At 43.7% G+C, this 61,749-nt stretch overlaps 1 protein-coding gene across 1 annotated transcript; it reads right to left on the bottom strand.

Annotated features, from left to right (window-relative positions):
* Positions 1 to 7,512: 7,512 nt before the first annotated feature.
* LOC143512634 (rhamnose-binding lectin-like) lies at positions 7,513 to 32,423 on the bottom strand. Its single transcript, XM_077003203.1, has 15 exons — positions 32,341 to 32,423; positions 31,970 to 32,005; positions 27,476 to 27,520; positions 27,031 to 27,166; positions 25,525 to 25,634; positions 23,677 to 23,721; positions 23,251 to 23,386; positions 18,648 to 18,757; positions 15,166 to 15,210; positions 14,742 to 14,877; positions 13,969 to 14,078; positions 10,721 to 10,765; positions 10,284 to 10,419; positions 9,499 to 9,608; positions 7,513 to 7,814 (listed from the first exon to the last, which is right to left on the bottom strand). Coding segments are annotated over exons 1-15 (1,233 nt in total). The 5' UTR covers positions 32,372 to 32,423; the 3' UTR covers positions 7,513 to 7,812.
* Positions 32,424 to 61,749: the final 29,326 nt, after the last annotated feature.

Here is a 61,749-nt window from a genome sequence, read left to right as displayed (position 1 = left end):
GCATAATTATGCTTTGTCTATTGTACTTTATCGTCTCTTTCCTCAGGTATTGTGCATAATTGGGTTATAGGAATTGTTTACTGTCTTTTTCCTCAGGGGATGTGTATATTCAGGTATAATTGTTAGGTATCATTTGACTTTCGTCTAGTGGTTTTTTCCAGCTTAGAGTACCTTGTGTTCAGGACTATCTATTCTACCTTGGAGATTCCAAGCAACTACATAGCACTTTTGTAAGTCGCTCTGGATAAGAGCGTCTGCTAAATGCCATAAATGTAAATGTAAATGTAATCCCCCCTCCACCAAACTTTACATTTGGCACAATGCAGTCAGACAAGTACCATTCTCCTGGCAAACGCCAGATGCGTACATCAGATTGCCAGTTGGAGAAGCGTGATTCGTCACTCCAGAGAACATGCCTCCACAGCTCTAGAGTCCAGAGGCTGCGTGCTTTCCACCACTGCATCCGATGCTTTGCATTGCACTTGGTGATGTATGGTTTGGATGCGGCTGGCACTGTTCTTGAGCTAATCTGAAGGCCACATGAAGTTTGGATGTCTGTAGTGATTGACTCTGCAGAAAGTTGGTGACCTCTTCTCACTATGCCCTTCAGCTTCTATTGACCCCATTCCATCAGTTTACGTAGCCAACCATTTCGTGGCTGAGTTGCTGTCGTTCCCAAACACTTCCAGCTGACAGCTAACTGTGGAATATTTAGGAGCATGGAAATGTCATGATCTTTCTTTATTCAGTTCAACACATTACTGCATACACTTCTTCACTAATTCTCCCTTGCCACTGCTCAACATTTACACAACAGCTCCCCCTGCTGCATCTATGCAGACTTACTAAATGCTGAATATCCTCATTTATCCATGGAGTCAAATTTACATTTTAGCCTCGTTTTCACTGGTGTAACCTCATCTAAAACAGTTAAACATGATTTGTTAATAGAGCAAACCAAATCATTTAAATCAGTAGACTACACATAGACAACTGATCAATAAAACCAATAAACATCTAAAAAAGCTGTCAAGCTGTCAGCAGTCAAGTCATTTAAAAAGAGAGACCATACATAGTGTTTAGAGCATGCAGCAGTCATAATCAGGGGGGCATTAAAAATAATCCCAGCATGAACACCAAATCCAATGTGTGACCAATGCCCGATTGTGGGTCAGGCCTCCAAGATGCTGAACATATGCTGTTGCATATCTATCAGAAGCATCGTCTATATGTATATTAAAATCACCAAGAACCAATGCTTTATCATAATCCAAAACTATTGAAGGCTGAAACTTCTGATATAAAACAGCCTTGAGACTTAGGAGGGTGATAAACCACAGCACATAACAATGGGTTTTCTCCATGTACAGAACTTCAAAACTTGAAAAAGCTCCCACAGAAACAGTGAGGCATTTATAAAGGTCCTTAAAAATAACAGCCAAGCCACCACCCCGAACTAAGCTCCTTGGAGAATTTAAATAAGAATAATTGGGGGGGCAAAGCTCATTTAAGTGACAGTTTTCACCAGGCTTTAACCTTTCAACAGGCTATAAGTCTCTACTAAAAACTGAAAGTCCACGCCATTGGATGATACAAAGTTACGCATGACAAATGCCTTGTTTGACAAGGATCTAACATTAAAAAGTGCTAAATTTACAACTGATGAATGATCCACGGCATTGGGCAAAAAACCTGGGATTGCACATAAATTATTATAGTTCACCCCACCAGACTTCAGTACAGGTTTCCCCGTACGCCCAGACATAGACACAGATGGAAACAGCGCTGGAACAGCCACTCGTACCTCTCTTCCAGTGAAGTACCAGACACCAGACACTTTCCCAAAGGCTTGTATCAGAGAAACAGTGCCCGATTGAATCGATACTCTGACCTGAGAGTTGATAATATTGAGCACGCAAGTGTACCAGCATGTCACCTCTCCTCCCACGCTTTCTCCCCTGTTGTTTGCGTTGCTGACAGTACGGTAAACAACAAACTACAGTCGCCACCGGCAGCAATAATGGAGGTGGTGGAAAGCGATCATTTGTAGCATGATCATTCACATAACCTTCTAGCACTTGAGTACGGAAACTGTGTCTCGCAATCATAAGCAATGGACACAGCATGCACTTGACCAATAAAATACACAAACAATAATATTAACATAAAAACAGCTAGGAGCACTCCCGGGACTGTGCCACTCCCATCTTGAAAGGTGATGTACAAGAAATGTGAGGGACAAGTTTCTCACTATCAACATGTCTCAGACCTTAGTGATATTTCAAAGGTGAAAATAAGTTGTCCTGCATGTAGTCATGATGTGTGATTTAAAGTTGAGCTCATTATCAAATCATATTTGGCCTTTAGATTTAAGAATTGGATTGGCCTTATTCAGATTTAAATAAGTCTGAACCTCATTCCTTTGTGAATCGCTTCCAAAATCTGTCATGGTGAGGCGGCCGGGCGGCCACCAGAGGGTGCCCACACCCACACTTTTTTTTTTACATGAAGAAAAAAAGAGTTTGATACGCAACCCCTGCCTCTGGTCGCCTCTGTCCCAGCATCACAAAAACAAGAACCTCTGTATTCTCTTTATTGAAAAGTGAAAAATTGTTAAGACATCCATGTCTGTATATCACCTATGTACTCAAACTAATAGTACATATCAATCAATCAATGTACAGTAGCTAATTGATTTTAGGGCTTTTGGTTCTAAAGAAATGTAAAGTTGAGTGTCATCTGTATATTGATGATAACTAATACCCTGTTTGTTAATGATATGTGGTAATGGAAGAGTTGGAGCCATATTTGTGAGTTGTACATATTTTATGTTGATGGTAACTTATAAAACATATAAATACATATAAATATAAACATATGAATAAATAAAAAAATGTTTGCGTTTTTATACGTACCTGTTTGTCTATGCCTATTATGAACCTGTTTGTTGTTTCTTGACCTGCACCTGAAAGAATTTCCTGTTCACTTGCCACCCAAATCCCAGACACACCCCCTTTGACACGCAGGTGCGCAAAGCCAGCATTTTAATTACGGCTAGCTCATTGTCTGGGGAGGGGGGATGGTTGTAAGGAGGAAAAAGTTTTCAGACCGCAGAATATTGCAGACTGCATTTTATTGCTTACGTTCTGTTGAAAGAAAACCGGACTGAGGAATTAAATTCACCTATTTCATTTCTCTATCGGTGAGTGCTTACTTGACTACATGTCAACAACTTACCACCATCCTCACTGGCATTTGACAGAAATCCCCATAACAGGAAGCATATATAGATATACGAATTAGAGATGGCAGCGCGTTAAGACGCAGCGGCCGCTCCGGGTCCGAAAATGGTGCTTTTATGTTACTGGTTGTCGCTACTTCCAGTTTTTTTTCCGCTGTCAAGTGCATGGGAACACCAATGCACATGTTCTACCACCGCCAAACCCTGCTACAGTGGAGAAATTGGTCAGGAAACAAGCTCCAAGATGATGGTCTGCAGACGCTACGAGAGCTCAGCCTGCTACGAGACCCAGGCCTGCAGACCGCGGCGTTGTCTGATGATGGAGCCCGGCGGAAGTCTCATCGCAAGCGATGCGAGTGAAAGCGGAAGCGCGGAAAGAGAGCTGGGATCCGCGTGAGGCTAAAGGTTAGCCCTAGCTGCCCGGCTATACCATCGCTATTCCTCGCGAACGTTTGCTCTTTCGACAACAAACTGGACTACATTCGACTCCAGCGAACTACCCAGCGTGAGTTCAGAGACTGCTGTGTTTTAGTCTTTGTGGAATCGTGGCTGAGCGACAACATCCCAGTCAGCTCCATTCAGCTAGCAGGGCTAGCCGCTTTCAGAGCGGATAGGAGTGCGGCCCTGTCCGGGAAGACCCGCAGTGGAGGCGTGTGTGTTTACATCAACACAGAATGGTGCAACAACGCTGTGACTGACGCTAGACACTGCTTTCCGCTGATAGAGTTCCTGATAGTCAAATGTAGACCTTTTTATTTGGCACGAGAACTCTCCGCCATGCTGATAGCCACCGTGTACATAGCATTAGCACTAGCGCTAGGTGGTAAGGAGGCATTATGCGAACTGTACGGAGCTATCAGCGATCTGCAAAACAAACATCCAAATGGACTATTCATTATCGCCGGAGATGTCAACCATGCAAATCCCAAGTCAGTCCTCCCTAAATTCCATCAACATGTGGACTTTGCAACGAGAGGAGTGAATGCACTGGATCTTGTTTATACAAACATCCCCAGCGTGTACCGGGCGGAGCCCCACCCCCACCTCGCGTTCTCGGACCACATGTCTGTGTGGCTCACTCCAGCTCACTGTGTGGTTCACTCACAGTTCAGAAGCAGGTGAGAACCTGGCCGGCAGGAGCCGTCTCTGCCCTTCAGGACTGTTTAGAGCGCACTGCATGGGACATGTTCAGGGAGGCTGCAACTGACAGCGACACAGTTAACCTGGAGTACACAGCATCAGTCACTGGCTACATCAGCAAGTGCATTGAAGATGTTACTGTCTCCAGGACCATCACCACACGCCCAAACCAGAAGCCATGGATGACTGCTGAGGTACGTGCTCTGCTAAGGACCCGCGACTCAGCCTTCAGAGCGGGTGACAAGGCGGCCCTGAGGAAAGCAAGGGCCAAACTGTCACGAGCCATCAGAGAGGCAAAGCACGCACATGCCCAGAGAATCCACAGCCACTTCAAAGACACTGGTGACACACGGCACATGTGGCAGGGCATCCAGGCAATCAACAACTACAGGACAACACCACCGTCCTGTGACGGTGATGCCTCCCTCCCTGATGCCCTGAATGACTTCTATGCACGGTTCGAGGCACAAAATGACACGTCAGCAAGGAAGACCACGCCCAAGCCAGACGAGCAGGCGTTTGTCTGTGTCTGTCTGCAGTGGATGTGAGGAAAACTCTGCGCAGAGTCAACCCACGCAAAGCTGCAGGACCAGACCACATCCCCGGCAGAGTGCTCAGAGAATGTGCAGAACAACTGACAGATGTTCTCACGGACATCTTCAACATCTCCCTGAGCAGCTCCACTGTCTCAACGCGTCTCAAGACCACCACCATAGTCCCCGTGCCAAAGAAGTCCACAGTGTCCTGCCTCAATGACTACCGTCCCGTTGCACTCACCCCCATCATCATGAAGTGCTTCGAGAGGCTAGTCATGAGGAACATCAAGACTCAGCTGCCCCCTTCACTAGACCCCCTGCAATTCGCGTATTGTCCCAACCTCTCCAAGGACAATGCCATCACCACCACCCTTCATCTCTCCCTCACCCACCTGGAGAAGAAGGACACCTATGCCAGAATGCTGTTCATAGACTTCAGTTCAGCATTCAACAGCATCGTCCCACGTAAACTCATCGGGAAACTAAGCCTGCTGGGCTTAGACACACCCCTCTGTAACTGCATCCTGGACTTCCTGACTGGGAGGCCCCAGTCAGTCCGGATTGGGAACAGCACCTCCAGCACCATCACACTGAACACCGGGGTCCCCTAGGGCAGTGTTCCGAGTCCTCTGCAGTTCACCCTGCTGACTCATGACTGTGTAGCAAAACACAGTTCAAACCACATCATTAAGATCGCTGATGATACAACAGTGCTGGGTCTCATCAGCAAAGGCGACGAGTCAGCGTACAGAGAGGAGGTGCAGCGGCTGACAGACTGGTGTAAAGACAACAACCTTCACCTGAACGTGGACAAGACCAAGGAAATTGTTGTTGACTTCATGAGAGCACGTCACACTCACTCTCCACTCAACATTGATCCTCTGTGAGTCCACAGGTCCTCTGTGGAGATCGTTAAGAGCACCAAGTTCCCTGGTGTCCACTTAGTGGAGAACCTCACCTGGACCTTGAACACCAGTTCTACAGCCAAGATAGCCCAGCAATGTCTCCGACCGCAAGACCCTCCAGCGTATAATGAGGACAGCTGAGAGGATCATTGGTGTCTCTCTCCCCTCCGTCACGGACATTTACACCACCCGCTGCATCCGCAAAGCAACCAGCATTGTGGATGACCCCACCCACCCCTCCCACAAACTGTTCTCCCTCCTCCCATCGGGAAGAAGGTACCGCAGCATCCGGTCCAACACGGCCAGACTCTGCAACAGCTTCCCCCCACAAGCCATCAGACTCCTCAATGCCAAACACTAAACTGATGGACTTCTCCTCCATACATACACACACACCCAACCACTTATCCCTGACAATGTGAAGGCACTTGCACTACACACACTACTTCACTGCGACAGGGACTCCCTTTGTATATATACTGCGTATTGCACACGGCACAATTTGCACTAACCAAACCTACCTCTTACACTTCTCTGTCTAGTGAAGTGACTGTGTGCACTCTGTATACTGTACTGGCTGTATTGTGTTGTACTGTCTGACCGTTGCACTTATGTTCTGTCTGCACTGTGTTTTATGTTGCACCATGGTCCTGGAGGAACGTTGTTTCGTGTATGTAGTTGAAATGACAATAAAACCTCTTGACTTGACTTGACTATAGGTTGAACAGTAAAGGCCCAAGTATTGATCCTTGGGGGACCCTACAAGTTATTTTTTGTTGTGGGAAGGAAGAAGCACCTAATGCAACATAATAATCATGCCCATTTAGAAGACTTAACAAAGGTGCAGGACGAATTCACATAAGTTTGTTGACAGTGTAGTGGGTGAATGCCAATTTCTCAGGATGCTCCCAAGTCTGTTACCTTCTGGTTCTGCCTTTTTAGCAAGGCTGTAATAATTTATTGCCAGAGTTGCTGCCACACTCAAGAAATTTTTACATTTTCTCTGTCCCACATTTAATCCCATACAGAGCTAATTATCCCTTTTCTTTTTCTAAATGGCTGCCCTCCTACCCAAGAAATACTGAGACGAGGAGAGATGAGCCTTTGCTGCTATCCACCCTGGGCCTGCCACCTCCTGCCAGCTATGGATGAAGGATCAACCCACTGCCCTGGCCCCTCTCACCATCCCAAAATCTCCCCTGCTACGGCTTTATCTCCACAGCCCTGGACTACTATTACTGACCATCAAGAAGTCTAGGACTCTTAAGAATAATAATTACCTAGAGAACATGTATATTAAATACACACAAAGATGAGAACTATTTATCATTCCCATCACTTCTTTGTTTATGCATCGCTTTAATTACTTGTTGTCACAGTAACCAGTGTTGGCCAGAAGAGGATGGGTTCCCCACTGAGTTTTGCTCTTAGGGAGTTTTTCCTTGCCACTGTCACCCTTGGTTTGTTCACTGAGGTCTTGGACACAGACACTTGAAAAGCTGCTTTGTGACAACTGTTGTAAAGAGCGCTATATAAACGTTTTTTGATGTGACTGGACAAAGCAAGAGGCGGACACAAAGGAGTAATGCTATGCTCTTTAATAATATGCATATTCACTTTCAAAAGGCCCAGGAAATCCCAGAGAACAGAAGAATAAGCAGAAAAACACCCCCATGTTGCCCCCCCCCCCCCCCCCAAAAAAAAAACAAAGAAAAAACTTGCTCTTGGTAAATTATCCTAGCAAATAAGTTTTAAAGATGGTTCTAGTCATGTAGTGCCAGGTGGACTTCTAATATATTCATTAGCACTTGGTCACATGTAGGTATAATACAGCCCTGAAGTCTAAAAGTACAATCAATGGATTGATTTCATTTAGTGTGCATCATGCCTCTGTAGGATAGGATAATGCAGAGTTACATATTTTAACTTGATCTGGATCTTTTGCAGATAAAAGAGGACACCAAGGAAGAAGATGGAATTCATTGGGTTATTCTGTAAGAAAATGAAGAGAAGTCAATAGCAATAAAGAGTAAGACTATATTAAGTTCTTAAACAATATCCTTGCTGCACTAACATAGTGCCTAACATATCATTAATACTGTTTAAATTACCACATGTAGTGTGAGTCTAAGTAAGCATAAACACTATAGGAATAAACTATGAAGGAAGACTTATGTAAATGTAAATGTAAAAGTAAAATGTAAATGTAAATGTGCCATATTTTGTCAATTGTGATTTTTTACACCGCAATCGAAATTTGTCCTCCGCTTTTAAAATCTAAAGGTGCTATTCATCATTATTATTATTATTATTGCAACAAATTATACTGTATAATAAAGAGAGAGAAAAGATGTTAAGGGCTGGTAATAGTTGCATATAATTACGAGCATAAACAGCTGTACGTAATGGCATAAAATAGCAGCTCTATAAATAGGCAGAAAAGAGTGAAGCACTGTCTGTCATAATGGCGTTTTTGGCATTACTTGAAGACCTAGCCAACCGACAAATACGGCGACAACGTGTTTTCAGAGATCAAGAAGATTTTTTTGCGAATGATGATGACTGGTTAATGAACGGATTTATGTTTCCAAGAGCCACTCTCATGGAACTGTGTGCTGAGTTGGGGACAGATTTACAGAGACCCACGTTACGGAACCGGGCTGTACATGTCCACTTACAGGTGCTAACAACCCTTGGATTCCTGGCGACAAGTAGTTTTCAGAGAGAATTAGCGGACAGGTCAGGAATCTCTCAACCATCTTTAAGCTCCATAATGCCAGCTGTATTAGTTGGCATAATCAGATTGACAAGTCGGTACATCAGATTTCCTTACACTGCAAATGAACAGGCTCAAATCAAAGCGCAATTTGCAGCAGTGGCCGGTTTCCCCAATGTAATCGGAGCAATTGACTGCCCTCATGTTGCTATAAGTACAGGTTATTTGTGATGCGACCATGGTTTTAACCAATGTGGTTGCTCGATAGCCTGGAACAACACGTCCTTCCTTGCCTCTACCTCCGAAACAAGGGCCTCTACTTCACATTCACAGAAATTCCGCTTCTTTGGCTTGCGTTCTTCCATTATCACACTCAGAATGAATGGGGAATCCCACATTTAAATATTCATTGTGTGATTTGCATGAACCTTTTATGGGTAAATGTGGGCGGTGCGGAGGCGGAACGCGAGGCTGGGTCACCTGCGCACACTTACAAGCAGGTTGTGATTTATAAAGAGGAAACAGCGTTCAAGTGTGCATACGCACGCTTTTTTAAATCTGAATTTTTTTGGGCGTACGCCATTTCCTGGTTTTTGTGCGTGCGCACACTTTCACTCCAGAAGCTACGCAGAGTTTTATAAATGAGGCCCCTGATCACTAAGTATTTAAATATTCAAAAAAATTTTTTGAATAATTATTTATTATTCCTTTCCCCTCTAGACAGGGCCTGATCGTTGTCATATTCTCCCATGTGCATATGAAACTGCAAAGCACTTCTGCAAGGTATGGGTAGCTTTGCATTTTCATGATATATCAGATTTCAGTCTGGCTAATCAGAGAGGCATTTAACTGCAAATTGTAAATGCATGTGGTTTAAATTTTAGTGTAAATGAGATCACAGTGCTGATAGGTTGAGAACAACGAATTGTATGAATGGGTGATGACAACAGAGAAACTCACATTGAATCATACAGAAATACTTAATGCTCAGGTACTTGTAGGTCCCGAAACAGGGGTCTGAGAAGACAGAGTTTGTGGCAGGTACCACACAGGTACTCTTGCCTCCACACCTGTAGAAGGAGAAAAGTGTGTAAATATAATGAGAAAAACCTGAATGAGGATCTGCATGTTGGATGATTGATATTCTCCTTGATCTTTGTTCTTCTGTCAGGTTTATTTGTGAGGATAACGAGTGAAGGCGAGATGACGGGACGAGAGCAGGTTTATGGTGGACGTTAATTAGGCTCAATACGGTTATCACACTTAAACAACGTAACGGAATGTGACTCATAACAACATGTGACAGAGACACTAGACAAGACGCACAGTAACAAGAACATAAACAAGACACAAGTGCAACAATTCACATTACGGGACAAGGAACAGGTGTTTGGAATGGTGATGACATACAAAAACACACATCACATAAACACAGGCGCATGTGGACAATGACGAACATAAACACAAACACAGACATGTCTGAGGGAGAAGTCAGGGGTTAGAGTTAGGGTTAAAGTGACAGGACTGCACTGATCATTGATTAATAACTGGACTAAAATGTTTAGAAATGTGTGCCACTTTTATGCAGATTTTCTATGAAATAAGATCTGTATTTTCCAGAATTTGTAGACTGTTTTGACATTCTAGTGTATGACTTCATTGGCCCTTTATACTTCATTGGCCCTTAATAAATTAATATAAAATTAGTATAACCATTGTTTTGACATTTGACTAACTGTACTCACCTCTTTGTAACTTCAGACAATGTCTTGGTTCCATAACAGTTGGTTTTAGTGGTTTGGCCTTTGGGTCGTCCAGCAGAACAGGTGGTGGGATCAGTTCGGCCATAGTTAGCACTGAGAATATTTAAAACTCCCACTCCTACAATTGACAGAGTTTAGCATAACAAAACAGGTTACTATGTCTACAAACCAACTATCAAAGATCAAGACTACATTGAAAGAATCCTGGATATGTTTGGAAACTATCATCACTCAAGTTTCTTAAAGAGGTAATAATAATAATAATAATATTAAATAATAATTATATGAAAATAACATTTTAACACAAAGTGATCTACAGAAAGTTGAATGCATAGAAGAATAATAAAGCTATGATCTCAAGAATATATCTGTCAAAAATTATTTAAGAATACAACATGTTAAAAGGAAGCTGTACAAACCACACGTCAGCACGGCATTCTGACCCTCACAGGTCACACTGGTGTCTGCAGGACACAGAAATCACAGCTGAATTTTGAACGAAATTTATTGATAAATTGGCTCCTGTTCTTTTGGAGGTTTTTGAGGAGTATTTAGCTTCAGGTACTTTGCCACACACAATGTCTCAAGCTGCTAATTCACTTCTTCTTTAAAAGGACAGGGACCCTGATTGGTGTGCATCATATAGACCTCTCTTTCTCTCTCTTGAACGTCGATGTAAAGATTTTGGCGTTGAGACTGGAGACTGTTCTGCCTCGGGTTGTCTCACTTGATCAAAATGGTTTTATTAGGAGGCGTCAGCTTTTTTCCAATGTTCGAATGCTGTTGAATGCTATATTTATGGATCATTCTAGTACTTTTCCTGAATTTGTTATTTCTGGATGCAGAAAAAGCGTTCGACAGAGTCAAACGGAATTTTTCATTTTTAGTGCTGCATAAATTTAGATTCAGACATAATTTTATATCATGGATTAGACTTTTATACACTGCTCCCCAAGCTAGTGTGCATACAAATGCTGTACGTTCGTTGTACTTTTCGTTGATGCGTGGGACAAGGCAGGGCTGCCCTGTCACCATTATTGTTTGCTTTGGCTATCGAGCCCTTATCTATTGCTCTAAAATCCCTTCCACTTTTCCAGTGTATTGTACGCGCTGGTGTTGAGCTGAAGCTTTCTTTGTATGCCGATGACCTGCTGTTGTACGTCTCTAACCTGGCCTCTTCTCTCCCACCTATTCTATCTTTACTAAACACATTTGGCTTAATTTCAGGATATAAGGTAAGTTTGCAGACAAGTGAGAGTTATCCAGTCAATGCATTGTCTCTGGCATTTAACCACTCCACTATACCATTTAAATTGGCCCCAACTGGCGTTAAATATTTGGGTATATATGTCTCCAGAGGTGGAGATCCCTTCCCTTGCCCTTGTTAGGCAGAATAAACACTATGAAGATGAATGTATTGCCTAGATTTCTTTTGTTTATTTCAGTCTATTCCCCTATACTTATCTAAAAGGTTTTTTAAAGATTTAGATCAGCTTATTATCTATTTTATTTGGAATGGGAAGCCTCCAAGACTTTTGTTTTAAATTAGTTTTGCAAAGATTCAGATCTGATGGGGGCCTTTCCCTCCCTAATTACTCATTCTATTATTGGTCAGCACATGTTCACAAAGTACTTAATTGGATTAATTCTTCGGAGTTATTGTAGTGTAGACTGGAGACTCAAACTTGTGTCTCGTCTTCTCCACTTGCTCTACTCCAGGGCTATTCAACTGGCGGCCTGCGGGCCAGAACTGGCCCTTTAATTAATTTGTACCGGCCCGCGGCCCATCTCCCCATAAATAATAATAAATATTTGATAAACCGCCGTAAAAATAAATAACATTTTATTTGCAACATTTTACGACACTGTGTGGCGCTTTACGGCGCGTCGTGTCTCTGCAGCATGTTTCTCTGTCACGAGTGTTACGTTCACCACCCCCCCCCCCCCCATCAACAAATTACATTCGCCACTCCCCCCCCCCCTGTGTCAACAAATTACGTTAAATTTTACATCCACTATGACAGTATTGCTATAGGTCTGAAAATTGTCTGGCACACAAGTCAGAGCTCTCTGCCAAATCTGGCCCGCAGAAAAATATAGTAGAATAGCCCTGCTCTACTCACTTCTCCCTTACCACTTAAGAATAAAAGTATTTCTAAAAAACCCTGTGGTAATCTCCACTCTTCGTATCTGGTGTCAGTTTAGATGCCACTTTAAATTCTTAACACCCTCCTTCTTCTTCTTCTTCTTCTTCTTCTTCTTCTTCTTCTTCTTCTTCTTTCGGCAATTCCCATTTAGGGGTCGCCACAGTGGATCAAACTCCTCCATCTGGCCCTGTCCTGAGTGTCCTCCTCTGACACACCAGCCACTCTCATATCCTCTACTACATTAAATAATCATTTATTTCCTCCATCTCTTGCTGACACTGCCTTTCTTACTTGGCACAAGAGGGGTATAACATCTCATCTTTCTGTGACCTATTTAGAGGCGGGACCTTTTGCACCTTTGCCCAACTGGCCTCTGAGCTCAACTTGCCCTCTTTGCATCTGTTTAGATATTTTCAGATCAGAATGCTTTGTCTCTCTTCCCTAGCTCCCCTATAAGGCAGCCTGGGGATGATTTATTGTCTCTAGGCCCTTCCAAGAAGTCACTTATATCTGTGATGTATTTGCATCTCCTAAATTTAGATGCATCCGGCATCTGTAAAATTAAATGTGCTTGGGAGGAGGAGTTGGGCATCTCTCTCTTGGATCAATGGTGGGTTAGTGCAATTAAGGTGGTGCAGTCTTGGTCACCCTGTGCAAGGCTCCAATTTATTTAATTTAAGGTGTTGCATAGAATGTACCTTTCTAAATCTCAACTATCCAAATCCCAGCTCAATCAATGATCAGTGCATTAGGTGTTTAAGTTCTCCTTGCAATTTGAGCGACATGTTTTTCTATGGCACAGGTTTTAACTTTTACCTCCTTACTGGCAAGAAGCCGCATTCTTTTTTTATGGAAATCATCAATGCCTCCTTCTTTTGCTCTGCGGCTTCAGGATGTGATGCAGTTTCTCAAAGTTGAGAAAATGTCATGCACATTGAAAGGCAATACTGCCTCATTCAACACTAAGTGGAACTCTTTTCTTTCTTATGTTGATTCGCTTTTAACATTGCCGGCAACTGAAGTTATTTATTTATCTATATATTTATTTACTTTTTTGGCTTTTTTGTGATTTAATTCACTATGTCATTCAGCTTTGCTCCATTGTGGGTTTGTATGGTTTAAGGTGGTTGAAAGAAATGGGATGGAAAAGGGGAATTTAGGCAATACAGTAGTTCATGGACACTGGCTGTCTTCACCTCTCCTGTTCACTAAGTCACTAAGAATTTAAATATACACAAAATTATTTGAGTTATTCCTTTCCCCTCTAGACAGGGCCTGATCGTTGTCATATTCTCCCATGTGCATATGAAACTGCAATGCACTTCTGCAAGTTATGGATAGCTTTGCATTTCCATGATATATGCCAATCAGATTTCCGTCTGGCTAATCAGAGAGGCATTTAACTGCAAATTGTAAATGCATGTGGTTTAACATTTAGTGTGAATGAGATCTAAGTCACGGTGCTGATAAGTTGAGAACAGTGAATTGTATGAATGGGTGATGACAACAGAGAAACTCACGTTGAATCATACAGAAATACTTAATGTTCAGGTACTTGTAGGTGCCGAAACAGGGGTCAGAGAAGACAGAGTTTGTGACAGGTACCACACAGCTGCTCTTGCCTCCACACCTGTAGAAGGAGAAAAGTGTGTAAATATAATGAGAAAAACCTGAATGAGGATCTGCATGTTGGATGGTTGATATTCTCCTTGATCTTTGTTCTTCTGTCAGGTGTATTTGTGAGGATAACGAGTGAAGGTGGGATGACGGGACAAGAGCAGGTTTATGGTGGACGTTAATTAGGCACAATACGGTTATCACACTTAAACAACGTAACGGAATGTGACTCATAACAAGAAGTGACAGAGACACTAGACAAGACGCACAGTAACAAGAACATAAACAAGACACAAGTGTAACAATTCACATTACGGGACAAGGAACAGGTGTTCGGAATGATGATGATGATAAACAAACACACACATCACATAAACACAAGCGAACGTGGACAAAGATGAATATAAACACAGACACATCTGAGGGAGAAGTCAGGGGTTAAGGTTAGGGTTACCGTGACAGGACCACACTGATAATCATTGATTAAAAACTGGACTAAAATGTTTAGAAATATGTGCCACTTTTATGCAGATTTTCTATGAAATAAGATCTATATTTTCCAGAATATTTTCCAGACTGTTTTGACATACTAGTGTATGACTATTTTTCACTTTGGGCCATTATAAATTAATATAAAATTAGCATAAACATTTGACATTTGACTAATTGTACTCACCTCTTTGTAACTTCAGACAATGTCTTGGTTCCATAACAGTTGGTTTTAGTGGTCTGGTTGCTGGGTCGTCCAGCAGAACAGGTGGTGGGATCAGTTCGGCCATAGTTAGCGTTGAAGATATTTAAAACACCCGTTCCTACAATTGAAGGAGTTAAGCATAACAAAACAGGTTACTATGTCTACAAACCAACTAGCAAAGATCAAGACTACATTGAAAGAATCCTGTGTATGTTTGGAAACTATCATCACTCAAATTTCCTAAAGAGGAAATAATAATAATATGAAAATAACATTGTAACATAGAGTGATCTACAGGAGGTTGAATGCATAGAGGAATAATAAAGCTTATTACATTCTATGATCTCAAGAATATATCTGTCAAAAAATTATTTAAGAATACATGGTAAAAGGAAACTGTACAAACCACACGTCAGCACGGCATTATTACCCTCACAGGTCACACTGGTGTCTGCAGGGCACAGAAATCACAGCAGAAGTCAGCACAGCAGAAGACGAAACACACCAAAAGTACCAGGGGCAAAAAACACACCTGAATTTAAACCTGAACCTGAATTTCCCTCAAAACCTGAATTTTAACTTGAATTTTTGGATCCCTGACTATATATCACAGGCTTTATATTTTAAGAAATAATGATTTCAGGTTCAGGTTCTGGTGACAATGAAAAAGCTCCATAGATATTTGACAGATGGTTAGATTAACTGGATGATCCAGATTGAGAGTCGTCAGCCACACAGATGACCAAAACCAGAGAGGAGGCAACCAGAACCCAAGGGGCAGGTGAAGGGGTCAACAATGATGAGTCCAAGAGCTACAGAGCCAAATATCAGTCCAACAAAACAGACAAGCCAGATAACACAGCTCTGAATGAACCAACAAGAACTAGGTGGCAAAATGGATTGATAACCACAGAAACAAACAGGAATAATGCTCAGTATGTGTCACAAATGGAGTGGATCCTTCTGTCAGTCCTGTCCATGTATTTTATTGTTCCTCACCTTGTCTTGTCTGTCCCTCCTCCCTTGTTTTCCTCTCAGGTGTTTCTGGTTTATGTCTTAATTTGTTTGCTACTTAAACTCCCTGTGTTTCAGGCCCTGGTTGTAAGTCAATTCTGTTAGACCCCCTGTGTTAGACCCCCTGGTTGATTGTAATACTGCCCTGTAAGTGTTCCTGTGATTCTATGCCTGTTTTCTGTCCCTTCTTCCTAGTCCTTGTCTTTTGCTATCTGAGTTGTCCTGTCTGGTTGTTGGTTTTTTGTTTGTTATAGTTTTGTTTGTTATGGGGAATTAGTCATGCCCCATCATTCACATACCATACGTGTAGGTACGGCTTGGCTTCAGGAGGTTGCTGGAGTTGCCCATGCCAGCACCCTAGCTAATAAACCCTGCTCTCCTCAGCATTGTGTCCTTCTCTTAGCTCCAGAACGTTACAGTATGCATGTAGTGCTCATGGCAGTACATCACCAAGGAGGAGTCGGAACAAACAGAATTAAATAGAGGAGATGAGGGACAGTCAATAATCAAGCCAGAATGATTTAATACTTTAGATTTCTCTTTCTTCTTTCTTACGTTTACTACGTAATACCATATGTATTGTTTTGATGTCTATATATCACATATGACATGTTGTAAAAAGTGATATATGAATAATTGACTTGACTACATATGACAACACATATAGCTCAAGTACAGTGCGCATACATAATGCGGTAAAAATTTGCATGTATTGGTTTAAACAATCAGGTATTGGTAATCCACTTCAGCAGGTTTTCTGAGATGCATTTTAGGCAGATGTTATACAGTAGTTCATGAACACTGGCTGTCTTCGCCTCACCTGTTAAATTTAAGAATTTAAATATACACAAAAATTATTCTCCTATGTGCATATAAAACAGCAAAGCACTTCTTCAAGGTATGGGAGGCTTTGCATTTGCATGATATATGCCAATCAGATTTCAGTCTGGCTAATCAGAGAGGCATTTAACAGCAAATTGTAAATGCATGTAGTTTAATAACTGCCCCTCCAGGAGCAGTGGAGACCCAGGGCCGCACTTCCCAGTAACCCCCGCATGTCTGCCCCAGTGGCTGTGAGAGGGAGACCCCAGACAGCAACCCACCCCCCCCCCTCCCAACCACGGAGCGGCAGGCCAAGGGGAACCAGAGGAAACAGAGCCGGCCCCCAGGACACCACCAGCAGTGTTGTGTGCAGGTGTTGCTGTATATAATTGTAGGGTAGTGTGAGATACTATGGTGTAGTGTTGTCAAAAAAATCGATATATTGATATGTATCGATACTGAACATTCTGAAACGGTACAATACTCGTTTCCCTTAAGTATCGATTCTTTTTACATAAAATGCGCTTTCGTTTGACCCACCCAAGCTGCCGTAATGCACAGGACAGTATGTAATGCTAATATGGCAGCTAAAGCAAACGCAGTGCTGTTGGATTCGAAGCAGATACAGATGGAAAACCGAAGGACATGAACAAGCCCGTTTGCAAGCGGTGCTTTTGGAACATTTCAACGAAGGGCGCTAAAGCCTGGTTGAGTGACCATAGCGCTCGACCTCCGCGAGCGGTGGAGGCTTTATACTTTCCGCTTTGCAGTGTTGTCCGAAACTATATGTGGTAGTATAAAAGAACTTTGTTGTGAAACGAAGTAGTTACAATTTCAAGCATTTAAAGTAGCCTATTCAAACCTGAAACACAAAGCAACATTAAAATTCATCATAAATGTTCATTAAAAGGCTTAGAATTTGCTTCAGATGCCGTTTACTGATTGTGATTCCCCGCTGTGCATGGGAAGCTACAATGTCCTCATGACGCATAAGCAAATAAGACCTAATAAACGTATCTCTGTTCATTGTGGCATAAATCTAAACAATCAAAGTATATACAGTTTCAGGGAACTGTTACTGCCTCTCTCCTTGTATCTGCAATGTATGCGCTTAGGCCAGTAGGGTTTGCAAATGAATGAATGAAAACGTGCGCACGATTAAAACAAAACGTGCGCACAAATTAATAAATCGTGAGCACGAATTACAGAAAACGTGCGCTCGAATGGTAAAACGTTCCCTCGTTTAATTTTTATTTTTTACCCATGTCCCCTCCCGGGCTCCGTACTATTGTAAGGTAGGTCTGAGAGTTTAATTTTTCTACAGAATGCTTGTTCTAGGTCCAACCATGGACTGTCTAGTAAGTCAGATTTGATCCATTTTGAAATGTACTGTAATCTATTGGCTAAGAAATAATAATAAAAATGTGGTAGTTCTAAATCACCATTGAGTTTTTGCTTTTGTAAAGTTTTCAGACTTATTCTTGGTGGCTTCTTTTTTCATAGAAATCTTGAGATGTTTGGAGCTAAGGACTTAAAAAATCAAGCAACACATGGTTTATTTGGGATTAGTGAGAATAAATAGTTGATTTTTGTTAAAACCATAACTTTAATGGTAGTGACTCTCCCCATGAGTGATATAGGTAAAGCGTTCCAACGTGTGAGATCATATATTGTTTTTAATAGAGGGATATGATTTAACTGTACTAAGTCTAAAAGTCTAGAAGATACATGTATGCCTAAATATCTAATATTACCTGATTGTAGTGGAGTGGTGGTCGTGTTCTGGAAACTACAATTTATAGGCAAAACTGTTGATTTACCCCAGTTGATGGAATATTCTGATGTAGCAGAGAAGCTGTCTATTAGTTTAATTGTATGTGGAAGAGAAGCTTGTGAGTTCTCCAGGAAAAGTAATACATAATCTGCATAAAGACTTATCTTATGGTTTGTAATTTCTGTGTTAATGCAGTTTAAAATTTAGTGTACATGAGATGTAATTTACATACAGAACACTGAACTATATGAATGGGTGATGACAACAGTAAAACTCACATTGGACTATGCAAGAATACTTAATGCTCAGGTACTTGTAGGTCCCGAAACAGGGGTCTGAGAAGACAGAGTTTGTGACAGGTACCACACAGCTGCTCTTGCCTCCACACCTGTAGAAGGAGAAAAGTGTGTAAATATAATGAGAAAAACCTGAATGTGGATCTGCATGTTGGATGGTTGATATTCTCCTTGATCTTTGTTCTTCTCTCAGGTGTATTTGTGAGGATAGTGAATGAAGGCAGGATGGCGAGATGACGGGAAGAGAGCAGGTTTATGGTGGACGTTAATTAGGCACAATACGGTTATCACACTTAAACAACGTAACGGCACGTGACTCATAACAAGAACTGACAGAGACACTAGACAAGATGCACAGTAACAAGAACATAAACAAGACACAAGTGCAACAATTCACATTACGGGACAAGGAACAGGTGTTCAGAATGATGATGACAAACAAAAACACACATCACAAACACAGGCGCATGTGGACAAAGACAAACATAAACACAAACACATCTGAGGGAGAAGTCAGGGGTTACGGTTCGGGTTACCGTGACAGGACTGCACTGATAATCATTGATTAGAAAATGGACTAAAATGTTTAGAAATGTGTGCCACTTTTACGTGAAATAAGATCAGAATTTTCCAGAATTTGGAGACTGTATTGACATTCTAGTGTATGACTTTTTTTTACTTCATTGGCCCTTTATAAATTAATATAAAATTAGTTAAAAAAAATTAATGCAAAAAGCTGTGCAAGAACCAACAAGGCCTGAAAATTAATGCGACCAGAATGAAATGCTTGGAGCATGAGAAGGAGGTACAACGCACAGCTTATGTACCTGGTGAGACGCAGGAGGTGCCCGGACAGGAGGCAACCCACAGAGCCAAGACCCTCCAAGTACCTGTGACCCCTAAACCAAGCAAAGTAATTCCACAGCAGCGGATTAAGTGGCCCCCGGCCAGCAAGAGGAGCAAGTGGCTGCAATTTGAGGAGGAGGTATTCAACATTCTCCAGGCCATAGCTAAAGGAGATGTAGACAACTGACTGACAATGATGACCACCATCATCTTTAGCTATGCTTCAGAGAGATTTGGGCAGGGAGACAAAAGGAAACCTAACCCTTACACAATGAACCGTCAGGCCAATAGGATACACCATCTACGGCAGGAGCTTCCCAGCCTCAAGAGGCAGCGCAAGGTTGCTACGGATGAGGAAAAGCAACCATTAGCAAAACTGAGAAACATTCTACGCAAGAAGTTAATGACTCTTCGCAGAGCAGAGTGGCACCGGAGACGGGGAAAAGAGCGGGCCAGGAAGCGAGTAGCGTTCATCGCCAATCCCTTTGGCTTTACAAAACAACTGCTGGGGGATAAGCGCAGTGGCCAGCTGGAGTGCTCACTAGAGCAAGTAAACCGATTCCTCCAAGACACCGTGATTGACCCTCTGCGAGATCTCGAAATGGAGCTCAACAAAGCTCTTATTAGCCCAGGCCCCCCAACAATAGAGTTCAATCTGAAGGAGCCAAGCATGAAAGAGGTTGAGGAGGTTGTCAGGGCAGCCCACTCGGCTTCTGCACCAGGGCAAAGTGGAATTCCTTATCTCATCTACAAGCACTGCCCAGGGCTTCTTCGGCACCTGTGGAGGGTTCTGAAGGTGATTTGGAGAAGAGGGACAGTGGCCGACCAGTGGAGGTGTGCTGAGGGAGTTTGGATCCCGAAAGAGGAGAACTCAAGAGCTATCAGTCAGTTTTGCTCCATCTCACTACTGAATGTAGAAGGAAAGGTTTTCTTTAGCATTGTCTCATGAAGACTGACTGGGTTTCTCCTCAAGAACAGCTACATTGATCCATCAGTACAGAAGGGAGGAATCCTTGGTGCACCCGGCTGCCTGGAACACATAGGAGTTGTCACGCAACTGATCAGAGAGGCTCATGAGAACAGAGGCGACCTAGCTGTTTTGTGGCTGGACCTGACCAACACCTATGGGTCCATACCACATAAGCTGGTTGAACTTGCTCTTCACATTCACCATGTTCCCAGTAAAATCAAGGACCTCATTATGGACTATGACAATGACTTCAGGGTCTCATCTGGGTCTGGAACGTCGGACTGGCATCGCATAGGGAAAGGGATAATTACAGGCTGCACTATCTCTCTAGCCATGAACATGATGGTCAAGTCAGCCGAGGGGGAGTGCAGAGGGCCGCTGTCTAAAGCTAGAGATATACTTGCTGTTAACTACGCGTTCGCGTATGCATCATGGCTGCTTCGCGTATCCTGCGTCGGTTTGGTGCGTAGGTCTTGCACGTCCTCCAAAAGTTAACGCGACGCGTACGCGAGGTGCAATACACACAAAACTGCTAGGGGCAGTGTAGCCGCTAACCAGCATCAAAATGGACACAACGATATCCAACGACACAAACTCGCCATTCTCACAACGTCTTTGATTTAACGGCCTTACATACCACCTACGAAGGGATCGCTGTCGTCGTTTTTCTGCCGTGACCGTAAAATTACCCAAAGGCTAATCTCCTCGAGTGTTGCCATGTTTGCATCGGTAAAATACCGAAGCCCTTTCTACGTTCTGCCCTCTAGTGGAAGCCTCCAGTTTCACGCATTGCACAAAGGCTAGTATGTTCACAGTAACATTCACAACGCAGCCGGTTGTCTACGCGAACGCATGGACAAACAGCAAGTATGTTTCTAGCTTAAGTCAGGTGTGCGACAACCCTCTATCAGAGCCTATATGGATGACCTTACTGTAACTACAACGTCGGTCCCAAGGAGCAGGTGGATCCTGCAAGGCCTGGAGAAACTCATCATCTGGGCAAGGATGAGTTTCAAGCCCGCCAAATCGAGGTTGATGGTGCTGAAGAAGGGTAAGGTGATCGACAAGTACCGGTTCTCCATTTCAGGAACTGTCATCCCAACCATCACAGAACAACCTGTCAAGAGTTTGGGGAAGCTCTTCGACTTCAGCCTGAAGGACTCAGCAGTAACTGTAACTACAGTAAAATCAAGGACCTCATTATGGACTATGACAATGACTTCAGGGTCTCATCTGGGTCTGGAACGTCGGACTGGCATCGCATAGGGAAAGGGATAATTACAGGCTGCACTATCTCTCTAGCCATGAACATGATGGTCAAGTCAGCCGAGGGGGAGTGCAGAGGGCCGCTGTAACTACAACTACAACTGTAACTACAACGTCGGTCCCAAGGAGCAGGTGGATCCTGCAAGGCCTGGAGAAACTCATCATCTGGGCAAGGATGAGTTTCAAGCCCGCCAAATCGAGGTTGATGGTGCTGAAGAAGGGTAAGGTGATCGACAAGTACCGGTTTTCCATTTCAGGAACTGTCATCCCAACCATCACAGAACAACCTGTCAAGAGTTTGGGGAAGCTCTTCGACTTCAGCCTGAAGGACTCAGCAGCCATTCAGAAGGCAAGCTTAGAACTTGGCACCTGGCTCACCAAGGTAGACAAATCTGGTCTGACTGGTAGGTTTAAAGCCTGGATCTTCCAGCATTCCATCCTGCCTCGCATCCTGTGGCCCTTGCTGATTTATGCAGTCCCAATGACAGCAGTTGAGTCCCTAGAGAGGAGGATTAGTGGTTTTCTTCATAGATGGCTGGGCCTCCCTCGCAGCCTTACCAGTGCTGCCCTCTACGGAACAAGTAACATTCTGCAGCTCCCTCTTAGTGGACTCAAAGAGGAGTTCATTGTGGCACGCACCAGGGAAGCCCTATAGCACAGGGATTCGAAAGATCCAGCAGCTGGCATTGAGGTGAGGACAGGAAGTAAGTGGAGGGCCAAAGAAGCAGTGGAGCTGGCAGAGTCACGCCTTAGACAGAAGGAATTGGTGGGCACTGTGGCAACAGGTAGAGCAGGCATGGGTTACTATCCAAAGCCCATCATCAGCCAGACCCATGGAAAGGAAAGACACCATCTGATCCAGGAGGAAGTTAGAGCGGGTGTGGAAGAGGAGCGAGTGAGCAGGACAATGGGTTTAAGACAACAAGGAGCGTGGACGAGGTGGGAGAGTGCACTACAGCACAGGATCACATGGACCAACATCTTGCAACCAGATTTCCAGCGGATTCACTTCCTGGTACAAGCCATCTACGATGCCCTACCAAGCCCAGCAAATCTCCATGTGTGGGGAAAAAGCGAGACACCCTCCTGCCCTCTGTGCTCAGGTAGAGGCTCTTTGGAACATCTCCTCAGCAGCTGCCCAAAGGCTCTGGCAGATGGTCGCTACCGCTGGCACCATGACCAGGTCCTCAAGGCAGTCGCTGAGAGCGTAGCCTCAGCTATTAGCTCCAGGAAAAAACAACATGATCCTAAGACGGCAATCTCCTTTGTCAAAGCTGGAGAACAACCCAAAACACAACAACAGAAGACAACTGGCCTACTCCACACAGCTACAGGTCGACCTGGAGAAGCAGCTGAAGTTCCCTCAGCACGTCGCAACAACAACCCTCTGCCCAGATATGATCATGGATCTGATCTCAGGATACATCACTGAGCATGCGTCCCAGGGCATCTATGAGGTGTTTCTTATAAACATTTTTTTGACGTTTGAATAATTGTACTCACCTCTTTGTAACTTCAGACAATGTCTTGGTTCCATAACAGTTGGTTTTAGTGGTTTGGCCTTTCGGTCGTCCAGCAGAACAGGTGGTGGAATCAGTTCGGCCATAGTTAGCGCTGAGTATATTTAAAACACCCGCTCCTACAATTGAAGGAGTTTAGCATAACAAAAACAAAAAAGATCAAGACTACATTGAAAGAATCCTGGGTTTGTTTGGAAACTATCATCAATCAAGTTTCTTAAAGAGGTAATAATATTAGTAATAATAATAATAATAATAATAATATGAAAATAACATTTTAACACAAAGTGATCTACAGAAAGTTCAATGCATAGAGGAATAATAAAGCTTATCACATTCTATGATCTCAATAATAGATCTGTCAAAAATGATTTAAGAATACAACATGTTAAAAGGAAGCTGTACAAACCACATGTCAGCACGGCATTATTACCCTCACAGGTCACACTGGTGTCTGCAGGACACAGAAATCACAGCAGAAGTCAGCACAGCAGAAATGGAAACACAGCAATAGTACCAGAGGCAAAACAACACACCTCAATTTAAACCTGAACCTGAATTTTGACCTGAACCTGAATTTCGACCCAAACCAAATTTTTTACATGAACCTGAATTTCAACCAGAACCTGAATTTTAACTTGAATTTTTAGATACCTGACTGAATTTCACAGGCTTTATATTTTAAGAAATCATAGTTTCAGGCACAGGTTCTGGTGACAATGAAAAAGCTCCATAGATATTTGACAGATGGTCAGATTAACTGGATGATTCAGATTGAGAGTCGTCAGCCACACAGATGACCAAAACCAGAGAGGAGTCAACCAGAACCCAAGGGGCAGGTGAAGCGGTCAACAAAATTGAGTTCAAGAGCTATAGAGTTGAATATCCGTCCAACAAAACAGACAAGCCAGATGTCTCAGCTCTGAATGAACCAACAAGAATCAGGCAGCAAACTGGGTCCATAACCTCAGAGACAAACAGAAATAATGCTCAGTATGCATGTAGTGCTTATGGCAGTACATCACAAAGCAGGAGTGGAAATGAACAAAACTAAATAGAGGAGTAAGGGACAGGTGAATTGAGTCAACAATCAAGCCAGAATTGTTTAATAATTTAGATTTCTCTTTATTCAAAGTAGTCACATTTTGCTTTGATGACATCTTTGCACACTCTTGGCCTAGAGATGCCGAGAACTTGTTGTTTGTTTTACCTTCACTCTGTGGTCCAACTCATCCCAAAATGTCTCAATTGGGTTTAGGTCAGATGATTGTAGATGCTAAATCATCCAATACAGCACTCCATCACTCTCATTTAACACTGTATTGTTTACTACGTAACACCATATGTATTACTTCATTGTTTTGATGTCTATATATCACATATGACAACAGGTTGTAAAAAGTGATATATGAATAATTGACTTGACTATATATGACAACATATATAGCTCAAGTACAGTGCGCATACACAATGCGTTTCAAATTTGCATGGATTGGTTTAAACCAGGTATCACCAAATGGCGGACCGCGGTCCGGATTCGGACCCGAACGCCGTCCTGTCCAGACCCAATCACATTCCTGATTAACTGGATACGGACCCAAATGCCAAAAAAAATTTAACGGGAGACTATATTTTAAACCAGAGAATTTATTTTCAGACGAGCGTTGCGTTCACCACCCATTTAAGTGTTACGCCCCCCCCCCCCCCGCTCAACAACTTTCATTCGCCACCCCCAAACCCCCCCCCCCTGCTCAACAACTTTCGTTCGCCACCGCGGACCCGGACCTAAGATCTGAGCTATCTGCCAAAAATGGACCGCGGAAAGATTTAATTGATTACCCCTGGTTTAAACAATCAGGTATTGGTAATCCACTTTAGCAGGTTGTCTGAGATGCATTTTAGGCAAATGTTATATAGTAGTTCATGGACACTGGCTGTCTTTGCCTCACCTGATCAATAAGTCACTAAGAATTTAAAAATAAACAAAAATTATTGAGTTATTCCTTTCCCCTCTATACAGGACCTGATCGTTGTCATATTCTCCCATGTGCATATGAAACTGCAAAGCACCTCTGCAAGGTATGGATATATTTGTATTTTCATGATATATGCCAATCACATTTCAGTCTGGCTAATCAGAGAGGCGTTAACTGCAAATTGCAAATGCATGTGGTTTAAAATTTAGTGTAAATGAGATCTAAGTCACGGTGCTGAACAGTGAATTGTATGGATGGGTGATGACAACAGAGAAACTCACGTTGAACCACGCAGGAATACCTAATGCTCAGGTACTTGTAGGTCCCGAAACAGGGGTCTGAGAAGACAGAGTTTGTGACAGGTACCACACAGCTGCTCTTGCCTTCACACCTGTAGAAGGAGAAAAGTGTGTAAATATAATGAGAAAAACCTGAATGAGGATCTGCATGTTGGATGGTTGATATTCTCCTTGATCTTTGTTCTTCTGTCAGGTGTATTTGTGAGGATAGTGAATGAAGGCGGGATGGCGGGATGACGGGATGAGAGCAGGTTTATGGCGGATGTTAGTTAGGCACAATACGGTTATCACACTTAAACAACGTAACGGAATGTGACTCATAACAACAGCTGACAGAGACAGTAGACAAGTCGCACAGTAATGTCACGTAAGTCTACGTCTCCCTCTTCTAGCTGTCACTCTGGTCCCCTGTTCCTCGTGTCTGTTTCTCCTTGCCTGTTTATCCCACCTTGCCATTTGTCATCATGGTTTCCCTCCGTCTGCCACACCCGATTCGTCCATGTTTCCACCTGTGTCTTGTTAGCATTGTACATTTATAGTCCCTGTGTTTCCCTTGTCGGTGGTCGGTTGTTTTGCGATCTCTGTTGTTTTGTGGTCTCTGGTATTTCGTGAGTCTGCTTGGTTTCGTTCTCTTGTTCTTTCTGGCGTTTGTTCTTGTCTGTTCTGTTACCCTGCCTTGTTTTGTTCTCCCCTAGTATCGTCATGCCTATTTACCTCTCTTATTCAGATTGCCCTCCCGTTATGACCCGTGCCTGTTTAAACAACTGCGACTATGGAATTCCCCTTTAAAAATCTCGCTCTCCTCAGCATTTGTGACCGTCTCCTCGCTCCGCAGTGTATTTTACGTTACATAACAACCGATCACCGACAAGGGAAACACAGGGACTATAAATGTACAATGCTAACAAGACACAAGTGGAAACACTGACAACACAGGCGTGTCAGACACAGGGAAACCATGATGACAAATGACAAGGCAGGATAAACAGGGAAGGAGAAACAGACACTAGGAATAGGGGACCAGAGTGACAGCTAGAAGAGGGGTGCGTAGCCCTACGTGACAAGTAACAAGAACATAAACAAGACACAAGTGCAACAATTCACATTACGGGATAAGGAACAGGTGTTCAGTATGATGATGACAAACAAACACACATCACAAACACAGCCACACGTGGACAAATACGAATATAAATACGAATATAAACATGAACACAGACATGTCTGAGGGAGAAGTCAGGGGTTAGGGTTAGGGTTAAAGTGACAGGACTGCACTGATAATCATCGATTAAAAACTGGACTAAAATGTTTAGAAATGTATGCCACTTTTATGCAGATTTTCTATGAAATAACATCTGTATTTTCCAGAATTTGTAGACTGTTTTAACATTCTAGTGTATGACTATTTTTTTTTACTTCATCTGCCCTTTATAAATTAATATAAAATTAGTATGAACATTGTTTGGACATTTGACTAATTGTACTCACCTCTTTGAAACTTCAGACAATGTCTTGGTTCCATAACAGTTGGTTTTAGTGGTCTGGTTGCTGGGTCGTCCAGCAGAACAGGTGTTGGAATCAGTTCGGCCATAGTTAGCGCTGAGGATATTTAAAACACCCGCTCCTACAATTGAAGGAGTTTAGCATAACAAAAACAGGTTACTATGTCTACAAACCAACTAGCAAAGATCAAGACTACATTGAAAGAATCCTGGGAATGATTGTAAACTATCATCACTCAAGTTTCTTAAAGAGGTAATAATAATAATAATAATAATAATAATAATAATATGAAAATAACATTTTAACACTAAGTGGTCTACAGAAAGGTAAATGTATAGAAGAATAATAAAGCTCATCGCATTCTATGATCTCAATAATATATCTGTCAAAAATTATTTACGAATACATGTTAAAAGGAAGCTGTACAAACCACATGTCAGCACGGCATTATTACCCTCACAGGTCACACTGGTGTCTGCAGGACACAGAAATCACAGCAGAAGTCAGCACAGCAGAAGGGAAAACACAGCAAAAGTACCAGGGGCAAAACAACACACCTGTATTTAAACCTGAACCTGAATTTTGACATGAACCTGAATTTTGACCCAAACCTGAATTTTGACATGAACCTGAATTTCGACCAGAATTGAATTTTAACTTGAATTTTTGCATATCTGACTGAATTTCATAGGCTTTATATTTTAAGAAATAATGGTTTCAGGTTCAGGTTCTGGTGACAGTAAAAAAGCTCTATAGATATTTGACAGATGGTGAGATTAACTGGATGATGCAGATTGAGAGTCGTCAGCCACACAGATGACCAAAACCAGAGAGGCAACCAGAACCCAAGTGGCAGGTGAAGGGGTCAACAATGATGAGTCCAAGAGCTATAGAGCTGAATATCAGTCCAACAAAACAGACAAGCCAGATGACTCAGCACTGAATGATCCTACAAAGAACTAGGTAGCAAAATCCATAACTGTGTCTATAAACTCAGAGATAAACAGGAATAATGCTCAGTATTCAAGTAGTGCTCAAGCAAGTAGCCTACATCACAATGCAGGAGTGGGAACGAACAAAATTAAATAGAGGTGATGAGGGACAGGTGAACTGAGTCAATAATCAAGCCAGAATGTTTGATACTTTAGATTTCTCTTTTTCCAAAGTTGTCACATTTTGCTTTGATGACATCTCTGCACACTCTTGGCCTAGAGATGCTGAGCACTTGTTGGTTGTTTTACCTTCTGTAACGTTCTGCGCGGAGCAGAACACGGAGGCGGACACAAACGCTGAGGAGAGCGAGATTTATTAAAGGAAATTCCAAAGGCAGAGTTGTAGTCACGGGCATGGGTCATAACGGGCTGGCAATCCGGACATGAAATGTACACAGGCATGAACACGGACAAAGAAAACAAGGCAGACTGACTACGGAAGGACAGGCAAAATACACGGATGATGGGTAACACAAAGCGCAAACACTGCAGTACTCACGATAAACAAGATCAGACAAAAAGCGATACAGACAAGGGCAATACAAGGACTATATACACTGAACTAAACTAGGACCAGGTGATAACAATGACGACAGGGGCGTGGCAACTAACAAGGAATTCATCAAAACCAACGAGCAGGGCGGGACAAACAGGCAGGGAACACAGACATGAGGGAACCCAGAGTGACAGCTACGAGAGGGGGCGTAGCCCTACGTGACAGAACCCCCCATCAAAGCGTGCCACTTTGGGGCACGCAAGGGCAGACAGGACTGGGACAGCGGACACAGGACAGACCGGAGGAACAGACAAGGGGAAAGCAGGGCACGGAGACTGGGGTACGGCAGGGACAGGGGAACCAGAGACGGGCCAGGAGCCGGGCCGGGGCATGGCAACACAGGCAGGGACAGGCACGGGAGCAGGACCGGGAACAGACACTGGAGTCGGGCCAGGGGAAACAGGCGGGGTCCGCTGGCGGGCAGCGGAAACAGGCGGGGTCCGCTGGCGGGCAGCGGAAACAGGCGGGGTCCGCTGGCGGGCAGCGGTAACAGGCGGGGTCCGCTGGCGGGCAGCGGAAACAGGCGGGGTCCGCTGGCGGGCAGCGGGAACAGGCGGGGTCCGCTGGCGGGCAGCGGGGACAGGCGGGGTCCGCTGGCGGGCAGCGGGGACAGGCGGGGTCCGCTGGCGGGCAGCGGGGACAGGAACCCGCGTGGACGACCCCTCCTGGGTCACAGGGACAGGAACCGGCGTGGACGACCCGTCCTGGGTCGTGGGAACAGGAACCGGCGTGGTCTGCCGAGGGGCAGCGGGGACAGGAACCGGCATGGTCTGCCGACGGGCAGCGGGGACAGGTTGCTGAGGCAAGGAGACATCCTCGGGGGGCGGAGCCGCCAAGCCGACGTCCTCGGGGGGCGGAGCCGCCAAGCCGACGTCCTCGGGGGCGGAGCCGCCAAGCCGACGTCCTCGGGGGGCGGAGACGCCATACTGACGTCATCGGGGGGCGGGACCGCCATACCGACGTGGCCAGTACTCCCCCCCAAAAAATACTTGGGGGTGTCGTGTGGAGTAGCTGGCGGGATCAGCGGCGGTAGGTCCTCTTCCTCAGGGTCCTGGGTGAGCCTGGAAGAATACACAGACACAGAAGCCCCTCGGTGGCTCCGCCTCCTTTGAGGTGTCGGGAGCTCGCAGTGGCCATCGAGAGCCAACCGAGGGTTAAACCAACGCTCGTCTGTGCACTCTGTCCGTCTGCTCGCGACTTGCACTACAGGTTTCCCCTCCCTTCAGTGATCACCAAGCCGGGCAGACACGTAGCGCTCAACAGGAGTCTCGACGCGAAAGCCAGTCGAAACCGAAAGTGACTGAGCCTTCGTTGGTGCGCGTCGAGACATCCGTGTTCCCACAGCGCCAGGGGAATTTCTGTCTCTGGTTCGTTCGCGCTGTGACATCGGAGAGTCGGACTGGACTGAACCAGCCAACATCTCTTCACAGCGTTTAAACTCACCAGAGTCTCGCTCCCTCGCTGTGTCCTTGTGAGATCGGTCTTTATGTAACGTTCTGCGCGGAGCAGAACACGGAGGCGGACACAAACGCTGAGGAGAGCGAGATTTATTAAAGGAAATTCCAAAGGCAGAGTTGTAGTCACGGGCATGGGTCATAACGGGCTGGCAATCCGGACATGAAATGTACACAGGCATGAACACGGACAAAGAAAACAACAAGGCAGACTGACTACGGAAGGACAGGCAAAATACACGGATGATGGGTAACACAAAGCGCAAACACGGCAGTACTCACGATAAACAAGATCAGACAAAAAGAGCGATACAGACAAGGGCAATACAAGGACTATATATACACTGAACTAAACTAGGACCAGGTGATAACAATGACGACAGGGGCTTGGCAACTAACAAGGAATTCATCAAAACCAACGAGCAGGGCAGGACAAACAGGCAGGGAACACAGACATGAGGGAACCCAGAGTGACAGCTACGAGAGGGGGCGTAGCCCTACGTGACACCTTCACTCTGTGGTCCAACTCATCCCTGTGACGCTGGGGTCACGGTGAAGGATGAGACACGGAATCCCTCTTGACTGACGTCACTTTTATTATATATATATACGTAGAAGCGCGTATAGCGCACAAAGAACATCCAAACATACCACGGAGACGTGTATACATTAGACAACGACGAGCACAAGACACTGCGCGAACGCACATTAAATAGACAGACCACATCAACCCCACGTGATGACGAGACGAGCCACAGGTGAGACGGATAATTGCAAGACACACCCGCACCCACGGAGATACACTGACGCAGACGAGTAGATGCAGACAACGTTAACACACGCCCCAAAGGAAGGGTTCGGGGACCGTAGCGTGACAATCCCAATCTGTCTCAATTGGGTTTGGGTCAGATGATTGTAGAACGTAACACTCATGACGGAGTGGTTTTTTCAATAGCGCTGAAATAAATGCTCCGGTTTAAAATTTATTCTCCCGTCAAAATTAAGAAATATTTTTAACAATTTATTCTGGGTCCGGATGGGATGGCATTTGGGTCCATATGCAGTTAATCGGGAATGAGATTGGGTCCGGACAGGACTGCGTTCGGGTCCGGATCCGGACCGCTGTCCGCCTGTTGGTGACCTCTGGTCTATGGCAACCCATATAGCTCAAGTACAGTGCACATACATTATGCATTTAAAATTTGTTTGGATTGGTTTAAACAATCAGGTATTGGTAATCTACTTCAGCAGGTTGTCTGAAATGCATTTAAGGCAGATGTCATACAGTAGTTCATAGACACTGGCTGTCTTCGCCTCATCTGTTCACTAAGTCACTAGGAATTTAAATATACACAAAAGTTACTCCTTTCCACTCTAGACAGGGCCTGATCGTTGACATATTCTCCCATGTGCATATGAAACTGCAAAGCACTTCTTCAAGGTATGGGTAGTTTTGCATTTTCATGATATATCCCAATCAGATTTCAGTCTGGCTAATCAGAGAGGCATTTAACCACAAATTGTAAATGCATGTCATTTAAAATTTAGTGTAAATGAGATCTCAGTGTTTGTTATTGGTGTTAGTGCTCAATGCACCATTATTCATTAAACAAAACTGCTATTAAAAATGACGTCTCGTCTGGGCATACTGCCCCCCTCTCGCCTCACAGTTACATTAATTGTTAGAACTTTTAAAATTATTTGAACTCTTCCATGTTTTGTTTTTTAATCAATTGTAATATACAATATACACATACGTGCACTCTAGTCTGATAACTATATAAAGAAATATATTGATATAAAGAATATATAGAAATTAATTTATACAAATAAAGTATAAAATGAAAGAAAAAAACAGAGATGAAAGTAATAAATAAGTGCCCTGAAAATGTTGATGGAACATTGGTGAATAATATTTTTACCTGCATAAACGAGCAAGCCAGGAGCCATCATCAGCACTAACAAAAGAGAAAGAGACATAAACAGGCAGTCCTGAAACCTCTACAAATCAGTCCTTAAACCTCTACAAATCAGTCCTGAAACCTCTGCAATAGCCTAAACTGAATGTAAATCAGTTTAGGAAAGAAATTGTCCTTTGGTAGCATTTAATGCAAGTCAGTGTTTTGCTTGGACAAATATAAATATTTCATACTTAAGGAATTCAGCGTTATTTGCTGAAAGATGATCTGCACTAAAATGTGCAAATAAATTGTCTATAGCTTGGTTCTGATTACCATTTCCCTTGTTGAGATGCAAGTTAAGCCTGAGCTTCAAAAACATAGATAGAACTTACAAGTGAGTAGAGTGACCTTCAGGACGAACATTGTTCTGGGCTGGTGGTGTCGGTGGTGTCAGAGATGCAAGTGAATCGCCAAGCGTTTAATCCACTAGATCTGATCAGTATTTATATGCTGTAATCAGGAAGCGTTTCTCCAAAAGGGAAATTCCCCTGGAGATATTTGAAGATTGTTCTGCCATTGTGTTCTGTTCTATGAATTTGATCTAAGGGAGTATAAGTGAATGTAAACATACCAAATGTACCCCCCCCCCTCCCAAAAAAAAAGAATCCCAAGCATTGACTAACTTTTGTGTTTTCATGTTATCAATTCTCTTTTTACACAGCTTTGCTTTTTGAAGTTTTAATCTTCCATCCAAGTTACTTTCTTTGAAAAGTGTTGGGAGCAAGAATGGAGACCAGGGGGCTATTCCCCAAAGTGAGCTTATGAAAGCCATGCTTATTTAAGTGAGCCTCGCTTGAGTTAGCCAAACAGTTCACTTCCGTCTTGTTCCGTTCCACAAACGAAATCCAGACGCAACCTGTTCCTGCTAATTCAAACCAGGCTTTTGTAATCGGCGATCATGCACGTGCACACTATTTAAACAACCTCACTAATCGATATTTGAAAAGGCAAGAAAAATGTTGAAAGAGCTGAAGGAGTTGAAACAGCTTTTTTTTCCCTCTAACTGAACAGAAGCTACTTATACATCTGTACGATGAATATAAAGATATTATTATGAATAAAGGGAACACATCCAGTATTAATAAAGCCAGAGAAGCTGGCTAACAGAATATTGCAGACAGATTAAATGCGTGAGCATATAATTTAATCCATTCATTGGCATTATTGAATACAAAAAGGCACTCACTAAAGTACGCTCAGAATACTTAGCCTCACTGATTGAGAATAATAAAAACAATCCTAGATTTCTTTTTAGTACTATTTCTAAACGTACAAAAAACATCAAGCAGGCACAGAACCTCAGATTCCAGGAAACCTCACTAGTATTGCATTTATTGATTTCTTTGATAATAAAATAGAGAATTATTGTCACGTATGACCATGCCCCCCTCTCGTAGCTGTCACTCCGAGTTCCCTCATGTCTGTGTCCCGTGCCTGTTGTTCCCGCCCCACTTGTTTATCTTGTGATTCCCTTGTGTATTGCCACGCCCCCGTGTCATTGTTATCACCTGTTCCTTGTTTAGTGTCAATGTATAAAAGTCCCAGTATTTCCCCAGTCTGTTATCCGTGGTTTTGTCTATCTGTTGGTTTATGCTTTCGTGTTCTCTGTTCATGCCAGTGGTTCTATTGCCCGTAAGTGCTTGTGTTCGCTTCCCTGTTGCTCTGTGTTTGTAATTCTGGTTCTTTCGTTTGTTCTGCGTTCTGCCCGTGTTTTGTTTTCTGGTCTTCAGTATGTCGCGCTACGTTTCATGTTCGGACTCCCTCTCTGATCTGACCTCCGCATTCCTTTTCGACTCTGAGTTTGGTATTCCCTTTATTAAATCTCGCTCGCCTCAGCGTTTGTGTCCGTCTCCTCGCGCCGTTGCTTATGCAACGTTACATAACCACGGATCTTACAAGGACACAGCGAGGGAGCGAGACTCCGGTGAGTTTGGTCGCTGTGACGAGTTGTTGGCTGCTTCAGTGCAGTTTAACTCTCATGTGTTACAGCGCGAACGAGCCGGAGACAGGAATACCCCTGGCGCTGTGGGAACAAGGAGGTCTCGTCGCAGACCGAAGAAAGCGCAGTCTCTCACTGCTGGCTTTCGCGGCGAGACTCCTATTGAGCGCTGTGAGTCTGCCCTGCTTGACGAACACCACAGGGGTGAGCAACCTGTGGTGCAAGCAGCGGGCAGACGGAGTGAATGCACAGACGAGCTTTGGCTTAACCCTCGGTCGGCTCTCAATGGCTGCTGCGAGCTCCCGACGCCTCAGAGGAGGCGGAGCCATCGCAGTGAGAGCCACAGAGGGGCGTGTGTGTCTGTGTGTTCTTCCAGGCTCAACCCGGACCCCGTGGAAGAAGACCTCCCTCCGCTGATCCCGGAAGCCGCTCCCCGAAGGCCCCCCAAGAATTTTTTGGGGGGACGCAGTAGCCACTCGCCCCAGGAGTGGCCGGCTTGGAACCCGGAGGACGTCAGCGCGGCGGATACGCCCCCCGATGACGTCAGTGCGGCGACTCCGCCCCCCGAGGACGTCAGTGCGGCGACTCCGCCCCCCGAGGACGTCAGTGCGGCGACTCCGCCCCCCGAGGACGTCAGTGCGGCGACTCCGCCCCCCGGGGACGTCAGTGCGGCTACTCCGCCCCCCGGGGACGTCAGTGCGGCTACTCCGCCCCCCCGAGGACGTCAGTGCGGCTACTCCGCCCCCCGGGGACGTCAGTGCGGCTACTCCGCCCCCCGAGGACGTCAGGTCACGTCTGCGGCCTGTTCCCGCGATCCCGAGGAGGTCGTCCACGCCAGTTCCCGTTCCCGCTGCCCGTCGGCAGTCCACGCCAGTTCCCGTTCCCGCTGCCCGCCGCCCGGCCGCGCCTGTTCCCGCTGCCTGCCCGCGCCTGTTCCCGCTGCCCGCCGCCCAGCCACGCCTGTTCCCGCTGCCCGCCAGCGGACCCCGCCTGTTCCTGCTGTCCGTCAGCGGACCCCGCCTGTTCCCGCTGCCCGCCAGCGGACCTCGCCTGTTCCCGCTGCCTGCCCGCGCCTGTTCCCGCTGCCCGCCGCCCAGCCACGCCTGTTCCCGCTGCCCGCCAGCGGACCCCGCCTGTTCCTGCTGTCCGTCAGCGGACCCCGCCTGTTCCCGCTGCCCGCCAGCGGACCTCGCCTGTTCCCGCTGCCCGCCAGCGGACCTCGCCTGTTCCCCTCGAGACTGTGCTGCCCCCTGTTGGGCATGGACTGTGTGTGCCCCCTACTCTGCCCTGTACTCCTGCCTCTGTGCCCGTGTTCCCCTTGCTCCCGTGTTCTGTCCCTGGCTTTGTGTTGGTCCCTATCCCCGTGGTGGTGTCTGTTCGTGTCCTTGTGCCTGTTCCCGTGTCTGTTTCTTGTGGTGTCGTCTCTGTCCCAGTCCCCATGTCGGTTCCCCGAGTCCTGACCCACTTTGTTCCTGTGCCGCTCTCAGTCGTCCACGCCGTGTTTGCCTCTGTCTTTGTCTCTGCCCTGTCCCCTGGCCCCACTCCTGTGTCTGTTCCCAGTCCTGTCCCGTCCAGCCCTGCTCCTGTGCCTCGCCCGGTCCCTGCCTGTGTTGCCATGCCCCGGTCCAGCTCCTGGCCAGTCTCTGTTTCCCCTGTCCCTGTCTTGCCCCGGTCTTCGTGCCCTGCTTTTCCCTTGTCTGTTCCTCCAGTCTGTCCTGTGTCCCGTGATTCCCTGCCCTGTCTGCCCTTGCGTGCCCCGGAGTGGCACGCCTTGAGGGGGAGTAATGTCACGTATGACCATGCCCCCCTCTCGTAGCTGTCACTCCGAGTTCCCTCATGTCTGTGTCCCGTGCCTGTTGTTCCCGCCCCACTCGTTTATCTTGTAATTCCCTTGTGTATTGCCACGCCCCCGTGTCATTGTTATCACCTGTTCCTTGTTTAGTGTCAATGTATAAAAGTCCCAGTATTTCCCCAGTCTGTTATCCGTGGTTTTGTCTATCTGTTGGTTTATGCTTTCGTGTTCTCTGTTCATGCCAGTGGTCCTATTGCCCGTAAGTGCTTGTGTTCGCTTCCCTGTTGCTCTGTGTTTGTAATTCTGGTTCTTTCGTTTGTTCTGCGTTCTGCCCGTGTTTTATTTTCTGGTCTTCAGTATGTCGCGCTACGTTTCATGTTCGGACTCCCTCTCTGATCTGACCTCCGCATTCCTTTTCGACTCCGAGTTTGGTATTCCCTTTATTAAATCTCGCTCGCCTCAGCGTTTGTGTCCGTCTCCTCGCTCCGTTGCTTATGCAACGTTACAATTATACAAAATATAATTTATTTTATAGGTAATCCAGCTGGTATGTCATCTGGTTTGGTTGCTATTTATCTAAATTTTGCATTAGGAGAAACGCTTGAAGCTTTTCATCCACTTCCACAATCAGAATTGGAGAAAATAATTTCATCATTAAATTGAAATTCCTTCAAGGAAAACATGTCCTGTACATTAAATGAATAAAGTAATAAAGGTTTGAAAAGTGCTGGAATTTAGGCTAAAGTACTTGAAAATGCTTGAAATTGTAACGACTTCTTTTCACAACAAATAGCTATCTGACTGAACAGTTCTCTTTTATTACGTTGTAATTCCAGGACGAAACATAAGAGAACGTAAAGACGTTAAGATTGGGCGTTTTGAAAATAATGAATATGTGAATAAAAAAGCTAATTATTTCGAATCATTTCAATTATATGTATAAATATTAGTGGTGGGACTTTAACGCGTTAATTTTGATTAATTAATTACAGGAAAATTAACGCACTAAAAAAATTTACGCATTTTAACGCATTTAACGCATGAGACACTTTTGCACCGTGGAATGTTTCTCAGTGTGCGAGTTCCAGACATACAGATAATATGGACGCACAATAAGATCATGATGGAGGTGACTGAAGAGGCTACGCTGGTGGATGGGAAATTTAAATATAACAAACTTCCAGATGGAAGTACAAACAAAAATCGTGTTATTTGCACTTTATACAGGAAGGAGTTCGCTTATCACAGGAGCACTTCCACCCTTCATTACCACCTCAACGCAAAACATGTTGGTGCTAACGCGCAGATCAGTAATGATAACTTATCTGATAAGTGTATTCCTAGTACGATAGGGTGACCAAACGTCCGTATTTCACATCCTGTCCAGGGCGTCCCGGGTTTTTTTTTAAAGTGAGGAAATGTCCTGGTTTTTAAATTACCTTCATTGGACCATTAAGACTGGATTAAACTTTCGCGAGTGACCGTAGCGCGCGACTCCGCACGCGTTTATACATGACGCGTCACATTGTTTGCAGTGTTGTTCGCTCTCTGTGGTCGAAAATAAAGGCTTACAAGAAGCGCTGCACATTGCGTCAACTGATGCATGTTACGAACTACCGTCCAGAAAGAATGTCGAAGAAAATCCAGCAGCTGTATAATGAGGAAAGGGAAGTAAAACAGGTTATTGTGAAGAGCGCCACAAATGTGGCTCTGACTGGGGATCACTGGACCTCAGTTAGCAAAAAGAATTATCTCGGTGTGACAGCTCATATTATAGATGATGAATGGAAGATCCAGTCATTTGCTTTGAGCATGCAGAAGACCACTTCTAGGCACTATGGAGATGCCTGTGGCAGAGGCCTGGGAAATTAAAGAAAAATATACCATCTAAAATGGTATTAAAAACATCTTCTTATTTACTTCAATTCTTCTTATTCTTCCAATATCCTGAGCAAAACTCCCAAAATTAAACAACATTTTTGGTCAGAATTTCCAGTGTTCTGAACTGTTTGCTCTGTTTTCTGCACTCATTTATTGGTCTGGGGTGAGTTTCCTGAAACATTCTTAGCGCTAAGTACTTCTTAACCTCATAGGTTTCATACGAGGTTACGAAGTACTTAGCGCAACGAACGTTTCGGGAAACCCACCCCTGTGTAGTAGACTGGTGGAAAGATAAACAAGATGTTGAAGTTTATGATTATGGAGGAAGAAGACTACCTCCCTCTGCCCATAGGTCCTTCTCCCACCATAGAGGAAGGTAGGGAAGAGGAGGAGGAGCAAGATGACGACAAGGAGGACTACCCTCCGTTGGAGTGCTCTGCGCCCACCGCTGACTACGGTGAGGTGGAGGAGGACTCCTACACGGGGGAAGAGGAAGACAGTCCGCCCCCCTCGGAGAGATCTGCTGGGACTGTTAAAGGGAGTTCGGAGAGGAGTCCACCCTCCGATCGCTCCGGCGAGAGCGCAATGGACTACTCCCGGGGTGGCAGCCCGGAGCAGTCCATGGAGTGGAGCCGGAGGAAAGAGGAGGAGATGGAGATTGACAGGGAACTCCCATACGGTCCGCTCGGGGCGTCTGCCAGCCACGCTGCACCAGGCGCGTAAGCCAGCCGCGCTGCACCAGGCGCGGAAGCCAGCCGCGCTGCACCAGGCGCGTACGCCAGCCGCGCTGCACCAGGCAGGTCCGCCAGCCACGCTGCTCCCAGCGGAGGCTTCGCAGCAAAGGCTGGAGGAGGACCATCCACCGCAGCGCCTGCGGCTCCCGATCTCTCTCCCCTCATCGCTCTCCTCCTGGCACGTAGCTTGGCGCCTGTTACATGTGTGTCTGTCCCAGTGTTTGTTAGTCTTCTCGTATATGTGCCTAACCCATTTTTCCCTTTCGTGCAGCTATGTGTAAGTGTACCAGTCTGTGTGTTTGTGTCCGTTCCGTTGAATGTGTCTAATGTCTTTTCCCCCATCTTCCCAGGGAGGGTGTGCTAAGCGGTTCGTGGTGGACGCTTCGCCGAGGGCGATCACCTCCCAGGCACAGGACTGAGCGCGTCGGATCCGCCCATCGACGTGGGTTCGGGGTAGAGGTCTGCGCGGGACTGCTTTTTTAATCCTGCTCCCGCTTGTTTTAGACCCGCTCCCGCCCAAAAATCGCTTGTTTTAATCCCGCACCCGCCCGCCACATACACATTTCTGTCACCCCCGCCCGCAATCCTAATATGAACTGAATTAATTAGATTTAGTACTTGAAATTTTCTTATGTATTTATTAAAACAGCAATATAGCAATGGATCGCACTGTCCCATTTCTTACCACAGTCCAAACACATGCCGTCAGGTGACGTACACCAACACTTTCTGACATCTATCACAACAAGCAAATGGTAGACGATTCCCATCTCCATTAATTACAATGGAATATGACTTCCATACATCAGACTTTCCTGTAGTTGGCTTAATTGTGGTGTATTCGCCTGTTTTAATTTAATTTTCCACAGCTGAAACTGGTTGACGTCTACAGCAGGGGTTGGCAACCTATGGCACGCGTGCCACCATTGGCACGCCGATGCATAGTCACTGGCACGCGACACGCTGGACCAGCATCAGCAAACCTCGCACAAACGGCGGAGGCGTTTATACTTGGCGATCAATCGCGATATAATACTTCATTTGTGTCCATTTACACCCCCCCCTCCTCTCCTCGGTCAACAATTTAAACTCGCCACCATAGTGGCACACTCATTGACTGGACATGTTAAAGTTGGCACTCCATGTCTCAAAGGTTGCCGACCCCTGGTCTACAGTCTCTGCCATTTCTGTATCAAAATGACAAAATGACGCCCACTTCATGTTCACGTGATCAGTTGCTTAGCCAATATTTTGATTTAGTTTATTGCTTACTTACTGAATGATTAGTTGTTTTCGTCCTGTTCCTTATGCATGGAAATCATTGCGTTGTTATTATTATAATTTTCTAGACTATTAATTTGCGGGATTTTTCTACATGTATATGTGGTCCCACTCCCGCATCGCCTGGACTAATTCAACTCCCGCTCCCGCCAATAACAATTAAATTCTGTCCCGCGCAGCAAGATATTCTGTCGGGACCCGTGGGATTACCGCGGGAGTGCAGACCTCTAGTTCGGGGCACTCGGTCCTGTTGGCATCCCGGGACGGGTAGTGCCCTTGGAGGGGGCATCTGTCACGTTGAGGACCCCGGCCCCTCCCTTTTGGGCGTGTATTTACGTTGTCCACATGCATCGTCTGCGTCTAAGGATCTGCATGATTGTGGTTTATGTCTTGTGATAATTCGTCTCACCTGTGGCTCGTCTCGTAATCACGTGGGACTAGTGTGGTTTGTCTATTTAATGTGCGCTCGCGCAGTGTCCTGTGCTCATCGTTGTCTAAAGTATACATGTCTCTGTTGATGTTGAGTGTTCTATGTGCGTTATACACGTTTTATTCGTATATCTATTAAACGTGACATCTGCTAAAGCAAGGATCTGTGTCTCTTCCTTGACGCCGCACCCATTGTCACACACGCAGAGCCGGCCCTGACCAATGTGGTGCCCTAGGCGAGATTTTGGTTGGTGCCCCCTGCATCATCAATCATTGGGTTGATTGTGTCACTATTACAGAAACAAATAAAAAGCAAATGACTTAAATATTACCATATAACAAGCAATAAATATAAAGGTGTTGCACAAAAAATATTTAAAAACTATTTTACATAATGTAGTGCAGAGAACAACTTTTAAATAATAATAAATAAAAAAATAAAAAACAACAACTAGCTTACCACCTGTGCAAATCAGGGCAATTTGCCTACTGCAACAATATTATTTCAAAAGTGCACCTGCAATGAACATTAATATATATTTATTTTAAAAATAGCTGAGCTAAGCTAATAATAGCACCTACTAGGATTGGGCAGTATGATGACAGTATTGTAAAACTGTGGCAGTATATTAACCACGTGACATGACGCAACGTGCCAAATCTGTACTTTGAAAAATGGGGCATTTAAGACATTTTGCGCATCCATTAAAACGATCTGTGGGCGGGGTCAGCAGTTGTGGAGCTCACTGATTGGTTATGGAGTGGCGGTGTTCACTAAAATCATACAGAGGGAAAAAAGCCACAATGACAATTGAGTGTTAGTTGTGAGTCAAGTGAGCTGGTTTCAAAGAAAAACACAACAGCTACAGATTGGCAAAATTTTGGATTTGTTTCAAATAAAAATGAGAGACAATTGGAGCACGCCCCCACTATTCTAATTCGATAATATGATTGGTTGATAAAACTGCCAATCTATAATAAAAGCTCTCAATGTAAAAGGCAAGATAAACAGAAGTTCCTGGGGGAGGGCCTTTCTCTCTTTTACCTAGAAACAACGTTGTGAAATATTCTGATTGGTCGATTTTTTTTTTCAGCACCAAGTATTTTTTTGTCTCAGCAAGACAATCAATAAACATCTATTTCAAAAAAGTGTCTTGTGTTAAGAATATAGTGTGTTAATGAACAAATGCAAACAAGTATTGCATTATTATTATTATTATTATTATTGTATAATTTGTCTCACTGGTTTTTGTGAGTGTCCACCCTCTATAGGTGATGGGTGCAACCCTATACATTTGATGTCAGATATTTGACGAGAGTGGAGGCAGACCAGCAATACTGTCATTGACCGCATACTCCATCATGCTTGCTGGTGGCCTGTTGCTATTGGAGCCTCACTAAAACAACTCTGCTATAGTTTGAGCTACATGATTCCATGATACTTCCGTGACATGAGTTAAACATTTGGCTCACATGAGGTGAGGTGATGGGTGAGGTATCACCCCTCCCCTGCCAGGATCTTTCGGCCAAGGCCTCCTTGTTCCTCTGCTTTTCCAGGCACCAGGCACACCAGCAGTGATGTCAGTAACGCGTTACTTAGTAACGCGTTACTCTAATCTTACCACTTTTTTCGGTAACGAGTAATATAACGCGCTACTATTTCCAGTCCAGTAATCAGATTAAAGTTACTTATCCAAATAACTGTGCGTTACTATTTATATTTTCCCTAGTAAAATATATATTTTTGCTTTCTTCTTGGCTCAGTTCTACTTTTGCGTCTGACCGTAGCACTCGACTCCGCACGCTGCGCGCGACCATGTGAGAGCGCGAGCCCGTTTTACACGTCATTCTGTGCAGTGCCCTCCCGTAACGATGTGTGGTAGTGTAAAGAAACACCCCTCAAAAACAGGGGAAGGAACATTTACCTGACCAATTTCAATGTTGCTTTGTGTTCCACGTTTGAAAAGTGCTGGAATTTTGACTAACGTCGCCTACTTTAAAATGCTTGAAATTGTAATGGTATTTCGTTTCACAAGCTGTCTGACTGAACTGGGGTGGGTTTCCCGAAACGTTCGTAGCGCTAAGTACTTCTTAACCTCGTACGTTTCATACGAGGTTACGAAGTACTTGGCGCTACGAACGTTTCGGGAAACCCACCCCAGTTCGCTTGTATTACGTTTACAAATAAATTTACAAATAATACCGCGCAGCTACACAAACGTAATGTCAGGAGATACTGTAGCGACTCCTACTCCACACGGCGAGTCTTGCCCTTTAAGTGACACTGGGGGGCGGAGCCTGCGCGCGCCAGGGTTGCGTTATCAATAAAGTTTCCCTCCTCGGGATTTTTGGATTAAGCAGTTTCTGCCTCGGTTACCGAACCTGCTTCAATACATTGTTACTGTTAAAAATGCACTGCCAATAAAGTGAGTATTGGAAAAATTTATTTTGCTGCTGAATGTAACTACTAAAGTAACTTGTAATCTAACGTAGTTACTTTTAAAATCAAGTAATATGTAACGTAACTAAGTTACTTTTAAAAGGAGTAATCAGTAATCAGTAATCGGATTACTTTCTCAAGGTAACTTAGCCATCACTGCACACCAGATATACTACCATTCTGACGCCAGACGCCCTTATCTACAGGACCTTCAGGACTGTCTGCCTTCAACTCACGAGATCTTGCGTGGAGCCCCAGATCGAGGGAGATAAGTAGTGGTCTTGTAGGTCTTCCATTTTCTGATTATTGCTCCCACAGTAGATTTCTTCACACCAAGCTGCTTGCCTATTGCAGATTCAGTCTTCCCAGCCTGGTGCAGGTCTACAATTCGGTTTCTGGTGTCCTCCAACAGCTCTTTCGTCTTCACCATAGTGGAGTTTGGAGTGTGACTGTTTGAGGTTGTGGGCAGGTGTCTTTTATACTGTTAATGACTTCAAACAGGTGCCATTAATACAGGTAATGAGTGGGGGAAAGAGGAGAAGTTACAGGTCTGTGACAGCCAGAAATCTTGCTTGTTTGTAGGTGACCAAATACTTATTTTCCACCATTATTTGCAAATAAATTCTTTAAAAGTCAGACAAAATTATTTTCTCAAATTTTTTTTCACATTTTGTCTCTCATAGTTGAGGTCTACCTATGATGTCAATTACAGGCCTCTCTCATCTTTTTAAGTGAGAGAACTTGCACAATTGGTGACTGACTAAATACTTATTTTCCCCACTGTATGAATACTGATAAATATGATTACAGAAAGACCAAATATAAATGTTGCCCCTTTATTATTATCACATTTTAATAATAATAACCTGCATACATTCCAAACCAATACTTAATTACAGTACTCAGTTAAATGTATAAATATATGATATGTTACATCCACACCAATTTATTGGATAGAACTGCGGCAGAACCTTGTTGCTCAATTTTCTTTGCCAACCGGCAAGACTATGACATCACACAGCTCAGCCAATAGAAGCGGTCCAGTTAAGTAAATAAAGTGAAAGAATGGATCACCACCTTATCGTGGTGGAGGTGTTTACGTGCCTACATGATCCTAGAAGCTAGGTTGTTGGGGGCAATGCCCCTGGTAGGGTCTCCCAAGGCAAATTGGTCCTGGGTGATTGGCCAAACAAAGTGTGATCAAAAAAACCTTATGGATCACCCTGAAGCCAGGCCTGGGGGAGGGGCTCCTTGGTGAGTGCCTGGTGGCTGGCACAGCCCAAAGGAGACACATGGGTTCACTCTCCCATGAGCCCACCACCTGTGGGAGAGGTAATACTAGGGCTTTGGTACATTGTGGTTTGGGCGGTGGCCGAAGGCAGAGGCCTTGGCGTACCGATCCTCGGTTACTGAAGCTGGCTCTTGGGACATGGAATGTAACCTCTCTGGTTGGGAAGGTTGTCAGTTTGTCCATAACGAACACCATGTTCAAGCACAGAGTTGGATTGCGGCTTTGACTGTTGCAGAGGCAAAAACTCGGGTGTGGGAGGAGTTCAGGGAGACCATGGAAAGTGACTTTCGATCGGCTCTGAGAAGATTCTGGAAAACTGTCAGGCAACTCAGGAGGGGAAAGCGGTTCCCGACCAACACTGTATACAGTGGGGCTGGGGATTTGCTGACCTCAACTAAAGATGTCATTAGGCAGTGGAAGGTATACTTCTGGAGGACTCGGACGGGGGTTTACCTATCACCGGGCTGAGGTGACCAGGGTAGTTGTGAAACTCCTTGGCGGCAAGGTTCCGGGGGTGGATAAGATGCACCCTGAGTTCCTTAAGGCTCAGGATGTTGTGGGAATGTTGGCTGACACGTCTTTGCAACATAGCATGTACATCGGGGCAGTGCCTCTGGATGGGCAAACCAGGGTGGTGGTTCCCCTTTTTTTTAGAAGGGGACTGGAGGGTGTGCTCCAACTATCAGGGAATCACACTCCTCAGCCTACCCAGTAAGGTCTACACAGGGGTTCTGGAGAAGAGTGTGGTCGATAGTCGAATCTCAGTTACAAGAGGGACAATGTGGGTTCTTTCCTGGTTGTGGAACATTGGTCCTAGAGGGTGCATGGGAGAAGACATTCGACCAATTCCTCTGGGGGGTGCTCTGGGAGTATAGGGTACAGGGCCTGCTGCTATGGGCTATTCAGTCCCTGTACAAACGGAGCTGGAGCATGGTTCACATGGCTGGCAGTAAGACAGACTGGTTTCCGGTGGGAGTTGGACTCCACCAGAGCTGCCCTTTTTCACTGATTCTGTTCATAACTTTTATGGACAGAATTTTTCTGTGAAGCCAAGTGGCGGAGAGGGTTCAGTTTGGTGGCCTCAGGATTCCGCTGAGCCAAAAGGCAAAGTTCTCTATTTAATGGTCAATCTACGTTCCGACTCATACTTATAGTCAAGAGCTCTGGGTAGTGACCAAAAGAATGAGATTGCAAATACAAATGGCTGAAATGAGTTTTCTTTGCAGCGTGTCTGGGATTTCCCTTAGAGATAAGGTACGGAGCACGGTCATACGGGAGGGGCCCGGAGTAGAGTCGCTGCTCCCCCATGTAGAGAGGAGCCAGTTGAGGTGGTTAGAGCATCTGTTCCGGATGCCGTTCCAGGCATGTCCAACTGGGTGGAGACTCTGGGGAAGACCCAAGACACGCTGGAGAGATTATATCTCTTGGGTGGCCTGGGAACACCTTGGTATCCCCCCAGAAGAGCTACAAGAGGTGGCTGGGGAGAGGGAAACCTGGGCCTCTTTGTTTAGGCTACTGCCCCCCTAACCCGGACCCAGATAAGCAGATGAAAATCGATGGATGGATGGATGGATGGATGGATGGACAAGAAAAGAAAAAACAAATCCACTAAGCATCCTCCCTGAATCAATATACACAGAGAAAAAAAGCACACAAAAATAAATACATAAGCCCAAAGAAAGGAGCCGAGTGATCGTTATTCACTGTGCTGAAGTTCGTAATGACTGTAGTCATTTAATTACCATAGCCATTGAATCTATCACTTATAAATTCACTTGAAATAATTTAGCTCAGTTTAATAGTCCTGTCACATGCAGTGTCCAAACAACTTCAATCACCTCTGTTCAAACAATTAGAGAAAATAGACACTGCACCTAACCTTGGAAGTTACAATAAAATTCAGTTACATGTATTTAGACACTCATTTCAACAACCTCATGAGACCAGTCTTCCTTCCAGGTGACTCCCAATCACCTAAGCTAATGCAGTATCCATCCTTAGTCTCCAGTCGTGCCTGTTACATAAGGAACAAATACACTATATTGCCAAAAGTATTCACTCACCTTCCTTGACTCATATATCAATCAATCAATCAATCAAATTTTATTTATATAGCGCTTTTTACAACAGTTGTTGTCACAAAGCAGCTTTACAAGTGCCGAGTCCTAGCCCCCAGTGAGCAAGCCAAAGGCGACAGTGGCAAGGAAAAACTCCCTAGTTTTTTTGCATGAGGAAGAAACCTTGAGAGGAACCAAGACTCAGGGGGGGAACCCATCCTCCTCTGGCCGACACCGGTCACCATGACAACAACAACAATTTAGACAGAAAGAAGAGAAAGAAAAGGAAAAATATGTAATAATGTCCATCATGATGTATGCATCCGGTTAGGCAGGAGGTGGCTGGCTCAGGATGGATCGCTGGTCTCCTCATCTCATTAATCCTCAAGCAGGCGGGCAGCCATGTGGAGAAATGAAACAGGGAAAATTAGCTCTGTATGAGGACATATACAGGACAGGTAAAATTATAAACATTTCCGGAGTGTGGCAGCAACTCCGGCATTTAGTTAAATTATTACAGCCTAGCTAAAAAGGCAGAACCAGAAGGTAACATAGGCTTGGGGGCATTCTGAGACAATGGCATCCGTCCACTGCACTGTCAACAAACTTGAGTGACCACGAGCAGTGACAGGACGACAGCACCAGCGCCCCAGTCTACCATAAAACCCTTCGTCTATGAACCCCTGGATCTGTACTTTTATCTAAGGGGGGATATTAATTATCAAACGCTAAACTAAATAAGTGGGTTTTCAACCTAGACTTAAAGATTGTGACTGTGTCGGAGTCCCGGACGCATTTAGGAAGATTATTCCAAAGCTGGGGGGCCTTACAAGAAAAGGCTCTTCCCCCTGCTGTTACCTTATTAATTTTTGGAACTAATAAAAGACCAGCACCCTGTGATCTTAGTGGGCATGGGGGTTCGTAATAGGAAATAAGTTCCTGAAGGTACTCAGGAGCAAGCCCGTGCAGTGCTTTATAAGCAGTGTTGGGGTAATTACTCTAAAAAAGTAATCCATTACTCATTACTTATTACTTATTAAAAATTGAAATGGGATTACTTTACTCATTACTTGCTGGAATATGTAATCTAATACCTCATTACTTTTAAGTTACATCCTGAAATCCATACAAATACACTCAAATTTACAAACATATCTGGAAAGTACAAATCAACTAATCTTTCAATAGTTTATTTAGGAACAGATCGTACCAGTAATAGCAACACTTAACGTGTATAAAATGGATTTCACTTTACTTGATGTTACTTATTTTCCATGAACAAGTCCATGTATTTTAGCAATAGAAAAATGTCCAATAAAACCTTCTTTAGTGGTACAACAAAACAAAACCAAGCATTTCACAACAGTATAAGAACTGAATTCACAAAAATAAGTTCTCTTCAAGGGGCTCCTTTTAAACTCACATGAAACTGGCTGAAACATTCTGAATGCTCAGAAAACAAATGCCACAGATTTTTTTTTCACTCATCATTGAAATAGTGGTTATATCTCAGTAACAAAAGTCTCTCAAATCGCCTAGAAGAAAGCTTGTTTCTCCTTGGAGTGAGGACAAGACTGCCTAGACTGAAAAGCCTTTCTACGGGTGCGCTTGATGGTGTTGCAGTGTTGTATTTCAATGAGATTTTCTTTATTCTGGGGAAGTGGTTCAGAATATCCATCTCTGATCCAGCTGATTTCAAGTACTCCATTACTTCACTCTCTGCATTGTAAGATGTATCTTCCTCTTCAAATGAAAAAAAGTCATCCTGACTTGAGATGGAAGGTGTTTTCTCTGCAGGCCTCATCATGGGCTCATGAGAGGACTCCTCACAACACTCTGTGGTCAGCAGTAACCTAACCCTGACTCGCCTCTCATCATCTTTAAGCCAGCGCAGCTTGAACTTGGGCAAAGAGACAGCTGCCAAAAGGGCATCCTTACTGTCCAATACAGTGGAAAAACGAACTTTGATAGCCTGTCAAAACAAAATACAAAAACATGCTTAACAAGCCTCTTTATTATAAAGATTTATTTGCTTCACACCATATCCTTACCTGTACAATTGCATCAGGTAGTCCCACTGTCATCCTGGAAAGCTCATTCTGCAATGCTAGTGTTTTAGACATTAGAATCTCCAGTGTTGGTAAAAGTGTGCCATAGTAGCAGTTATCTTCTCCTTGCAATATATCCAGTGCAGCAGTGAGTGGCTTCAGTACTGTGCAGTATTCCTTCAAGAACTGATATTCCTTTTCTGTGATACATTTTAGCCCCAGTCGAGAGAAAATGGTGTTCAGCTCTGTGATTGGGATCTCAGTAATGCGGTACAGGGCATCATAGAATGAGTTCCATCTTGTTGCAGTGGGTACAATGAGCTTTCTTTTAGTCACGTCTTCAACTAGCTCAGAGGCTATAGATGAGCGACTTGTTTTTGTCCAAAGAGCTGAGGACTTCGCAGTGACACTTCTGTAGACTACTCTGGACTCACTGTTGGTTGTTAGCCATTTCTCTACATCATTACTTGAGATCAAGTTAAGTGTATGTGAAGCACATTTCATGTGAGGAGGGAGAGTAAACTGCCCTTCTGAATCAGAGGAGAGAGCCTGGCCAACATATGTAAAGCTCACCTCTTCATCCCTGGGCTCCTCATCAGAATCTGAAACTGCATCTGGAGCAAATTCATGCATTCTAAAGGCTTTGATAAAATTAGATCCATTGTCAGTCACAGTAGCAGTGACTTTATGTGACAGCTTGTATGCTGAATGAACCTGTTCAATTTCACTGGCAATGACATCATATGTATGCCTCCCCTTAATTCTTTTACACGCCAGGGCAGCTTTTTCACGACAAAAACTAGTGGGGTTTATCCAGTGAGCCGTCATCCCGAGGAAGCTTTTATTGTGGCATGTCCATATATCTGCGGTGGTAGAGACATACTCTAAGCCCTCAAATGTTTTTTTGAGCTCACACTCCATGTTATCATAACATGTGTCCAAATAGTTTGCAAATGTTTTTCGGTCTGATGGCGGTACACTTTTGCCTGTGACGGGAATCTTGTTCAGTATGTGTCTAAAAGACGGCGACTCGACAGTAGACAGTGGTAGCATTTCCTCAACTATGTATCTTCCAACAAGTCTTTTCATTTCACCGTTTGTTACCTTCCTTCCTGCTGGTGGATGAAAATCCAGTTTAGCTTGTTTGGGTGCTATTGGGGCACTCTCTTCTTCGACACAGGGGTCTTTAGCGACAAGTTTTGTTTTACCGTGCACCCTGATTAAGTGCTTCGACAAATTGCTTGTCGAGTTTGCTGCAGTTGAAAGGTGCTTTCGGTTTGGACATAACTCACACTTTACTGTAATGTTTTTATCTTTGCGTGAAACAAATTCAAAATAATGAGAGTATCTCCATCTGTGAAAACATCCACTCTCCTCCTCTGCCATTGTTGCCAAAGGGCGCTGCGCTTATTGCGCTCCTCACGTTCAGTCACGTGACATGCCCGGTAGTCAGTTACAGCAAGGCGCCAGTGCAGAAATTACGCAGAAAACAGCTTCGGGAAATCTTTTACATTTCGGCCATTTAAGATAATATTTCTATATAAAAATCGGAACAACGCAAGTAACAGTTTTTTATTAAGATAGTAACTGTAATGTGATTACAAAATATTTAGCTGTAATGCGTTACATTACTTCGTTACAGAAAAAGTACTCATATTACTGTAATGCGTTACTTTGTACCGCGTTACCCCCAACACTGTTTATAAGTTAATAAAAGAATTTTAAAGTCAATACGGAATTTAACTGGGAGCCAATGCAGGGCTGATAGGACTGGACTGATATGCTGAAATTTTCTAGTTCTGGTCAGAACCCTGGCTGCGGCATTTTGAACTATTTGAATTTTATTTAGATTCCTATTTGAACATCCTGACAGTAGTGCATTGCAGTAGTCTAATCTAGAGCTAACAAAGGCGTGCACCAATTTTTCCGCATCATCCTGTGATAATGCATTTCTTAATTTAGCAATGTTACGGAGATGTAGAAAAGCTATCCTAGTAGTATTATCTATGTATTTATCAAATGATAGGTCAGAGTCGAGTATGACGCCTAGGTTTTTGGCTACTGTGCCAGGTGTAATGGGGTAGCCTGCGAGATTAAGCATTAGATCTGGAATTTTCTGTTTTGAGGCCTTAGGGCCCAGAAGAAGAACTTCTGTTTTGTCCTCATTAAGTTGGAGGAAGTTTAGAGACATCCAGCATTTAATATCTCTTACACAGGCCTCAATTTTTCTTAAACTGAGTTTGTCATCAGGTTTGGCTGATATGTAAAGTTGAGTGTCATCTGCATAGCAGTGAAAATTGACACCATGTTTGTTTATAACTGTGCCCAGTGGTAGCATATATAATGTAAATAATAGTGGTCCTAGAATGGAGCCTTGCGGGACCCCATATTTAACTTTTGTACGTTTGGATGGAATATTATTGAGCTCTACAAACTGATAGCGATTTGTTAAGTAAGAATGAAACCAAGAAAGGGCTGTGCCAGAGACTCCAAACCAGCGTTCCAACCTTTCTAGCAAGATCCTATGATCAATTGTGTCGAAAGCTGCACTAAGATCAAGAAGCACTTACAGCGATACATAACCTTGATCTGAAGCAAGGAGGAGGTCATTTGTTACTTTAACTAATGCTGTTTCAGTACTGTGATGGGGCCTAAAACCAGATTGGAACTTTTCAAATATGTGATGCCTATGCAGATATAGGCATAATTGCTGGGCAACAGCTTTTTCTATGATCTTAGATATAAATGATGTGTTTGAAATGGGTCTATAATTAGATAGTACAGTAGGATCAAGATTTGGTTTCTTAATCAGAGGTTTAATAACTGCTAATTTACATGATTTGGGCATGTGACCTATTGTAATGGATGAGTTAACTATAGTTAGAAGAGGTTCAGTTACCGCTGGTAATACCTCTTTTAATAACTTTGATGGAACCGAGTCTAGTGTGCAGGTAGCACAATTTAAGGAAGAAATTATTTTCTCTAATTCTGATTGTGGGAGTGGATGAAAAGCAGTCTCCCAGTATGCGATTTAAATCGATGTCAACCAAACCAGATGACATACCAGTTGTATTGCTGATAAAAGGTTTTATATTTTGTCTAATATTCTCTATTTTATTATCAAAATACATATATGAGCTTAAGTGACAACCCATTCCTAATCCATAGAGTTCAATATGACGTTGGTCCATCCTTTCCAGCTAGAACAGCTTCAATTCTTTTGCAAAGGCTGTCCACAAGATTTAGGAGTGTGTTTACAGGGGTTTTTGACCAATCTTCCAGAAGCACAGGTCATATGCTGATGTTGGACGAGACGGCCTGGCTCTCAGTCTCTGCTCTAATTCATCCTGAAGGTGTTCTGTCAGGTTGAGGTCAGGACTCTGTGCAGGGCAGTCAACTTCATCCACACCAGACTCTGCTATCCATGTCTTTATGGGCCTTGCTTTGTGTAATGGTGCAATGTTGGAAGAGGAAGGGGCTAGCTCCAAACTGTTCCCACAAAGTTGGGAGCATGGAATTCTCCAAAATGTCTTGGTGTGCTGAAGCATTCAGAATTCCTTTCACTGGAACTATGGGACCAAGCCCAGCTCCTGAAAAACAACCTCACACCATAATCCCACCTGCACCAAACTTTACACTTGGCACAATGCAGTCAGACAAGTACCATTCTCCTGGCAAACGCCAGACTTGTCCATCAGATTGCCAGATAGGAAGTGCAATTTGTCACTCTAGAGAACATGCCTCCACTGCTCCAGAGTATAGAGGTGGTGTGCTTTACACCACTGCATCCGACATTTTGCATTGCACTTGGTGATGTATGGCTTTGATGCAGCTGCTCGACCATGGAAACCCATTCCATGAAGCTCTCTGCACACTGTTCTTGAGCTAATCTTCCACATGAAGTTTGGATGCTTGTAGTGATTGACTCTGCCGAAAGTTGACGACCTCTATGCACTATGTGCATCAGCATCCACTGACCCCACTCCATTCATTTACGTAGCCGAATACTTCATGGCTGAGTTGCTGTCATTCCCAAACACATCCATTTTCCCATTTTCTCATAATACAGCTGACAGCTGACTGTGGAATATAATTATATATATATATATATATTACATATTTTTATTTGTTAGTTCTATAATTTATTACGTTTCATTTAAATTTTTTTGATAGATCATTCCAAGTATATGATGTTCTACAGAGGCACCATCTATATTCAGCTTTATGTTGTATTCACACATATAGTTTGAAGTTATTTACATTCTAGACTCTGGCTTGCATGAAAACTCAGTGTTTACACAATGTATACTCTTCACAGAAGGAAGTAAATGCACCATTAAATCTAGAGGGTTATTCAAGCCATGTGTCAGGTGGCAAAGCTAGTACAAAAGTCCCATTTACACACAATACAAACAGATGATAATTGTTTATCACAAAGGGATGATAATTGTTTATTCAGATCATGGAGATGTGTTGGTTTGTTTTAGCACAGTGGCGTTGTATGCTCTCATATGGCATTTGTGTGAAGTTCCACAGAACATATTGAAAATGTAAATATTGATTCGTCTCATCCTTCATGGTTATCAGGAGTTCAGCTTGTTGATCTAGTTGTCTCATCTCTCAAACACCAGGATGCAACAGGGCATCTGCATCCATCTTCACATCTACTCTCATAATGAGAGGAGCGTGTTAATTTCACTTTAATCGAGCCTTGAAAAAGCTTTGACTTTTATCGCATTTTATGTTGTTTTTTTGTAAAGGGTTGATCAATTAAGCAATTAGTCATGAATAAAATTAAATTCTTTATTTTTTACTTAAATAGCAGAATACATTTTTTCAGTGGCGCGGGACGGGTGTGTGGCGTGACGTCTTTTGCTAGGAAACGGTGACAGCAATGGCAGCAGGTCACACTGGTCCGTAGCACGACCATTTTGAGGGCCTTAGTATTTCTTGAATTTTATTTTATGCTTAATTGTTACATTTATTGTTGATGTGTGTGTGACAGAGATGAGTATTAGACACTTTTGAAAATACAGAACAAATCACGTCCTGTATCGGTTCAAAATGGGACGCAACATTTAACTGCCAAATACAGGAAGATTCCGTATTTTACGGGATGGGTGGCAACCCTCATCTTAACAGATTACAGTGTTTTCTGTGTGAGGGTAAAAATGGCACACTCCATGGTGCGAACGAGAATTGTTGACGTTGTTGAGGCCGTATACTCCAACGCTAGGAATCTAGCACTAGGACCCTGGAGCGGTTATTTTCTGCATGGTCCTAACGCTAGATTCGGCAAAGTTCACATCGCGCCAGAACAACCGAACAACACACACTTATAATAATTTAATGCCTCCCCTCATAAAATTCCAGACATTTTAAGACATTTTTAGGCCTTGAATATGGAAAACTAAATTTAAGACATTTTAAGACTTTTTAAGGACACGCGGGTACCCTGGTAGGGTGTACTCACACTACTGTGCCCAGGCATGTTTCGGGGTCAGTACGGTTGGCAAGTGTGAGTGAGTTTGGTTGGACTCTGGCACGGTACGCAGCCTGTGTGAGCGCAATACGTGCCCAAGTGCAGAACTGAAACGTGACATCAGTGATGCGACGTTCCTCTTAATCAGACATGGCAGAAAAGGGCTCACTATGGTCTATGGCAGAGGTGCAGTGTTTGCTAGAAATGTGGGCAGACTAGAGTATACAGCAACCATCTGCTGTCTGTACAAAAAAAGTTTTACACATGCAGCACAACTGGCATAAAATCGCTGCTTTGCACAATTAACAAATGTTTTGGCTTGTTAATTGTTTGGTTTTGGTTCTCATGATCAAAACGGCTCCAAATAAGCCACAACAGCAATAGAATAATGTGCTTTATTGTACTGCACAAGCGCGCATTTCTTCTAAACAATGGTCGCATTGTGATGGCCAGTGGTGGACAAAGTACACAAACCACGTAGTTGAGTAAAACTACAAAAGTATTGCCCTTCAAATGTACTTAAAACCTGTCAAAATAAAATTTGTTTTTGTAAGGGATTTTGTGATTTACTGTCTGTGACCCTCACTCAGAACACTATGACATTCAGTTCACTCCCTTATCTGTGTTTCTGCTCCTCTTTCTTTCTCTCTCTCTCTCCCTGTACTTTCCCTAGATATTCTCCTGATAAGGAGAACACCAATCAGACATGTTTTATTAGTCTTACCCAATTGTGTTAAGACACATCTTCTTCATTCTGTATTTCACTACATGTATTATTATTAAACTCTAGAACTCTTTCCTGACACCCATGTGTTGTGAATTTGTTCTCCCAGCACTGGGCTACAGAACTCTGAGAGCTGTACAAAATTATAATCCTGTTGTGAACCCTGAAGGCTATGATCTACGTCTAGAGACAATTTCAGAAACTTTAACAGTAGCTTTGTAGCTATTCAGGCAAACAATTATTAAATATATGTTTAGCTAGCTAGATAAGATAGACACTTTCTAGATCTCCTGCAATTTGGGGGGTTTACTCCGGGATCTTTCTAGGTAAGCTTTTCGTTTGTCTTTGTTGGTCAAAAATGACCATTTAACACTTTTAACCTTCTGAAATGAGCTGGTGTCACGTTGAGGACCTCAGCCCCTCTCTTTTGGGCGTGTGTTTACGTTGTCTGCGTCTACTCGTCTGCGTCTGTGGATCTCTATGGGTGCGGTTACATCTTGTGATTATTCGTCTCACCTGTGGCTCGTCTTGTCATCACTTGGGGTTTATGGGGTTTGTCTATTTAATGTGCGTTCGCGCAGTGTCCTGTGCTCATCGTTGTGTGTTATCTGTGCGCTGTCTGCGCTTAGTGTGTGTAAAATAAAGGTGACGTTGTCGAACAGAACCAGCGGACTCGAATCTCGTCCGTCAGCCGCCTCCAGCGTCACAGCTGGTTTTTGCTCCTCTACCATAATTGTTTTCTTAGTGATGTGTAGGTAATTTCCTCAAATTATTTTCAGCGTAATTGAGAGAGAATGCACCCCTCTGATCAAGAGAGTGATTTTTTGTGCACTGTTGTTGGGAGTACTAATCCCTGATTGGCCTGAACGTCAATAGTTGCATTTAAATTGGATTTTTGAGCCCTCTGCGTTCCGTTCTTCTTTCTATTGTTTTGATTGTTGTCATTAAACTGTTTTTTATTCTAGGACCGGGAGTACCCCTAAGACCTGGTGTCTAAGTTTACACAGCAAATTCGAAAGACACAAAATAACTCTATGGGAGTTAATTTCAACACTTTTAAAGTGTCTATATGGGTCCACACCCCAGGGTGTTATTTTAACACTTTTCAAAGTTTTGTAGTAATTACACTGCAATAGAGTTATTTTAACTACTTAAAAGTGTTAAAATGTACCACTGTGCAACACTACTCAGTGTTCAAACTTTTCAGCACCAGAGTCCAGTGTTATAAACTGACTACCTTACAGTGTCAATTTTTTCTCAACTGATTTACCATGCTGATATTGATTTGCATACTTCAGCTTTGGGTGTGCAATTAATTCAATTTAACTTGAAAAATAGAATCACATACTACATGTTTTATCATTTTTTTCTCATCATGTGCACCACACAAAATAAAACCATTAAAAATACAGAATGACATTCTCATATTTTCAACATATAACAATATGGCACTATGCAAGCTCTTTTATCATTCTCATTGGAGAACTACTTATCAAAGGATCTGAAATACAGTTGTGATCAAATTTATTCAACCCCCAATGCAGCGAAGGGTTTTATGGAATTCAGTGCACATTTGTAATTGTGTTCATAATGAAATCTTACAAGGACTTGTTAAAGAACTAAATGCAACTAAGATAGCATCAATTTTTTTTGTCGTAAAGTATTAAATGGCCTTTTTGTGATTTCTTCATTGACACAATTATTCAACCCCTTTACGACTACCACTCCTAAGAACAGAGGTTCATTCCAGTGTTTTCCATCAGGTATTGAAAACATCTGTGGATGTCAACGAGCAGCAATCAAGCATGATAAGCACCAATTAGGCAGATTTAAAAGGACTGTGATACTCAGCTCCTTCTAGACATCTACTGGTGTGTTTCCAAGCATGGTGAAGGCAAGAGAATGGTCCCAGAAGACAAGAGAAGAGGTTATTGCTCTTCACAAGAATGGCAATGGATATAAAAGATTGCGAAGTTGTTAAATATTCCAAGAGACACTATCGGAAGTATCATTCGCAAGTTCAAGTTAAAGGGCACAGTGGAAACGTTACCTGGTCGTGGCAGAAAGAAGATCCTGACCGCGACTGCTGTGCGCTACCTGAAGCGTAATGTGGAGAAAAATCCCTGCGTGACTGCTAAGGAACTGAAAAAAGACCTGTCAGATGTGGGCACTGAAGTTTCAGCTCAGACAATAAGGCGCGCACTGCATAACGAAGACCTCCATGCCAGAACGCCCAGACGCACCCCCTTGCTGACTCCAAAGAACAAGAAAAGTCGACTGCAGTATGCCAAAAGTCATGTGGACAAGCCCCAAAGGTTTTGGGACAGTGTACTGTGGTCAGATGAAACTAAATTAGAACTGTTTGGGACAATAGACCAGCGCTATGTTTGGAGAAGGAAGAACCAGGCTTATGAACAAAAGAACACCTTGCCTACTGTGAAGCATGGCGGGGGGTCAATTATGCTTTGGGGCTGTTTTGCTTCTAATGGTACAGGAAAGCTTCAACGTGTGCAGGGTACCATGAATTCCCTTCAGTACCAGGAGATCTTGGAGGAAAATGTGATGGAGTCAGTCACAAACCTGCGGCTTGGGAGACGTTGGACCTTCCAACAGGACAATGATCCGAAGCACACATCCAAGTCCACTAGAGCATGGTTGAACATGAAAGGCTGGAACATTCTAGAGTGGCCATCGCAATCACCAGACTTAAATCCAATTGAGAACCTCTGGTGGGACCTAAAGAAGGCAGTTGCAGTGCGCAAGCCTAAGAATGTGACTGAACTGGAGGCTTTTGCCCATGAAGAATGGGCTAAGATACCCATAGGTCGCTGCAAGACACTTGTGTCAAGCTATGCTTCACGCTTGAAAGCTGTCATAACTGGAAAAGGATGTTGTACTAAGTACTAAAAAATAATGTCACTAGGGGGTTGAATAAAACTGATAATGATGTGAGCACAGTAAAGACATTTGTGGTTATTCCATCATAAATATTATTTTATGTTTGTCTAATTTATAAGTGCCTCTTTGATATAATTGTAAATAAGATGACTGAAAGGTCGCTTTTATTTACATAAATCACACACACAGAGAATGACCAGTAGATCACTAGCATTAGCAGTGGTAACGTTCTCTTGGGGTGGTCGTGACGGTCCAGGGTCGTAACAGGAGAGCAGAATCCAGGAGGTACAGAAGGGCTAGGCAGGAGACGAGGTCTATGGAGCGAGCAAGGGTCAGAACACGGGGAATCAAACAGGAAATAGAAACGCTCGGTATGTGGCATGAGTCAACAATACTTTGCGACTGAGACGTGCTGGGGAAGGTGTATAAGTGTGACTGAAAGGGGGCGTGGTAATGAGAGGCAGGTGAGACTGGTTAGGGAAGATCAGGTGGCATTACTTATACTTACACTCTCAGAGTTATTTTAAAGGAGAACTTGACGTACTTACACTCTCAGAGTTATTTTAAAGGAGAACTTGACGTACTTACACTCTCAGAGTTATTTTAAAGGAGAGCTTGTTTAACACTTTATTTTGACACTGTTTTTTTGGGAGTTGGGAGTAAAACCACAGAGATGAGACTCTGTTCAGAGTTGGATTAACTCGGGCAATAGTCAGATTGACTCTCTACTCTCAAATATTTCATCAACACCAAACATTTAACTCTGCTGATCTTGCTGTGTAGTTGTGATAATGATTTGGCTGGTTTTAGCTATGACATTATGAGCTTGTTTATGATTACATGTACAAATCATTCAGTGTTTTGAATGAAGCTAAATTGAAAATTTAAAACCATACAGCAGTAGCTGTAAAGGGGACTCCAATGCCATCAAATCCTCTTCTTCCTGTTGTACTTGCAGATACGGTAAAAAAGCCATTGTAACAAACTGCGTGACGCAGAGCAGGGAGGCAGACACAAATGCTGAGGAGAGCGAGATTTATTAAACGGAATTCCATAAGCAGAGTTGTAATAACTGGCAGGGGTCATATCAGGCAGGCAGTCCGAACATGAAATGTATACAGGCATACTAACGGGAACAAAAACAACAAGGCAGGCTAACCACGAAGGGACAAGCAAAACACACGGATAACGGAAAACACAAAAGAGCAAACTCACAAACGGCAGCGATGACAAGGAACATGAATCTACAAATTATCCGACAACCGACATGGGAGACACAGGGACTATAAATACACAGAACTTAAACGGACACAGCTGGAAACACTGACGACACGGGCGTGGCAGATGGGGGAAACTATGGAGACAGACAACAATGCGGGATCAACAGGCTGGGAACAACACAGACATGAGAAACAGGGAAACCGGAGTGACAGCTAGGAGAGGGGGGTGTAGCCCTACGTGACAGCCATGCAGAGAATGCTGACTCCTCTAGTCATCCAGCACAGACTGGAATGAAGCAGGAAGTTCAGAAGGGTACTTGTAAAAATATGTTTTTAGTTTTGATTTAAAAACAGTCACAGATGTGGTGTGTCTAATGTCATGTGGAAGACTATTCCAGAGTTTTGGTGCAGCAACAGAAAAAGCACGATCCCCTCTCTGCTTGAGGCGAGCCCGTGGAACCATCAAAAGTGACTGTGATACAGACCTTAACGATCTTGAGGGTGTATACATACGAAGCATGTTCTCAATATAAACAGGGGCAAATCCATTCAAAGCTTTAAAAACCATCAGCGCTACTTTATACTGGACTCTGTAATGCACTGGGAGCCAGTGCAAGGATGCCAAGATAGGAGTAATGTGATCCCTTTTCTTGGCTCCAGTTAATTATCTGGCTGCGGCATTTTGAACCAACTGTAAGCGTTTAAGGGATGTATCGTGCATCCCAATATACAGTGCATTACAATAGTCCAGTCTAGAAGTAATAAAAGCATGGATGACTTTTTCCATATCTAAAACATTAAAAGTGAATGACTGTAACTTAGTTTACTTCAAGTGTAATATGATCATCACTGATGGTATGAGACAAAAGCAGGGTTGCTAACTCTCACGCATTGAGCATTTGACCGTTTTCACACGCTCTCACGCCACACATCAGATATCTCACGCGGAAAAAAAAAATCTAGTTTATTTACCTCTGATCCACATCTATGATTCAATGAGTTACTAGTTCGCTCTGGCGCCAACCACCGCAATATAACACTTAATTTGTGTCCATTTTACGTTCTTCTTCGTGGAGAAGAAAAGAGGTGGATTACATTCCTGCATTGATTACTGCGCACTGAATGATGTCACCTCAAAGTATGCCTACCTCCTTCACTTCATTTCAGCTTGACAAGAACGTTTAACACTAGAAGCGCCAAAGCTCCGGTCATTTGACCGCTGTGACGTCTACTAGAAGCGCCGCCTCTGGTCGACCTAATTATACCTAGAAGCGCCGAGCACCGGTCACTTGACCGCAGCAGCACAAAAAAAAATAATATCTTTGCACTGGATCCAATTTCAGAACCCTCCTTTCATGACTTTTCCCAGAATTGTCCTTTTAATAAACTAGTATTTTTACATTGTTAAAAGAAACCCTGCACATGCTAGTTTCAATCGATTTCGCTCGTATCTCTGTAATATTGTCGTCGTCGCCTACACTTCAAGACTGTGATTCTCTTTTCTGCCAGCGGGTGTCGCAAAGATTCGTATGTCATTTAATATTTAGTATAACTAAATAAAGATCAATAGTTTTCAAAACTAAATTATTCACAAAGTTCAAACTGATTATTGTGTAAAGACAAAACGGAATTCGTCCGTTGAACGAAAGTGAAAGTGTTTCACTTTCCAAAGTCTTAAAATATATACTTTATTTATTAATATTATTTAATATATACTATATATAAGTTTACTGCTGGCAAACCTCGGGGTAGAGCACAAGAGTGCAATATTGTGAGAGAAACCCCAGGGCCTACGTGTTATGCCAAGGACAAAATTAAAAGTCCACTGACCAGCTTACTGTGTTTGATTGACACAGAAATGTGGGGTGCAATTCTGAAATACACAGAGGCAGAGGCTGAACGAAATAATGCTCAGTTCAAACTAACAGCTGACGAACTGAAAGTATTTGTGGGTCTCGTTTATTTGAGAGGTATAACAGCCGGTAAAAGCATGAAACTTGATGAATACTGGTCTGCTGACTTAGGAAATCCCATTTTCAAAGAGACAATGTCTAGACAGACATTCAGAGATATCATGCGCTATCTGCACTTTGATGACAAGAGCACAAGGGCTGCCCGCCTTGCGACTGATAAATTTGCTATGATCTCGGAGATATTTGATAAATTTGTGAAAAACAGTATTGCTTCTTACACGCCCGGTGAGAACATAACTGTTGATGAGCAACTGTTCCCAACTAAAGCTCGCTGTCGTTTCACTCAGTACATGGCCAATAAACCCGATAAATTTGGGATTAAGTTCTGGGTGGCCGCTGATGTTGAAACAAAATATATGTTGAACGCCATTCCCTATCTAGGAAAAGATGAAAGCAGGCCGGCTGGTCAACGGTTGTCTGAAAATATTGTGTTGCGTTTGATGGAGCCTTTCACGGGTAAAGGAAGAAATGTAACGACTGACAATTTCTTCACTTCATTGGCACTTGCAAACACCCTTTTGGCGAACAAAACCACTATTGTTGGTACGATGAATAAAATGAGACGTGAGATGCCCCCATTAGGGTTGCAACGGTATGAGATTTTCACGGTATGATAACCGTCTCAGAAAATACCGTGGTATCACGGTTATCACGGTATCACAGTTAGTTTGTATATTATTAAAAGATACACTGACCCTTAAAGAAATTACAACAAGTTAATTTTGTTCAATTAACTATTTATTGTAGAAACCTGGAACTATTGTATACAAAATGTGTCCTTTAAAAAAATAAGCTGTACACATGTTTATATAAATACTGCAAAATTAGAGAAACCTAAATCATGGATTTCAGTACAATTATTTAAGTTTAAATTATTTAATATCTGATAAACTCAGCCTGGGTCAGTGTCTGATCAACAACTGTCGTAAACGTCCGTTGTACTGCCAAGTTAGAATATAACCAGATACTGCAGAAAGAGAGGATTTATTTCTGACATCATCACAATAGAGATTTCTATTTTAAGGCTTTCACACAGAGTCTGGTTTTAACATTTCAAAAACAGGTACGCTAGAATTTGAACGCATGTAAATTAATGGCGTCTTTCACATCCAGCGAAAGCAAGGACCATAAAAAGCTAGGTTTATACTTTCACTAGTGACCGTAGCGCGCGACTCGGCACAGTTCTTTTGTCTTACGTTAACAAATACGAGCCTCTTTTAATTCCAGGACGAAACATGAGAGAACGTGAAGACGTTAAGATTGGGCGTTTTGGAAATAAACAACCATTAAATAATGTGATGAAAAAGCGAATTATTTCGAGTATATGTATAAATATTTAACTTAATTAAGTTTAAGGTGCTGGGAAATATTGAAACGGACCTTTAAAGTGACGTACAAGTGTTTTAATTCCACCTTTTAAACGTGTATGAATCCTGCAAACATGACTTTGTTCATTGCGCTGAGGTGCAGCGCGCGCAAAGTTACAAAATTCGAGAGGTGCACGACCTCGCGAATCGACAGCGTGCGAGACCCTCGCGCACGGGCGGAGCCA

Source organism: Brachyhypopomus gauderio, chromosome 4 (assembly GCF_052324685.1).
Source record: "Brachyhypopomus gauderio isolate BG-103 chromosome 4, BGAUD_0.2, whole genome shotgun sequence".
In the NCBI taxonomy this organism is placed as follows: domain Eukaryota; kingdom Metazoa; phylum Chordata; class Actinopteri; order Gymnotiformes; family Hypopomidae; genus Brachyhypopomus; species Brachyhypopomus gauderio.
Note: the sequence above shows the minus strand (reverse complement) of the source record. Positions and strands in the feature narration are given on the sequence as shown.

What these genes read in the sequence shown, in the direction of transcription:
- LOC143512634 (XM_077003203.1), bottom strand. Translation starts at nt 32,371, where the DNA reads ATGTTCGTCCTGAAGGTCACTCTACTCACTT. An exon ending in TTGTCTGAAGTTTCAAAGAG is followed by an intron (nt 25,635 to 27,030) that starts GTGAGTACAATT and finishes CTCCTTCTACAG; the next exon opens with GTGTGAAGGCAAGAGCAGCT. An exon ending in TTGTCTGAAGTTACAAAGAG is followed by an intron (nt 9,609 to 10,283) that starts GTGAGTACAGTT and finishes CTCCTTCTACAG; the next exon opens with GTGTGGAGGCAAGAGTACCT.